The sequence below is a fragment of the Akebia trifoliata genome, chromosome 14, assembly GCF_017979445.1.
Source record: "Akebia trifoliata isolate Shusen 1 chromosome 14, ASM1797944v1, whole genome shotgun sequence".
In the NCBI taxonomy this organism is placed as follows: domain Eukaryota; kingdom Viridiplantae; phylum Streptophyta; class Magnoliopsida; order Ranunculales; family Lardizabalaceae; genus Akebia; species Akebia trifoliata.
The window spans coordinates 10,612,438-10,678,641 of NC_141388.1; the positions used below are offsets into that span (position 1 = coordinate 10,612,438).

A 66,204-nucleotide genomic window follows, 5' to 3' on the forward strand; every position below is an offset into this window, starting at 1 on the left:
ATAAACTTACTCCAACCTAAACAAAACTTCATTTGAAAGAAAATCCTTAATTTCTTTTTGGCTTGCGAAAATAAAAGCCAAAATGTTGATGACTTCTGCACCGAATGCTCATTTTATTCATAAAATTGTCAATTTATCATTTTATATATTAAAAAATACATAGTAAATGACAAGAGATTCCCTTTATAGAAAAAATTTAAATTATTACAGGACACCAACTTCTGAATAACATCCTATACATGGTATGAATTTGATGGGTGTAATATGTTTAAGAAACAAATTTCATTTCTTGGTTAACTGAAAAATCCTCTTGAATGGTTACACACATTTATGACTAATATTAAAGGATAGCATTGGGAGGCCCTAAAGAGAGTCAAACATTTTTCAAAATATGGGTTAAAAGTTTTGAAATGGGCTGATTTTATATGAGGATGATCTCTATGATGAAAAGATCATTCTCATAAAAAATTAGCCCATTCTGAAACTTCTAATCTTAGTTTACAAGTCGAAGAATCGTGGACCGTCCAATTTTTGTAAATCACTTTTGATGGGATTAGAAGTTTCAGAACTGGCTGATTTTTGGTGAGGATGATCTCCTCATCATAGAAATCATCCTTAAAAAAAAAATCAGCCCATTCCAAAACTTTTGACCTATACATTGAAAAAATGTTTGGCACAATGTTTCGCTCTCTTTAGGGCCTCCAAACGCCACCCAATACTAAAAGCACTCATTGTAGATAAAAAGGAAACAAAACAGTAATTGATAGAGAAGGGACTTCATTTGCCTTTGCTATTTTGCATTTTGCCGGGCAACAACATAAGCACAAATGAATTCCATGGCCAATTTGTGTGGATTTTTGTTCTGAAATTTTGCAAACTCATCCATGGCTTTGAATGTTTCCTTATCGACAAAAAGTTTCAGGTTAAACCTTGTGATGCCTTAACCACACTTTTCCACTTCTCTACAATCTCTTGAAGTGTTTCAAAGCCCTGACCAATATGAATTATAATCTTAATTAATCATTTTGCTATTAGTAGATAAGGTACTAATCCAATGATGTGAAATCCATAGAAAGTTTCAAGGAAAGAAAAACATGCGTAGACTTTTTCTATAGTTTCTTTTAGGCACTATGTATCTAAGTTTCTTTTTTAATATTTGCAACACATGGATCCTATCATCCATGAAATATCTAAATTTTGTCTAAACTGCACTTAACAAGACTTTTATTAATAGAACTGGGCATCCAATTTTGCCTGAGGCAGATGTCTTGGTTCAATAGAGAGATTCTCTCTTGCTCCACTGCCCACATATCAATTTTTTTAAGATTTCAAATCTTAAAAAGAGTCGTTAGGCCGACATTGATTGTCACATTTACAATCCAACAACAGTCTTTTAGTTTTCATGAAAATATTCATATTCAAAGAAAAAAAGATTTGAGCTTGGTCGAAGGTGCTGAAAAGGGACGGCCACCGAGCACAACGGTGAAAAATAACTATTTTTTTTTTTTTTTGAAGTTCATATAATTTTGTCCTCTACAAATCCAATGCATGGGATCATCTTTTTGAATGTCACAAGTGATCAGATCAGAAAGTTTTATTTTTTTCACTATGCGGAGGATAGAGAAAATGGCATCAGGGGGGTTGGCCAAAAACTGCGTCATATTATCAAAATTCTACCCTAAAAGACTCACGTCCGCCCTCCCAAGGGAGAGGAAAATGATCTCCCAAATTTCAGACTATTGGACAATCCAACGATTAATGCATTGTGAATCGCAAGGACCTTCCAATGATCTTAAAGGAAACTGCCCCTCTCTCCTAACTTGTTCCACACTCAACAATAATCAAAACTTTCTTCCAAGTCCTTCTCCACAAATTTAGTCCAAACCAACACAAGCCTAAAATGTCCCAAAATTCATCTCTGCAAATCAAAGTCAATTCTGTCAACAAATTAAATCTAAGTTTTTACACATGTCAACCGTAAATATGGTTTTTTTTTGTTTGTTTAGAAAGTATCAAAAGGCAAAGAAAACAAATTTAGAGCAGAAATTTTTTGTAATGTTAATGAGCATGTAAAATTCTCTCAAACTTACAGCACCCATATATCAGCCATCTTTTTGAGGGATGATCACTTTTAATTTTAATACCAATCCCTACTTTGAATCGAACAATGAGTCAAGATTTATCACCTTTTTCTGGTGCTGCCTACTTAGTGATTCTTGTTGGGCAAGTGAGCGGAGCCGTCACTACTCATGGATAAATATATCAGAAACTCTCTGAATGGTCGATCTATAGGACGTTAATCCCATTCAACTTATCGACGAACATATTTACTGCTTTGGCTAGATCGACCGCGGCTCCAATATAAGAATGGGGAGTCAGCTTCAAAAGATTGGCCTTAGCTTCCTCAGGCAATTCCAATCCTTCAATGAACTCTCTTATACTCTCTTTGTTAACTGTCCTTCCTCTGGTTAGCTCCTTAAGCTTCTCATATGGCTCTGGAACGCCATATCTACGCATCACCTGGACCCAATAATACAAATCCTCATAAGAGTTTTAATCTTGGAAAAGAAAATCAAAGATGAATATGGTGATACACATCAGAATTTAACATATATCTGCTGAAGTTAAACTCAATGAAGAATGCCACAAACATGGAACATGATGGGAGGACCAACACAAATCATCCACAACTCTGTACAAATTTTTTTTTCATAAGTATAAAATAATCCACTACTCTGTACATTCTCTGGACATCATGAGAAAAGCTCCCAATAGAAAAATATGGAATGGAGAGGTGGGAAATTATGATCATTTAGTCCCATGATTCCAGTGGGACTTTGCTACTGAACTTTGAATTCTCATTAAACACGCTACGTCAAAATTGAAATTAATTGAGGATGTTGAACTTTATGTGGAGAAGTTATCTAAAAACTCACCAAAAAATGGAAAATTATTGTCGAAACATTGGGAAAACACATTAATGTTAAAGGAAATGATAGGAAAATAAAACACGATGACATAAGTACACACAAAAAGAACAAAGATAAAAGAAAATAATAATTATTATTATCATCATGATTCAATATATACAAGATGAATGGGTATCAAAATAGGACTGAAATTGTAGAGGCGAGATTTAAAGTTAATTTGACTAAAAATCTGAAATATGACACAGAACTCTTGTTAATGTATCATAGATCTATAGATCAACATCATCTACACGTCTGTATTACTAATGTTATCTTAAATGTACAAAAATGTGAAATTATATAGAAAATTGATGTTGATTTTAACCCTGCTAAGTTTCTTGATTCAAAACCTCTTAATTTAATCATCATTTTCACTTAACAACCACCCCAGAGCCCGTAAATGGGGAAAAATAAGGACACAATTTTTTTACACATTTCTCATCTGTTTTAAAATTAGGTTGTGAACTATATATTGCCAAAATATTATAAATTTACATGTAAATTTCCCTTCAGCAAGTTACAGACAAACAACCAACATTTGGTTAAGTTCACTAACAATTTGTCTAATTTTAATATTATCGGTAGGTCCCAAATAGTAGAGGTTTTATCCTCCTACAGTAAGTAACAAGGACACAAGTGTGTCAGTATCATAAACATATAGTGTCAGACACACAGATCCAACCCCCTCTTCCACTAAGTTTTGAATAAAGACAGACTTGCTCAAAAAGTTTGTTGGTATGTGCTCACAATTCCTACATCTATATACACACACCATATGACCACCACATTAAACTATATGAGGTGTGGCAGACCTCTTTCCATCCAAGCACGTATTAGTCTTCTCTTAATATATTGAACTGCATACACATAATATTCTAATTTACAGGTGTTCAGTTGAACAATCCTAACTATACGATAAATGCCATTTTCAAACCTTGTTGGATAAGAAAGGGCTTTCTTTGACCATTCAAAAGAAGAAACCAGTGTCCTGAATTATATGACTCGTATCATTTATGGGATATGATCAACCCAAGAGAGAGCTAAATGAACAGTTTGGACCAGTAAATGGCACAAAAAGTCAGTAATGATATATAAAAAAAAATTACATGTCCATAAGTGGGTAAGCATAAGTAGGATTATAGCAGCAAATCTATGATAAAGTGAAAAGCTGAACATAAATGGGTATGTGTAAACAGAGTAGAAAAAGGTCTCTGCCACTTCTGTAGAAATTTAGAAAAACCAATGCAGGAGTTCAAAGTTGTGCAGAAAACATGAGCATATTCCATCACATTTCAGTAGCAATTTGTTCTATTTTGCTTTATTTTTCCATGTTTATAAATGAACAAAGGCGCATCGCACACAAAAAGTTTTTTAAAATGAAAGAGGTCATGTTCAATAAAAAAAGCGTAGTGGTTCAGCAAAAAATAGTAGCAAATGCTTACTGTTTGTATTGGTTCAGCAAGCACTTCCCATGACTTATCCAAATCTTCGCTTAGGCGAGCTTCATTTACCTATAATCCAGAACAAATTCAGTTAGAACTAGGCCTACCCAATTCAGTGACATATAGACAATTTCCAAATAATGACAGCAGTTGCATCACCGGTGATGCAAGCTGTTTTGAATTATATAACCCGCAAAATATAATAGAATAAAAAATCTTTCAGGGTACAAAGAAGAAAGAAAGAACACAAATAGAGAAGAATAAAGTTATCAAGATAGCCAACCTTATAAATTCTCTTTTCAGCCTTTCTTACTTGGTTAGGTTGGCCACATAAATCCAGTCATAGCAAATGTTTTCAGAAACAAACAAGTAAAAAAGCTCGTAGAAATGACACACCTTCTAGTAGTAAACACCAAAAATTCAACAATTTAATGCTCACCTGAAGTTTCACCATGCCCTGTAGTGTACTTTTGTAAGCAAGAAGTGAATGCCCTAATCCCTCGCCCATATTCCTTAGAACTGTTGAATCAGTCAGGTCACGCTGCCATAAAATATGTAAAGAAGGCAAGACATTATTGCCAAAGCAAGATACACACCATCAAGCCAACACGACTTTCCCCATACATTAGATGCCACAGCATTTCAGCCAGGTTAGCTAAAACAAATGTGGAAGAAAATGCACATAAAAGCCAAATTAAGATACTTCACAAGATTAGTAAGCAATTTATAATGCTCACCAGCATTGTGCATGACATGCATATAGTTGAATGTCCTAAAGCTTCGGAAGCTCTGGTAAAGATCTCATAGAAGATATATTTGACATGTTTTTCAGGATTGAAACAAACAAGTGGGAAATAGAAAAAGAATGCATTAAGAAGTTCCCCATCCCTTCCCCCACAACACAACACAACCAACAACACCCCCCACCCACAAAAAAAAAAAAAACAGATTAGTTACTACCTGCCATCGTGATATAGGTAATTTCATGCTCAGGTGGGCTAGACCTCCATTGGCCTTACCCAGATTTCCCTCGCTGTTTTCAAAGTCAATAGGATTCACTTTGTGAGGCATAGTTGAAGATCCAATCTCACCAGCCTTGGTTATCTGTACGACATCTCCAAAAGGGAGGATTTTAACTCATTAAAGCAGAATTGAGAGACTGCAAGACTAAAATAATTTTATTTTTTATACTTTTTTGCATCAGAGACTCACTTGCTTAAAGTAACCTAAAGATATGTAGCCCCATATGTCTCTGTCAAAATCAATCAAGATATTGTTAAACTGGATGATGGCATGGAACAGTTTTGCCATATAGTCATGAGGTTCAATCTGCATAGAAAGAATACAACAATCAGAAGCACAGTTAAAGGTATGGAATCTGAATAACAAGAAAATGAATTAATATGCTTTCATGATTATTGATTCCACATCCTCCAAAGTCCAAATAATGGCCAGATTAAAGGGTCCCATAAACCTACTATGTCCTGAGTTAAATAGCACTTTGAGGGCCCATGTGGTTTCCAAATTCTATTGACAACCCATTTCTCTGTGTTATAATCCGCTATCTTGACACAAATTTTTTTTTTTTTTTTTTTGAACTCTATATCATGAGACCATATAATCAGTGAATTAGTAATGAGAAAAATCAGTGCAAAACAAACCTGAGTCACGTAGGGGTTGAAACATAATCCCAGAGAATTTACAAACTCTTCTGAAATTCTGGGCCAGTTAATATCAGGATATGCAACAAGATGAGCATTGTAATTTCCAACGGCACCGGCAAACTTTCCCAATAATGAAACTTGAGAAATTTGCTGCCTTTCTCTGCTTAATCTGGCAGCAAAAATTGCCATTTCCTTTCCCACAGTGGTAGGAGAAGCTGGCTGCAAGAGTATTTCAAATCAGAAAACTAAATAAATAAATAAATAGAAAACAATCACAGATGCATCTCAGGAAACACACACACTAGCTGCAAGAGTAGTTCAAATCAGAAAACTAAAAAACTAAAAAAATAGAAAATATCACAGATGCCTCTTGGGACACACACGCACACACGCAAAACACAGGAAGTCTCTCAAATATCTGCGTTTGGATGGATTTCACAAGATAGAATGTAAATCTGGTATTAATTACTAATAACAATGTCAGAGATCAAGTGATTCTCAATTTCAAATTCAATATCTTAAGTTTTAAACTGCCATTTCTAATCCTTACTACACTGAGTTTTACATATTTGCAAGAAGGGATATAACACTGAAGGATTCAAAAAGTCATGGTCAAAGTCAGTCCAGATTTTCTTCAAACAATATAAATTACACTTTCTAGGGTAATTTAAAATATTGATTAAAGGGTCTTGAAGATTACATAGTAAAAAAGGATATTTTTGTAATTCTCAAAACTGACCAACGTCATTATACGGTCGTTGGTTGTAATTTTCTTGGTTTTTGACCAAAATGACTCTGATTATCTGAGGTTTAAATGTAAAGGTGGGGGTATTTTTGGAATCCAAATTTTGGTGTCAAACCACTTCTACTTCTCCTTCTCTCATTATAAAAGCAAAAATATTCCCTAGCAAATGCTTACCTGCCCATGAGTTCGTGAAAGCATGGGAATATGAGCATTCTCCTTTGCCATGTCACATATCGCTTTAACCAACTCATCCATTACAGGAAACATGACTTTGTTGAGAGCTTCTTTAAGCATCAGTCCATGAGCCAAATTGTTGATATCCTCCGATGTGCAAGCAAAATGAAAAAATTCAAGTACCTACATTTAAATATATAAAAAAAAAAAAAACAAGGAACTCGTTCGATGATCCAATACAAAAATGCTGGATAGAATCACAGACAACATCGTTAAAGTGAGAAACTTCAATACCTACAGAAACTGAATAACTAAATGCTAACCTTCGCAATCTCTGGATGAGATTGGCATTTCTGTTTCAAGAAGTATTCCACAGCTTTCACATCATGGTTAGTGACTTTCTCAATCTTTTTTACCTCCAATGCATCACTGGTACTAAATCTATCGATTAATGATTCTAGATAAGATTGATCCTCCTCTTTGAAGCTAGGGACTTCTACCACTTCGGGAATTTGTGAAAGCTTTATCAACCATTTGATCTGTAAGAAATAAAATCCACGAAGTACATGGATTCTAACAATTTAAAACCTTTAATCATGAAAATAGATAAGATAAATAAAGAGTCTGAATTAAAATAGTACCTCAACTTGAACACGGAAGCGAATTAGACCAAATTCACTCATGAACGGCGCCAAGTCCCTAACTTTTCCCCAGTATCGACCATCTAAAGGTGATAAAGCCGTTAAACTAGAGAGCTCAAACACATTTGGATCTTCCACAGACATCCTATTTATCTGAAACATGAAATTTAACAAAAAAGCAATTCTTTTAGGACATAGATAGCACAGATTTTCAATTATCCAAGTCCATTTAAACCATAGGAATCGACAATAAACATGAAAACGAGCTCCACTTAAAGAATTTATTGGTGAAAGTTAAATTTTCGGTAAATTCTCTTTGAATTTGTAGAATTTCACTTGAATGAATCCCTTCAAGTAACCTCTGTTGCTATTGAGATATGGTGATCTTTCAGAGTGGCTCTACAACTGCAATCTTTGCGGGGAAAACTTCGGAGGATCGAAGATGAAGCATTTGAAGTGAAGTTAGAGCTTAGAAGCTTTCTCCGTCTTCTGCAATTGCTAGTTTTCGAGCTCAAACCCGAGGATTGAATGTTGCTCGAAACCCTAAGAGAAGCTCCAACCTCCATTGATAATAGAAGAAATATCAGAGAAGTTGCAGATACTGCGCAAGACGGAGATTCGCGGTCTTTTTTCTTCTCTCCATTCGAGGAAAACCCTAAGGTGTTGGCAACTTGTCATCCTCCGTAAGGGTCTGTTTGCAACGGGCAGAAAAATGAATTTCGTTTGAAAAATATTGATTTTTGATTTTTGATTATGTACTTTTCCAAAAAGTCGATTTCTTGTCCAAAGTGATTTTTTTTGGAGAGGGACTATGGATTTCCATCCTATCTGCAAAATGATTTTCTCATCTCCTAATGCTATTTTCTCACTATTACCCTCTCCTCAAAACTAAAAACTATAGTTTGAAACTCGACAACTAATGAGCAATCTTGAATTGGTTGAATAAATTTATAAATAACTTCTAATATATAATATTTATCATAAAGATATTACTGGCAAGCTAACTCCATCGAGATCACTTGATGATTCGCCAAATTAATTCTCGAATGTTGGGTGGAATCACCTTCAAAATATCTAACAGCCTATATTTCAACATGAACTTACTTGTATCTTTGAAGGGTGGAAGCATTGGGCTTTGTCTATCATGTGTTTGTTGGAGAGCCTACACTATGTAATGAGTTTATTTGTAATTTAAAATATTAATTAAAGGATGATTTTGGAGTGGTACCTAAAAATGCATATGCTTCTTAAGGGGTTATTTGTAATTTAAAATAATAATTAAAAATGATCTTGAAGATTACATATTTTTGTAAAGCATTTACGATTCTTATCCACTCTCACATTATGAAGTGTGATATGAGGTTCCAGTTTGAGGTCAGTTCAACATTATTATTATTTTGACTATGAAAACTAATCATCATAATTTAAAAAATGTGATTATCTTATTATATTAAATTTAAATGACTAATATAATGGTATTTTTAAAATAAAATTTTTGGTGTAGAACTTATTATTATTATTATTATTATTATTAGGGAAGGTGAAGTAAGAGTGCTTCAACGCAACAAATTTGACGTCACAAATGCCTCCCACTTTCATATTTTATTCATATAATAAAAAGTTATTTTGATCAAAAATCAAGAATATTGTACTCTTCTCTCTTATAAATATGTTAATTTTTAAAATTATAAAAATATTCATCTCTTATTAATTTTTTAATCAATATTTTAAATTATAAATAAACCCTTTTGATTATCACAATATATATTTGGGGTCAAAAAGATCAATGCTTCCACGTGGCAAGACACACCCCACCATCCTAGTTAAGAGTTTTGGATTGCAGCTCCAGAGAAACTTCCTACTACTACTAGTATACGTACGGAAGAGGCCTCCAAAAAATTCAAAAGAAGGAAAGGCGAACGTTAGGCTTTCATTCGTACGCAATTCCCGCCCCTTAACACTCTCACTCACTCTCTCTCTCTATCCTTGCGGTTAAACATTTCGCCCCTCTCTCTCTCTCTCTCTCTCTCTCTCTCTCTCTCTCTCTCTCTCTATCTGTTCTCTCTGCGTTAGGGTTTCATCATTCGAGAGATGAGGATACAGCGCAAATCCAAGAAATCAGACTCATCTTCAAAGGTACGAAACATTCCATCAATCACCTAGAAATTCAATCTTACAAACACTTGAAGTCTGAACTAGGATGATTCAATCTTTAATTTTTAATCTGGACCAGAGTATTGTGTTTCCTATTTAAAGAGCAGTGATTACTGATTAGAGATCAAATAAAAATTTCAAGATCCCTTTTTGTTCCACATTTTTGTTGTATTTTTCAGCTGGTTTTGGAAGAAATCATAGGGTTGACGACAAAAAATGCCAATGGATTGGCTTCCAAGGTGTCGACAGGAGATTGTGTTTATTTAGCGGGATGTGTTGTTGTGGTTTATAATGTTGAATCTGGAACTCAGTCACACTTCATGGTGTCTTCTCGAATGCCTAAGCCTCTGAGCTGTGTCGCAGTTTCACATCGGGAGGGAGGGTTCATTGCAGCTGGAGAGGTACAAAATATCCATTTATCCTCTTTTTATTCTTAATTCTTGAACCTAGAGAATTAACCAACTGTATAAGTGAAAGTTTAACTTGATTGAAACAATGGCAATCAATCCAATATGCATGGCAACCAACACAGTGGAAGATTTGAGTTTTATGTTGAATCTTTGTTTTTCATTTTTTATTTTTTATTTTTTTATTTTTATTTTTTTTTTATTTTAAATTTGGTGTTATTACAAAGTGAAAAATGTGAAATTTAGAAATATAGGATCATCGTTCTGTCAAGTGGTCAACAAGACATGGAGTGAGTTCAAAGCCATCGACATTACTGTGCCTGCAATTGGAAAGAATAGGCAGGGATTTTTATTATTATTATTGTTATTTATTTATTTATTTATTATTATTATTATTATTATTATTTTGTATTTTTATGGGTAGGCCTGTTTTTAATGAGATCAATAACTCGGTGATGGCAAGAATTGAACCAGGTGTATGGTAGCATCACCCATAGACTTTACCAACTAAGCTATTTGGCACCTTCGACGGGCTAAGGATTAGGATCCACTATGTAATAGAATGATCCTAACCATGTGATCTATAATATTCCTTTGGGTGGTCGGAAAGGTTGTGTCCAGATTTTCCGAAAAAATAAAATAAAATCCATGTATAGATAGATGGCTAGAGTAACATGATATGTTAATTTTTGGAGTACTATATACCTAAATAGGTGTGATACATTGAATTGAACCCCTTATCATATACTGTAGTTGATTACTAATTTGTGTGTGTGTGTTTCATGATGTGGGTTGTTTCCATGGGAATTTTCCCTTGTTCCAATCTTTTTTTTTTTTTTTTTTGCTTTTCAACAGTAGTTATTGTTTATCCAGCCCTATACTAGCATACTCTTAGTCCTGTTTCATAGATAGAGCAAAAAATGAGAAGTTAATATCCCTATGTTGGATTTAGAAGTTTTAATTGGTCATGATAACATCGCATAATTGAGTATTAAGTATATAGTTGGTAATTGAATTGGGAGCAGTTTTAATCTAAATCTTTCTATACCCTTACATAGCTAATATGGTGTTGCAGTCAGGGCATCAACCTGCAGTGTTAGTTTGGGACTACTCAACTCGGGCTTTCCTTTCTGAACTAAAGGTCCATCAATATGGGGTGGCATGCATTGCTTTCTCACCCGATGGTTAGTCCAAACTATTCAATCAAAACCCCCTTATCTTCAATTTGTAACATTATTTATTTTTAATGGAGCTTGTTTAGAAAACTAAAATCCAATTATCCATTATTTACCCTCTTTTCCAGGAAAGCATCTGGTTTCTGTTGGATTTCCTCATGATGGAAACCTCTGTCTTTGGGACTGGAGGAATGGAAGGCTGGTGACAAAGGTTAAATCAAGTTCATTCTGTTCTGCCATTTCATCTGTTAGCTTCTCGTTGGATGCAAACTGTTTTGTGACGGCCGGGAAAAAGCACTTGAAGTTCTGGACGATTGGGTCATCTACAACAAGGTTTCACTCAAATGTTGGGTCAGTCTTTCCAACAATGGATGGAAAGTCTGCTAATCTTGGCTGTCAGAAAGGCAGTTCATTTATATCTGTAGTATCTGCCACCATGATTGATCCTAGCCTTGTTGGTGTTAATCGAGCTTCCAAATTCCAACCTGTTTATGCATTTACAGATACAGGCAAGATTTCCTCTACGGTTTAAATATACTTGAATGTCAAATATAATTTGATAGTGTTTTTTTTTCCTGCTTTAATTCACAGGTATTTTATGCGTTCTAAATTCTGAGCTTTCAATTACGACATGGGTGGATTTGAAGGTATGTGTTGTGTACCCTAAATTACAATTGGAACATTCAGTGAGTCAACTTGTGATTTGGCTAGGGACCCAAAACCATGTTTCTGTTGAGATTTTTCTTTTCAATAGAAGGGAACTCCAAAACGTTTTAACATTTTTATAAATATAAACTTCAAAGATGGTAATTAATCTTTTTCATTTATTAAGGATTTTATGTGAAATTCATGATAATTAAAGTCACAAAGGGGATTTGCCTGAGCCAATTTTCTATTATAGCCAGGCGAGTTGTTACTATACCAGGAGTTACACAAAAAAAGTTGTATCATTTATATGCAGCAAATTCCCCATGTTATTCATAATTCTAAGAACTTAATTTTCAGGTTGAGAAAGGTTTTGCACTGGCTATATCCAACAAGCTTATTGCTTGTGCATGCAGTAATGGAGTTGTACAACTCTTCACCATAAAAACTCTCAAATATGCTGGAAGGCTGCGATATTCTGACACCAAAGAACACCACAAGGCATCAAATATGCCGTGTGATACAGAAGCCTCTGAGAAGGGTTCTGAATCTGATCCCATTCTACCTAATGCAATAGCTTGTCAATTCGCCACCCCTGAAAAGCTTGGTGAGCATTTATGGATTATAAATATCCTAAAATGTGTTCCTTTTGTAGTACCTTGGATTTTGTGGCTTTTCCATTTCACAATGGTTATTACCAATTTTCTTTTCTTGCAGTGGTTGTTTATGGAAATCACAGTCTCAATGTATGGGATGTACGTGATGTAAATAAGGTGATTTCTTTATATAAGCTTCACCTAATCGACATTTGTATTTTTCATTGAGGATTTGTAGGCATACCCCCTCCCAGAAAATAAAAATAAAATAATAATAAGATTTTTAGCTTGATTACGTGGATTACAATTTGATTAAGGTAAAATTGTTAATATTTGCAGGTTATTAGGTGTTGTGTGCTTGATTCACACAGTGCATGCATTTGGGATGTTAAGAATCTGTCGTGTGAAAACAATCACGATCCTTCTCTTGCATGTGTAGCTAGAGGTTGTTTTGGTGGGGTTTCTTTTGCTACATGCTCTGCAGATGGTACAATTAGGTTATGGGATCTTTCCTTGCAACCTGTCTTTGAAAGGAAGAATAGTAAACCTAAAGTTACCATAGATGAACACATAGACGGTAATCCTTTGGATATTGAACAAGTGGGCGCTATACATTTAGGTAAGTTCCATGTCAAGGAGTCCTTAAGCAAGATACACTTTGTTTTAGGCTTAAAGTGTTTAGTTTGTTTTCAGCCCTTCCAAGTAGTATGTTTCATTTCTACTTTCAAACTAAACAATAAAAAAAAATTCTAGCTGACTAGCTGATACTCTTTGTTTTCTCCAGTCAGTGCTGGGATTTTTGAACGTGATATTGTGGAGTCAGGAGTAAGTTCTCTAGGGTTTCGATCGATGGCAGTTAGTTCAGATGGAAAATACCTGGCTGCGGGTGATTGCCAGGGAAATCTACATGTATATAACCTATATACTTCTGATTATACATGCATTCAGGTAAATTTAAAATATTTACTTCACAATGGCTAGTTCTACATAGAATTTTTCAAGTTTTTTTAAGTATACTTATTGGACATTCTGGCAGGATGCTCATGACGCGGAGATCCTCTCACTGGCCTTTAGCTTGCCGAGCAAGACTAATGTTGATAATGAAAAAGATGTTCTAGAAAACCATTACTTGCTTGCTTCAGGAGGAAGGGATCGAATGATCCATTTGTATGACGTCAAAAGGTTTGAGTTACTTCTTAATTTTCAGGGTTCGCATATTGTTGAGTGTATAGTTTCCTCCACTCTTGGGTGTGTTATACCCCAGTTAAGCCCCGTGACCCTCTTATATTCATAGTTCTCCCCCTTTCCAACAGATTGGTCTTTTGGAATTGTTGATTTGTTAAAATGGTATCAAAGTGCTAGGTTTGTATAGGTCACGGGTTCAATTCTTTCCACCCTTATGAGTGGGGGAGTGTTGAGCATATATTGTCCTTCACTCTCGGTGTGTCATACCCCATAGTTCTCCCCCTCTATAAAAGTCCGGTCTTTTGGAGTGGTTGGTTGGTTAACACATATCTGATCTACTCTTTACATTAGGGGTTTTGAAGTCATTGAAAGTCTTGACGATCATTCAGCCGCTGTGACTTCTGTAAAACTTACCTACAATGGTTGTAAGATTCTCAGTTGCAGTGCTGATAGGTAAGATTTGTAAGGAAGTTCCTTTCACTTTGCTTTTGAATCATAAACCAAGACAAGGGGAGGCTCTTATTGACTTCTTTTCCAACAGATCTCTTGTGTTCCGTGATGTGGCCATAACTGATAATGGCTGTAGAATTTCACGTAGTCATCATCTAATCGCATCTCATGGCACGGTCTATGACATGGCTATAGATCCTGCAACGGAGGTTGCTGTCACCGTTGGGCAGGTCAGTCCATATTCCCTATAAATGTTTGTGCTAGAGGAAATCTAAGGACTTGTAGTAGATTATAAAGCTGTTAAGCAAAGCAACCGGCAGGCAAGAACTCATGTGGAAGGGAAAAACCTATTGCCTAAACCTCATGTTAAATTCTTCTGTTTATAGGATAAGAAGATAAACACATTTAACATTTCTGCTGGGAGGCTTGTCAAAACATTTAAGCAAGATGGAGATTTTGGGGAGCCAATAAAGGTGAGCTACTATAATTGTTACCAAGGCACTGACACCTTCTCTGTACTCACGATTTCATTTCTAAATTACACCCCTTTTATAGGTATCTATGGACCCAAGCAACAGCTACCTCGTTTGCTCCTACTCTAACAAGTCTATGTGCATCTATGACTTCACCAGTGGAGAGTTGGTCACAAAAGCAGTGGGGCACGGTGAAGTTATAACTGGTGTTGTTTTCTTGCCTGATTTCAAGCACATAATTTCGGTAAGCCCTTTGTGCGCATGTTCCATTATGATGTATCAAGATTCAAGTGCTTCTATATTCAATCATAGAATGGCTACAATCACATAGCAAATTCCCAATTCATTTGTGCTGGCTAAGTCATACCAACTGCCGTCATTGTTGTTATTTTTTTTCCTTTTGAACTCTTGCCATAATCTGCAATTGGAGAATAACATGTATAATTTAATAAACCTTTTGAATATCTACCATTTTAAATTCCAAACTAATCAAAGATTCAAAGGCCCAATACTGCAGCTCCCTTGGGGCACAATGTCAATAGTGTTTTAAGAATTCTATTTTGCTTTCAAAATATTAGTAAGTCCTGATTCCAAGATCACCTGCAAAAGCATATATTAGTAGGGAGACAAGTGAGAGCAGGATGACACCAGTAATCCCGGTATGCTAACTTTTTATCCTGTTAGAGAGTATTTGGATGTTATTGTACTTTTAAATTGGTTTCAGACATTGAGAAACATAATGACATTATATGAAATGGTATGAGATTCAGACTTGAATGCACCAGCTCAGCTAGTTGGTAAAGTCTGTGAGTGGTAATATTACAGACCTGGGTTCAATACCCACCTTCATCACTTGTCTATCAAATATCAATAATGGATTCAAGCCTGTAATAATGGTTGTTGGTTTATGGGTCATGACTGACATGCACATCCGACGCATTCTTTTTAAATCATGTGCCAATTGTTTCTATCCATCTATGTTTTTTGTTGCTGATGTCTCTAGGCATCATGTTGTTTATTGATGCTTGGAGCTGATTCTGATTCCACTGATTCTGATTCCAGGTGGGTGGTGATGGTTGCATTTTTGTATGGAAAGTTCCTTCTCCGTTGTCATCAAAAATGTTGCAGAGAATGAAGGAACGTGTTGGTCCTCTGTCACCAACAAGCATGCCCAAGCCAGTAGTTTCAAGCAAATGCTTAGTAAATGAGGAGGTTGGCCATCTATACGACATTAATTCCAAAGATATCTCAATGCTGGGAGACTTAGATCAAAATGGAGAGAAAGTACCTTTTCATGATGTCTCGTCATTCAGATTTAGCATCTCAAGACTTCCAAATTGGGCACAGACCAAAGTGACAAGTAAGGAGACAGTACCAGCAGGTCCCAGAATCACGTCATTCCAGGTATTTTAAATGAGACGTATTGAAAATTGAAACTGCTCCTAATGTTCTAGAAGTCTAGAACTGTCATATTATGTTTTTGATATTCTGTCTCCCATGGGAGATTAATTAATATTTCTTTATTCCACATTCATTCACTTAATCAGATATACTGCTGGAAATTGTATACAGTTCTAATGAAATGTGGAATCCACTGAAAATATTTAATAGTTCTGGAGAATTTGTTGCTGTTCAAAGATTTGGGCTTATAATGGAAAATAAGTATTTGTCGGTTCAGAAAGTTCAGCCTGTCTACCCATACATATTTAGGAAGAGCAAAGTTGACAATTTTCAAAATTTCCCTTCATTCTCTCGAATGAATGGTATTTTTATTTTTTTTCCCTCTTCTGATCTTGTCAGGTTAAAAATTGTATTGTTTCACCTCCTTACAAAATTTCAAGCTCAAGTATCTGGGCAAAAGAAAAAAAAAACAAACGGTTTCCTTAGTAGCTGAAGTCCATGTTCTTGTTTGCTTATGCTTGAGTATCTGCTGTTTTGATGATTACCATTATTGGCAGCAACTAAAACTAGAAGTTCCCTCATCCTCAATGGCCAGTAATGGTGGGAATTCTGCCCCCAAGAGCTCCAGTGAAGTCCACACGCCTTGTAGACTAGACTTGAGAGACGGTGAACTCTGCCCCACTAACACATCAGAATCTTCAATTGATGGTGTTGCCAGCAGAAGTGCTTTAGTGTCTCAAGATATTCCAAGGTGAAAACATCATCATTCTTTTACAAAGTTATGCTACCTAATTAATGGAAGATACTCTCAAAATTTTCCTCATGGTTTCGCTTCTATGTGGTTCAACAGCTTTGCCATGGACAAACGCTGGCTCACTGTTCACACTGTTTGTCTTGATCTATTGGATTCTCCGGAGGGGAGGAATTTCAAGGATGTAAGGGTGCCAGTTTCTGATCTGAAAATTTGTAAGTCCAAAACTATCTGCATTATTATATAATAAGTTTCTTAATCTAGAATAATGGTGTAGTGATACTTAACCTGTATTTGTTGCTACATATGACTTAGAAGGATACATGTATTTGTGTCAAACTGGAGACTCTCACTTCCTTTTACATAAATATTAATAAAGAGATGGATCATTTTTAAGAACATACATTATGTCAACTACATCAATATATAAAGAAAATATTTTACTTCCAATTTGACATAATGAGGGATTTAATACAAAACTATAAGCCATATATTCTCTTCAAAGTCCCATATGTATTGAACAAAGTGGATTTTTCCTTCAAATGCAACTCCCATGTTTGAATTCTTGTCTTTTAGAGTTGGTCCTCTTTCTTACAAAGTGACTGCTCTTATATCCAGTAGAAGATTCAACCTTGGAGGGACCAAGTAAATGTGTTGGCATGGAGATCACATTAGGAGATCCTATTTCAACAAACCAAGGCTTTAAGGAATTCTTTTGTGGACCTAACAACCAGATTGCAGATGATGGGCACTGTCCAATGTTAAATGAAAAGGTTGGATATAGTGTTGCTGGAAATTTGTGCGAGAACGAAGACCAATCCGGTGTTCATAGTACAACCACATGTTGTGAAGCTTCAGCCAAAGAAATCAATTTAGAGAAAAGTGAAATTTTGGTGCAAACAACAAAAGATGATGAAGACAATAATGCATCGAATCAAGATGACGATCTCTTCAGCCAGCACTTCAGCAATTTATCTACAGCACTGAAGGTTAGTATTTCATTATCACATGTTTCTTGGTTTTGTCTCATAATTCATGCAATAGGGCTTTCCGTATTCAGAAATGATTCTAGTATTGTTAGGAGGATGCATATTTAAATCAACTGGGCACCCATGGTTCAAAACATTTTAAGTACATCTTATATCATAATCCACCAAAAAATAATAATATTTATTGAAAAAAAGAAAAAGAAATACATCAAATACCCATGGCCATTGGGCATAAGTGTAAGCTGTTCCAACGCTTCTTTGAATAAGGTGGTAACTTTTCAAGGAAAAGAGACTTAATATGAGAGCCTTGAGTTGGAAGCCTCCAACCTCTTTGGAAACAATATAAAAATAGTATCTTTGTTGATATTTTTGTAAAGTCGAACAGCCTATGCTATACTAAAAATGGTTTCATTATACGTTCTTTGGTTTTAGGTTGAGTGCAGGCGATCATCTGCAAGGAGAAGATATTCAGCACGCTTTTATGTGCGTCGTGGCCATCTTACAGGTTGTACAAGACTTTTTGGATCGCCCAATCGAATTTCTGGTGGTAAAGATTTGAACTCCGGGGATTTAGTCCCTCACAATTCATCTGGAGATCCATCAACCCAGGTGTTGGAAGAATTGCGGATATCAGACACTTGTAACCCGGTATGCCACTTAATGCAATGCATAGTTGGTAGGATTACTGCCTTGTAATATTTTTCACTTTAAGGTGTCTAGATTCCTTAAGGTATCTAGGTTCATGACCCATTTCACATTTTCTTATAAATTACTCTTGGTTCATTTTAATCAAAAGCATGATCATGACTCTAAGCTTTTTTTTTTTTTTTTTTAAATGCCTATTACAGGATGTAGAGAACTCGAGAGAATGCTCGCCTTGCACTTTGCGGCAAAGTGAATCAAGTACTAGCACTCTGATTGATCATCCAACAAATGTAGAAGGAATCATCAAGGAAAAAGACCAGATATGCATTCCAGAAGGAACTGAGATGCGTGAAATAATTACCGAATGTAAAGAAGCATTAATAAGTTTAGATGGTGCCGCGGAGAGTACATTACAGTTATTCTCCAAATTGGGAAGTTTGATGGTTAGAGAAGAAGACATATCAGATGGGCCTCGAGCTGAAGTATATGATCAGGCTGCGAAGCTCCTTTCATCAGTAATGGTGAAACTAAATGCGCTAGATGACTTGGTTAAATCTCGCAATGTGGGTTCTTGTACAAATGCTAGAGTGGAAGATTTATCCAATTTTGAATCTCTGTTAGGAAGGTTTGCTGAGAGTCTTTCATGTCAGGTTCTTGAATTGGTGAAGAAGAATCTCTAGTATTCACACTAGTATGTCTCCCTACTTAACAAGCTCTACACACTGTAAATCAATTTTTTTTTTTATACAATAAAAATGATGAATCTCCCATAGAATATCTAGCCTGTTCGTGATGTAAAGGGAAATATAAAAAAAAAAAAAATTCTTGAATCCAATGGTTAGAAATCATGAGTCAAGTTGCTTTTATTTATTTATTTAAATAATTTTGAGCCTTTCTAAGGGGTAGGCCAAGAGTGGTGTCGGTGGGCCCAGAAAAAATTCCAAATGGCTCTCAAAGGAAAGTAGCAGTCAGCAGGTAGCATCCTAGGTCTTGGAAGTGTAGAATCTGTAGTGTACTCTTCAATTCAAACACAATGTTCTCGTACTGGACTGCCACGTGGCACACTTAGTGGGTTCTTTGTGACATGAATGTTTGGTCCACTTTTTTGGTTGATCCACACAAGTATCTGTGGCTTGATTTTTGATTTATGGAGATTGTATTTGAATATTTTTATCATTGGGCTTTTCTAGAATGGGTTGATCCATGATTCCTACCGTCCCTCAAATCTCTATATGCAGAGATGCAGGTCTCCGAAGCAAACTCTAACCGTTTTTCAAAATAAAGAAAACTCCTCTATGTCACTGTTCACATCTTCAAATATTAGAGGGAAGGGAGAAGATGTGAAGACCCATCTCTATTATTATTAACATTTTTTTGTCTTTATAAATATCAATTTTAGCTTTCTTTTGTCACTTTTTAATGTGAGTGAATAGTGTTTTAGAAGGAATAGTGATTTGAAGATGAGACCAGTTGGAGTCCAAAAGTGGCTCGGAAGATCGTGCCACATTCAGTAAAATGAGAAGGAAACTTCGATAACAAGTCACAATCTAATCCTTATAAGGAGTAGTGTTGCAGTTCAATGCAGATTCTATGATCTACAAAGTTGGGGCTTCGCAATGAAATCAAAGTGGGTGATAGAGTAGCTGAAGACATGGGAATGAAGGTATCATTTTCCCAAATTTTGCCCACACTACCAACTCTTTGAGTTCCATTGACAGATCAATCCATCTGATTGATGATTTATGGTAATTAGAATTGAGAATTTTTTGTTGTGGGCTTGAAACACAATCTTAGCAATTCATATGGCCCATGTTAAGCCCACCTTTTGGTGGACATTGAAATACAGAATATTGATGGTTTCTAGTCATTAGGTTTGAGATTCTCATCATGGGCTTCAAACCAACTTACAGACCCAAATCCAATTGTAAAAATGTTTCTAAAAAAAACTACCCAAAACTGCATAGCAGCTGCCAAAGGGTAGGTTTCAAATCGGTAATAAATGATTAGGAGCAATTCAATGGATCGAATCGACCCAAAACCCGAATTGATATGATCTAATGATTTTCATTACGGATGATCAAGATCATCAAATCCAGTAAGGAGGTGTTGAGGTCCAATAAGAACGAAAATCAAATCTCATAAATCGCATAAATGTTAGGGTTCTTAGATCAAGAAGAAGAAAAACTAGAAGAGAATGAGAAATTAAGAAGTTTCTAACAAGAGGGAGATACTTTATTATTATTGCTTATTCAATAATGAAAGCTGTCCTCTTATGTATATGGAGGGTGCCAAATTTGGTTACAATAGCAATTCTTAAGTTAACTCTAAATCCTAATTAGACTAATATTAAACTCCTAATAAACTTAAAATATAAATTCTCTAAAATAATTCTAAATGAATTAAAAAATTAATATAACTAGGAAAATAAAATGAGGATCCTAACAATAAACGATTGTGATTATTTTGATTCAAATGAAAATCATGGAGATTAAGTTAGAAATGTCAAAGCACGTTTTGCAAGGATTAATTTTTATTTTTGTGTTATTGCTAAGTTAAGCATCAAAGCGAAATTGGTAGAAAATCTTACTCAACATGAGAAATGAGTTGACAACATCAGGTTTCGATGGTTTGAGTTACAAATCTCTACGCATATCTGATAAATTCAATGGGAATTTGATCTTTCATAGCCTATTGTTTCTTGCGAGAACAACTCATTAGTCTCTCCTCTTTATCATTAGGATAGGATTTTGTTAATGTGTGCCCTAAGGGGCCATGTTTTTTGTTTTTGGCCTAAATTCTTAAATTGCTCTAATTTTTTTTGTTTTTGACCATAAATACCCTCAGTTGCTAGTACCCTGGGTGTATTTAATGCATTTTGACGTGTGCCCTTAGAGCACACATTAATAAGACCCTTAAAAAAAGATTAGTGATTTTTTGACGCCCCTCTGACACATGCTCCCATCACAAAACCGTAGATCACTTGTCTCGGGATATGTATAATCATAAATCTTTTCTTGTATATCCCGAGGCAAATAATCTACGGTTCTGTGATGAAGGCTTCATAGTATCACGACTCTTGTAAAAAAGCTAAGAAAAAAAATATTAAAAAGCAAGAGCATTCTCTGCTTTCCACTCCCATAACTTTCAACCCACCTAGTGATGATTTTAGTGCAATCTAATCTAAACTTTATTACAATAATAATACACCTCCATGTACCATAGGTCCCCCCTCCTTTGTAAATCGAAGGCATGCCTCATGAATAATTTAGCTCTCCACTACTTCAAATAATTTTCCAAAGATTTCTTTGGAATAATTGCAAATCCCTAAAAAGGTTTGCCTAGGAATTGTCCTCTTGTGTCCTTCTGTGTCCTTGACTTTATTTACTAACATGCCAAACTCTACATTCCTTTGTTGGGCTTCCTTCATTATATAGTTTATGTATTTTTATTATTGTAAGATAGAGATATCATGAGTGCTTGTGCAAATGGAATTATGAAGATCATATTAGCTCCAAGTTGATTTTATTTATGATGGGTTATCATTCTATGTAGATTTTTTTTTTAAAGGGTGTGGTTGTGAAAGTCCTTTTTGACTCAATCATTTCGATCCAACTCAAAGGGGTCAAACCCTCCCAAACCAATTAAATCTAATCCAAAATACAGGATTTTATTTTTAATAGGTTTTATGGGTTCAAAGATTCTTCCGACTTCGATTTTCTTGTCTTCAATTCATTAGTGGAATTTGATTGTCAGGGTTCATCACTACTGTTGAAGTGATGGCAATATGAAAATAAAAGTAATAGCGATTTTGGCAAAATAATCGAATTGTTTCAAGTAAAATTGCGTACATCTACATTTGTTCATCATTTTATATAATTTTTTAAGACATCTGACTACATCATGTTTTGTCCTACTTGTTTTTATTCAGAAATTACAAGATATGGCCTCTCACTCAACAAGCTAAGGTCCATGAATTCTAGAAATTGAATTTCGATGGCTCAGGACTATTAAAAAATTTGATGTTCCCAGATTCAACAGCTTAGAGGCGTTGAATTTCTCCCATCCTTCATTAATTTGACAATTTTGTCCCATAAAAAAAAAAAAAAACAAAACAAAAAAAAAAAATCGATATCTTAGTTCGTCAAATTTTATGAAATTCAACGTTCTTGGGTTGTTGAATATGGGCGCTATTTTAACGTTGTGTCTTTGGAGTGGCAGCTCTTTTGCCTATGGGTGCAATGTGTTGGTATGTGCCTTTAGTGTTGTGATTTAACTATCAGACCACGTGTGCCTTGGTAATGTCAACTCTTGTTCATTACATAGAATGTGCATCATCGCCATTCTAAGATTTGAATCCCATCACACGATGTATCGTGGCTATCCCATGGAATTTGTGTCAGGAAGGTTATAATTTCCCTTTCTTGACTCTTGGGTAATGGATTTCCATTTTTCTGGATATTACCAACCTGCACATATATGATAAATGATTCCAATAAACCAATTTGGACAATGGTTTGGAAAAAAAAAATGTATAGATTTAGAAAATACATCTTTTTAACATAATCCGAATTATTGGATGCAAGTTACAATCCTAAATCATCGTTTTATAATAAGCACAAATGTTGAAAATCTTAATAATAATAAATATATTTATAAAAGAATTATAGAAACCCATTTAAATAAATCGACTGATCAGCTCGATGTTTAGATGAATCAATGAGGTGACTGATTTATTGTGTAAAATTAGCTCAATAGCACTTGAGGCCATTCTAGCTTGCCCGAGACGATTTCAAATTATTTTTTAAATATATTTTTATTCAAACAATTATAAGTTTTTATTATCACTAAATATTAAATTTATTAAAAAATTATTTATATTCTAAAAATGTTATGTTCATTTTTCATATATGTTATTTGTTAGGGGAGACCATAGATGGGCCCGATACCAACGTTAAAACTATTTGTACAGATTGAGGTCCCCATTTGAGCCATGTGAACTATCACCTTACTCCAAATGACATCTCATCTCTCTTGATTTGTGGTCTGGATGGGGTTTGAAAAATAAATAAATAAAATTTGGGACTACATTTTAAATTTAAAAATGACGGCCATTGAATTCCCAGATTTAAAATTTAAATTCAACAGTGAAAAAATTCTCTTTTTTCAAAAAAAATTTTAGAAGTTCGTAAAATTTCATTCTCTACATAGACGTGACACCTGATCGTGATATTGGGGGCTACGTTAGTATGTGGTCCATATTATATATATGGGTCCCGTTCAGCACCCTAAGCTTTACCACACATTTTAACAAACGTGTTTTGTCTTACATGGGTTAGAAGTTTTGGAATGGGCTGATTTTTGGTGAGGATGATCTCTATGGTGAGGAGATCATCCTCACCAAAAATCAGCTCATTCCAAAACTTCTAACCCCATAAAAAATGGTTTACAAAAAATGGACGGTCCACGACTTTTCAACGTGCAAACATGGGGCTAAACATTTCGGAATGGGCTGATTTTTGGGGAGGATGATCTTCTAATCATAGAGATCATCCTCACCAAAAATCAGCCCATTCCAAAACTTCTAACCCATGTAGGACAAAAAACGTTTGTTAAAGTGTGTGGTAAAACTTAGGGTGCTGAACATTTCCCTATATATATATATATAAAAGCTTCTCGGACATGATTTAGGCTCGATCTCAAAGACAACAGTGGAGGCATAGTCAATGTGAATCACCCATCATACTAGTTAGTTCAAGTTTCGAGTCATCAAATATGTTTTAAGATATCAGCCAAGTCAACTGGACCTTACGTTTTATAATAGAAAATAATTATTTTTTTAATGATTTAAATATTTTTATCTATGAACATAAGATTTTGTGACTGAGCATCTAATATCAACCAAGTTTTTGCAAACTCAGTAATTGAGTCACATTTTTATTAGAGACCCAATTATTACTTTTTTGGTTCCAAATGTGATAAAGAAAGGAAAACTATTTCTTATCTGATAAAGTTTTCAAAGACAAACAAACACTCTGACCATCAAATCTTCACAAACCAATAAAAATAAACTAAAAATACAAAAAACCCTAATGTTCTGGAACACTAACTTTAATTGCATGCTCTTATACAGTAAGATCTCCTTACTTTATATCCATTTGAGAGAAAAAAAAATAATAATATAAAACAGAGTCAGTGTCCAACAGATTTGGGATCCAAATTCACGTAATCAACAAGAGACACCTCCATAATTAATACCATACTTTATTTTCCTAAGTAGCCCATAGAGTTAAACAATGGGATTTGTCTTACATTGGTATTATAATATTTTTTACTATTATAAGAAAGAAGGCCCTTCTCTCTATGGGCTGCAAAAATCTTGATGGGCCCGATTACTAAACGAGCCTATGATTAATATTTTTTATACCTTTACTATGGGCCCGAGTTTTATTGATTCTGACAAGATTTTCTAAATCGCACTAGATTCTGTACAATTGACATGCCTTGTCTATCTGTCTCGTTCATGGACGATATCAAAATGACTCGATCAAGTTATCTCAGTCTTGGATGAGATTTAAAACCATGTTTGCATCACAATACTCACTCTTCTCTTATTACAATAGTGAAGGTATAAATAAATGAAAAATACTATCTTTTTCAAGGTTAAAGCTCTTTATCAAATAAACAGCTGAGATGAGAGACTATTGCCAAGGGAATACCCCATATGTTTGATGTTGTAATTTGAGCTTAGAAAATTAAAACGGAGGTATTACTCCCTTGATCAAGATCATCGAACAAAGACTTGCGAAAATGGTTTCATAATTTTCGTATCTTTTCTTGTCTCGCCCTTATATTGATATCATGTTGGCTTTGTCTGTTATCTCGTCTCAAATGATTTAAACAAATTAAATTAATTTTAAATTATTTTTTAAAATATATTTTTATTTAAATAATTATAATTTTTTATTGTCAGTAAATAATAAATTTATATACTTAATATTTATTTAAATTATTAAAAAATTATTTATATTCTAAAAATGTTATGTTCATTGTGCATATGGTGGAGACCATAGATGGTGTCATGAAGAGAATCTATGTCGATAGATTTTTTTCCCTACCCATTTTTGTTATCCAGTTTGGATTTATAGAGTATTTGTTCTTGTTTAGAAATAAAAAATAAAAAAATGTGGAACCCTAAGCATAGGAAGACAAACCCTAGAGAGAGAACTAAAACACAAAGGGTAGGTAAGGTGTAGGTTAGGTGAGGCAGAGGACAGAACTTCACTTTAGGTCTCATTCCATGCAGCAAACAGAGCTCCAATCCCCACTCCCTCCCCCTCTAAAGGGCACTCTCCCCCACATGTTCTTAATGAGTCCCAATCTCCATTCCCTCTAAAGGGCACCTCTCTCTCTCTCTCCTATCTGTCTCTGTCACACATGCACGCAAGCACCGCACGCACACACACTTCCACTGATCTTCAAGAAACCACATGTCTCTCTCAATATGCTTGTTGGTCATCGTGACTGTTGAGGCCGGTGGTTCTTCTCGTGATTATAATTTAATTTAACCACGGTTCACTCACATGGGTTTCCTTCTTTTTTCTTTTTAAAAAGAAATATATTTCTCTCTTAAAAAAAAAAAAATTTGGTATAATTCCTATTTTGATATTTTGGGTTTCATCAGATTTTTTAAAAACAATTCTTCTTTTTTTTTTTATTTATTATCAGGTCATTTGGACTATAGGTCCGACTAGCAAGAGTGAGGCAGTTGTCCTCTTAAAGTATTATATCTTGCCCAAATCTCCCGGGTACTTGCAATACCCCCACAAGCCACCCATATTAAATAAGACTGGATAAATATCTATGAGTAGCCAATGAATGGTTGTGATTCGTAATGTTGTTTTGAAAACCATTCAAGTTTCAATTAATCTTCTTATTTAATGTGTGATAATTGGTTTTAGCATTCAAAATTGTTAATGTTATTATTGTATTTTAATAGCGACCAAGTTGATAACAACTAGAATGACAAGGTCCAAGGGTTAAGTCGGGATTTCGTTGTAATGGGAGCAAATTATAGTTAATGATACAGTTGAAGAACTTAAAGATGAATGGTTTGGAGAAGAAATTTAAAGGTTTTTGTTTCAAAGTTGAAAAAAATGATATTTAGGTCTTTTCCAATTAATTTATGAGAGAATTCCCAGTCAAGAGGTAATGTCATCTTCAAAAAATTGAAATGGGGGAGACGGCAAAAATTGAGGGAGGTGAGAGAGTGGGGGGGCAAAAAGGGAAGGTTGAAACTACAGGGTTATATCAAATATCTGTAGGGGCAATTGTCCCCGCAAGCTCTTTACTAGTCCCGTCCCTGACAAGATCTAAAATAATAAAAAAATAACCTTCATTTTTCTTTACACATTCTTTGGTTACATCACATTTTTCCTTGCCTGTATCATATTGAATTTTTTTTTTCGAGAATTTATAGAAGTTCTTCTATGCCTGATGGTTGACTCCTAGGTAATTAAATTGTCTTCAACTCCTCCAACTGTGAAATCATGTGTTGCTCGTTTGTGTCATCTTTTATTTATTAAGTGAAGTGGGCATCATCACCATTCCAAACTTAGGATCTCGACATATGACTTATTCAGAGAATCAGGGATTAATCATCTAGAAGATTTTCTTTTCACTTCCCCGACTTTAGAATGATGGATGTTCTCAGGAAATAAACAACTATTAAAGTTACCGAACACAGAAATCCCTTCTGAAAAAAAATATGACCCCAAATTTAGATCTATCTAATATATAATAGTATTAACATATGCTTTTAGGGCAACCATCCACCTATTCTAATTTTGAAATTAAAAAAAAAATCATATATTATTACCATAAAAATGACTAAATTAAATTAGCTCAAACTAGTAAACAAAATCCCAATAGCCGCAGAGAATGTTGAAAATGTACCACACTTAAATAAAGTGCAAAAAGAATAACTTATCAGTTGATTATGCTGGTTGGATGAGACATATTTTGACATTTTGTCTTAAAGTAGATTCGTCTCATGCACTCCATAATTGATTCTATTAAAATTAAAAAGCATTTAATGATCAAAATAATGTTTGATTCCCACTTTGCATATTGTCGTGTAGCATTTTTTTTATGGGCAAAATGCACTCCAAGCCACAAGTGTAGTGTTGCATTTTTTCCATAAAAGATTTGATGGAAAATAATTTTTATTAGAAAATGTAAGAGAACATTCGTCTTTCCCTACAATTCCTCGAGGATTTGTTGGTCTAATTCTTTAATCTTGAGTTGATAGATCCAATCACTCCTTTGAGTTTCGATAGTTATACATGTTTAACACATTTTGACGATCAAGTTATTACATTCTTATGATCAAGTTATTGAACAATTACAGAGAGTATAATAGGATCCATGTGTCCTAATAGATGCTCTATTGTACTCCTGCCTAGAAGCAATGGGGGCATTTGCCCCCACGAGAAATTTTAAAAATTAAGGTCTTGTTTGGTACAATGCAAATTATTTGCAAATGCAAAAGCTTTGCACCTCAAATAATTTAAAGCACTTTTTGGACTGTAATCCATTTATTGAAATTTGTAAGGATTTAAGAGATTCATGCAAATAATTTGCAATGTAAAAAGTTTGAGACTATAACAAAGCATCAGTAAATTAGATTCCAACAAATCATTTGTTTCATACCAAACAAGACCTAAGAGATTTATATGCTACTGTTATTGATAATTGCGATGGAAAAAAAAAATCTGTTACTATTGCCCCCACAACAAAATTTCTTGGTTGCCCCCACGTAGATAAAATCCTGGTTCCGATTCTTGTTTGAGTTCGGCTTTGGTTCGTACTTTTGAAAATTTTATTTTCTACTACTTGGGTGAGGTACTTAATCATGTTCAAAACCTTTTCATATATAGGAGAGATTTTTATGGAAAAAAAAAATTCCCTCATGGAGAAATTATTTCTTCGCTTGAGATGGTGCCAAAGAGCAAAAAGTCCACCACACATGTCCCCAACTGAAAAGCTAATCTAGTGACTTTGACCATGAATCTTGTCCTTTAAAATGTGGGTCCTGGATATGATGTCATCATCTTGATTGGTGGCCCACACAGCTATATTCAAACAGTATATGTTTTCAAACTGTTTCCTATACTGCTACTTCGATGTTCATCACAGATACATTGGGCCCACCAAATCACTGGTAAATCAGACTTTTGCCATCTTAAACTTAGAATCTAAAAGCCAAAATTAACGGGTTAATGTAGGAAAGTGATTCATTGAGGATGATGAAGCTTTGAGCTCCCTATTGTTGACTTGTGGTATTTTAATATGGAATGATTTCAATTTTCAACCCAAATTTTTATATGATTAATGATTTTTATTTTATTTTTGTTTGAAATAAAGTTATTTTTGTAAAAGTTAATCATGATAATAAGAAAAATTCATTGTACGACCGTATCATTGAACATGGTTTCTATTTGGGGCCACAAGCGAGATTAACTCTGTGATGATATTTAGTGTGGATGTAGTATCTTTTTCGGCTTTAATATTCTACTTTGTTTAAGGTTTGATCATGAATTTCGATCAATAATCTTCAATTTTGTTAAATTTTCAAGTACATCCCGACTTAAAATAAAAATTAATACTCTTTGCATTTTTTCAATATTTTGTATATAATTTTAGAAAGTCTTACAATATCATGTTCCATCCCATGTTGAGAATCGTCTGATATGATGAAAAATTCTTTAGTCTTCTTTTCTTATGTGAAACTGAGAGACACTATCATTATGACCTTTAACGATTCGATTAATCACAATAATCCTAAGAATTACACCTTTGAAAATGTTTAAGAATTTTTAATTCCTACTTTGAGAATAATTTTAAATAATTACTATTGGCACCCCAACTTTTACTTATTACACCTTAATTTCTTAAATTATTTATCATACCTTAATTAAAGATTAAAACACACCATTCGAACATTACTAAAGTTTGGTTCAAATTATTACTTTAACATTCAAAAAATTTCAATAGTTGTTTACAAATAGGATTAGGTTCATATAAAATCCTAAAGCTAGTAAATCTAGAGAGAGAGAGAGAGAGAGATTCTATTGGCACTTCAATTTTTACTTATTTTCAACTATTACTTTAATTTTTGGGTAAATTATTTTTTCTAGTGTTGAATATGGCAAAATTTTGATTTGGTACATTGTTCATTTTAATTTTCAAAACAAGTTTTCTAGCTGGTTCATCACTTTTATAATCAACGGACTCGCCATTAAAAATATTAAGAGTATTTGACTTTAACTTTACCTGCAATCTTGTTGGTAAGTTATCAACGAGATCGTTGATTATAAAGTCACTTTAAAATTACTTGCAATCCTATTGATAATTTATCAGCGAGATCATTGATTATTAAAGTGACGAACTCGTTAAAAAATATTTCAAAAATAAAATAAAAAGTGTAAGGGAACCAGAATTTTGTTATAAGTTACATGCTATTTCAAAAATTTCTCATAATTTTTTTAAATTTTAATCGGGGTCTAATAAGCAAAATTAGGGGGTGCCAAGTACAACTAATTATTGAAATATCGAACTCAGAGAACTTTTTTTCTAATCCCACCCTCAAACATTACAATGATAGTATCATGGGACGTACAATTACATAGGGATCCACAAATCCCTCTGAAAAATGGACCGTCAGATTTAGTATGTCTCTAGTACAACTTGTACCACTACATTATTTTTGAAAAGTTCACTCTGAGATGAGGGACAAAGCACAAAGCATCTCTCCCAATCAACTTTTTAGGAAAGCTAACATCTAGAGGCATATTTTCAGCCTCGGGATCTGTGTAAAAAATTAGGATGATGGAGAGAGATGCTGCACCGCATCACGATACACTCCATTTTCAGTATATAAAAAATATATTAATAATTTAAAAGCTATCTCAAAAATCAGAATATAATAATAATAATAATAACAATAAAGGGGAGAGAAATAAAAATTGATTGAAAACACCAATCAGAATGATGCGCATGGATTATTATGCCACGTGGCGTATATTAGGCCAACACGAGCGCACTCATTTCGTAATTATAGTAAGAAAATACCTACCCTTCCTTAACCCTTCTGTAAGAGGAGTGTTAGCATCCTCTCTAGGGATGACTGACTCTAGATTTTAAATAGTTGATTTTTCCTAGAGATCTAAGCTGCTCTCATCTTGAGGACAACTTGGCATTAATGGGGACAAGGTCGCTGTACTATCATTTTCCTTACTGGAACGGCTCCCCAGGCGACACACCAGATGGGACTTTTTCGGCAAATCACCTGCCATCATTTTCCGTCTTTCTATATTTTTCTTGAATCTCAGCCGTACTGGCGCGGCTTGGCTAACGGCTAGCCGTCGTTTAACTAAACCGCGTTGTTTTTGGACTTTCACGTCTTTTACCGTTACCGGGCCCCACAACTACAAGTTGGTCATAAATGAAATTAGATTTGGAGGAAAAATAAATAAAAAGGTGATTTAGTTCAATCCCTCCACTTTTGGCTAAAATTAAAGAGACCCCCTTAAATTTTAAGATGATGACTTGCCCCCACCTTAGCCTAGGTTTTGTAATAGAGGCTGATGTAAAATGTCTTAAGTGCCCTTTACTTCACCTTATAGTAAAAATCCTTGTATTTTCTTTCCAAATTCAGTCATCTCCACCTTTGGTGGTAAAGGTTTTCAATCCTATTTTCAATTTTCTTAAAATTCTATCTTCTTAAATTTTCAAATCTAGAGAATAAGATATGATTTAAAAAAAAAAAAAAACTACAATGATAAATCTATTAGAAGAAAAATTTAGGGTTTCTGCAAAATCATGAATACGACAGCCTAAAAATGGTTTACTCTAAAAGTTAACATATTGAAGATGAAAATTTTCAATATCATCTTCAACCTTCGAACATTAAGAACCTGATAGGACTTCTAAAGAAATTTGGATTCTTTTTGTAAAAAAATTAATGATTTTCTATGATGCATTGAAGACAAGGTTGATCTGGTTAAAAATATTTTAACCTAGAAGTTAAGAGTTTGAAGATGACTGATTGTTGGGAGAAAAGTAAGGGTATTTACTAGAGATTGAAGATACTGGTATTTTAAGTCATTTCCTTTAGTTCCTATTATAAACCTAGGCTAAGGAAGGTATATCATCAATTTGAAAATCATTGGGGCATCTCTAATAATATAGACCAAAACGTGGAGAGATATGTCAAAATCGCCCAAAAAAATTAAATTAAAGAGACAAGGGAGCATGAAAGGAAATGTTGTGCTCAAGCATTGACAAATTATAATTGACTATGGATAAGGTTTAAAATTTTGTCTAACGACAATACTTCAATCAGGAGAAAAATCAAGATAGTTTCAACTGATATATTTAGGAATAACCCGAAACATTTAATATTTTAAGATAAATATTTTGTTCTAATCTCAATCAAAAACAAAATATCTCAGACAAAATATTTCAAAATAAATCAAACCTTTATACCATGAGTTGATTAATAATGTTATGAACCTACTAAATACTAATTAGACCCATTTACCTAATAAGTAAGTCATCATCCAATTCTATATCTAGGGAATATAGCAATAATTTACAATAAAATCGTGATAATCTGATGCCCCCCTCTGATATACACCCCCATCATAGAAATGTAGATCATTTACCTTGAAAAACATAAGAATCAAATTTATTATTTTATGTATCCCGAGACAAATAATCTACGATTCTGTGATAAGATTGTCGGGGGTTGTAAATCAGAGGGGGGCGTCAGAAAATCATTATTTTTTACAATATACACATTAGTAGGAAAAGTATCTCAATTATATAATTGATGGTGCATGGCATTGTGTCAAATTAAATTTGCTTTTCAAACAGTCGTACCAATAGACCCAAAATCAATTCGATTTTTTTATATATGAAATAGATGGAACAAAGATTGGACCAATGAATCCAAGGGGGGTGTGCCACGTGGGCAATTGAGGTGTGGAGTCAAAACTCAAGACTTCTTAGTACAACTTTACAAGCTAAGTCCTGTTGAGCCAGAAGCTTGTCTAATAACGGGATAATAAAAAGTAAATAAATGAATTTAAAGAGAAGTGAAAAAGAGGAGAAAAAAATAGTAAAAAAAAGAAACAAAATTAGAGGAAAAGATGTGTGTGGCGGTGTAGGGTTTGATTGCTTTTGCTTTTTCTACTTTTCCGTAATTTTTGAAATTTGTTCGTGAGATCGGGAGAGAAAGGAAAAACGGAGATTTGGACTTACCTATGGTAAATATTTTGAGACACCTTTCATGTTTCAAATTGATGACATACCCCTTGACCTTGGTCTTCTACGAGAGACTAGTAATATAAATACATTCTTGTCATTAACCTCTAGCCAAAAATGGGTATCTCCAAGTAGTTACAAAATTCTACAAATAAAAAATTAGTCAATTAATTTGGTGAATTTATCGATTGATTGTGAAATATGATATAAAATTCCCCTTCAACCTAAAAATTTTAACTTTTTCAACATTCAAATCTCAAGAATAAGATAAGGTTTTTAGGAGGTAAAAGCTAATGGATTTTGGTAAAAAATTTAAAAACATTATTATATATTTTTCAATTTTTATCGAAACTTTTACAAATTTATTTGAATTGAAACCCCATCAAATAATCCAAGCTCAATTTTTTTTTTTTTAACTCTCACTCTTCAACCTTGAGATTTTCCCTTCTAATTTTATTCACTATCCTTCACAAACCTTAATAACAAGATAGGAAAATCAAGCAATATTTGAATAGAAAATCAAGGTTTTTTTTTTTTTTTTTTAACAATAGATTAAAGTAGTTGCACAATATTTATCTTAAAAGTGAAAGAACTTGATAAAATTAGAGAGTGAAAACAATACTGTGAAGGTTCACGAAACATTATATTAATAAGTTGAACAAAATAGAGATGATAGGAAAAAAAAAATTGTAAGAATAATTCCAATATAAGATAAATTGAGTAAAAGTCAGATTGGAATTATTTGGTATATTATTTGAAAGTTGATTATAATTATAATTAAAAAAAAAATCAGACTCTTTAAAAGAATCAGAAGAAAACTAGAAAAAAGAAAAGAACTTGAATTTGGATAAAGTGGAATAATGAAACTTGATTTGTTTAGTTAACCTAAGATCTTTGGGTTAAGCCTTTGTTGTAAGGACTATTCTTTTTGCACACATAGTTTATGTTTAGTGTACCAACTCACCTCTATAGATTACACTAAAAAATGTGTTTAAGTGAGTGTAGTCAGCACAAGTCGTGGGTGCAAATAGTCTGGCCCTTTATTATAAGAGGCTAAGTAACCTTACTAAGTTAGTAAGGATTTCACCCTTACGAAGGGTCTTTGGATTCACTTTGTGGGATCCAAAAATATGATTTGATGAGTCAAGATTGTAGAGGATAAAATTTTATGAACTTTAAAAAGAAGAAAAATTCATGATTGAATTTTAATTGTAAGTTTAAGTTTAAGAGTTATGTGAAAGTTCGGTAGCTATCTATTTTCAAAATTTTGGATCAAGCTCAATGAAATTTAGAAGGTTATGGAGTTGGATTGCTGATGTGGAAATCCATTTGAGAAGAAAGATCATTAATTAGACTTAAATTTTTACTAAGTTAGGAAGGAAAATGTTTCTCTTGTTCTAATTGTTGTTGTTGAAAAAAAAAAAATGAAAAAAAAGGGGGGGGGGGTTTTAGCAAGATATTGAAGATGGGGTTATTTAGGTAATTTTATTTCTCTTATTGAGTTTGAAAACTTAGGGTGTTATCTCAAATATTTACCCAAAGTACAAAGAAGGAGTAGCATATTGAAATCATCCCAAAATAAAGGGAGAAAAGCATAAAGAGACGTTATAAGTATAAAACAAAAACATCGAAAGAGAAAATCAAAAATAAAAATAAAAAATAATTTTTTAATCAAAAATAATTTTTAACCTCAAAGGCGAAGCAAAAGAAGGGGTTTTTTGGGGTTTTAATTTTATTCTGTTTTAACCTTATCTCTCTCTCTCTCTCTGGTTTACTTCTTCTTTCTTGCAGTTGCAGAGCTCGGAACATGAGCAGACGCAGTTGTGGTTATAGTAGTTGTTGGAGGGTGCGCATTGTAGCACAAGTGGTGGTATGAATCTGGAACCTCCCCCCCAACCCTCTCTCCGTCTCTCAATCTGCAATCTTCACCCTCAAGAGACCTTCACAGGGTTCTGCCCCTCATGTTTACGCGAACGCCTCTCTTCTCTACATCCCACCATCACCACCAACACCACTACCACCACCACCACCACCACCACCACTTCTGCTCTCAAATCCATCTTCCGTGGCTCCTCCAACATCACAGATAACGACAACAACAACAACAACAACAGAAACAAACCCTCTTCTTCATTCTTCCCTGAACTTCGCCGGTGCAAGTCATTTTCCGGTGGAAAAGGAGAGAAATTTTCAGGCATCTTCGAACCCAAGAGGAAATCTTGCGACGTTAGGGTTCGAAACACTCTTTGGTCTCTCTTCAACCAAGATGATGAACGCAAGGTGGAAATTGAGGTCGAATCGAGTAATTTAGAGTTTTCTGGTGTTGGTGGTCCTGTAATCGAATCAAAGGAAGAAGAAGAAGAGGAGGAAATCGAGGAAGAAATTAGGGTTAAGGTTCCTAATGTGAATCCCATTGTGGAAGACAAAGTTGAAGAAATTGTAGAACAAGAAGAAGAGTTAGAAGAAGTGAAGACGATGAAGGATCATATAGATCTCGATTCGCAAATTAAGAAGCCTTCGAGTAGAGATTTGAAGGAGATTGCGGGGAGTTTTTGGTCGGCAGCTTCGGTGCTCAGTAAAAAATTGCAGAAATGGAGAAGAACACAGAAGACAAAGAAGCACAGAGGAGGTTGTGATGAGAGTTCAGTGACAATGCAGGTTGAGAAACCGTATTCCGAGATTGCGGACTACGGGTTTGGACGAAGATCTTGTGATACTGATCCAAGGTTCTCGCTTGATGCGGGTCGAATGTCATTTGATGATCCACGATACTCGTGGGATGAACCCAGGGCTTCTTGGGATGGACATTTGATTGGGAGGACATTTCCAAGGCTTCCACCGATGGGTTCTGTTGTTGAAGAAGTTGTTCCTCCCATTCGAAGGTCTGATAATTTGATCCCTGTTGAAGAGTGTGCGAATTCGATCAATGAGAATGATACAAGTCCGGGTGGATCGGCCCAGACTCGGGATTACTACTCGGACTCATTACAGCGGCAAAGGAGGAGTCTTGATCGGTCGAGCTCAATAAGGAAGAAGGCGGCAGTTTCTGTGGTGGTAGAATGTGATGAGACCAAATCGATTTCAAATGCCAAAGTGTCTCCAACAACTATTGATGGAGATTGGAAGGATTTGAAGGCGAATTCTCTCAGAGATGATTGCTCGGAGAGCGTAGAATCAGGTTTCAAAGATGCGGCTTCTGTCATTGGTGGTGTTGATGGGAAGGGTGTGAAGAAGTCTCGTCGATGGAGTAAGGGTTGGAACATTTGGAGTTTAATATATAGGCGAAATGGCAACAAATCTGAGGAAGAAGAGAGGTATTGTAGAACTAATGTGGTTGAGAGATCATTTTCAGAATCTTGGCAAGAGCTTCGGAGGGAACCCAATGGACAATCGAAAGGGGGTTTTAACAGGATGTTTCGTAGCAATAGCACTGTTAGTTCCAGGAATTCATTCAACACGGGTGCATCATTGGGGAGTATAAGGAGTAGCGCGGAGACTAATGGGCATGGTAACAAAAGAAAAGATGAGTTCATGTTGGAACGGAATCGGAGTGCAAGATATTCTCCGAAAGATATTGATAACGGCCTCTTACGATTCTATTTGACACCGATGAGGAGTAGGAGGAACGGGTCCATGAAGAGTAGGCCAAAGAACTCACATTCTATTGCCAGTAGCGTAGTGCGATTCTACTGATTATCGAAGATGCATCAGGTGTTCTTTGATTGATTGATTGATTGTTGTTTTACCATTTTATAGTTTAAACACATATATCTGTATTTTTTTGTTGCTTGATGCTTAGCTTGTTTTGTTAAATTGCAGAAATAATGAGATTGTCAACAATTTCTAATATATCATGCTTTTCTATCTACAATGGGATATTACAACAGAAATTTGTGACCCATAGATTGTTAGAAGGCATATTTGCTCAAGGAACAAATAAAAGTGTTTCTTTGAGATACTCTTTTTAAATGGATTATCATAAATAGTGAAGCTTTGCAATGAGTTGATTTTGATAGTTCATTTCTTGACATATTTGGCACTCTAGAAGTTCATGGTCTTCTGATATTAAAATGTTGTGTACGTGAACTATGAAGCAGTAATTTTTAATAAGATAGGTGTAGAAAAATGCCATTGTGAAGCAATCTTTGCTTAGGTCAAGCCCAAAAAAACTGAAATAGTTTACCAGATTTTTTAATTACAATTCAGAACCACCTTGATGAGGATTCCACTCTGTGAACTTAAATCTCAGTTTAAATGTTCATCCAAAAAAAGATGGTTGTAGTTTCTCTACCAGATGATTGGATTTTTCTGATTATCCGAAAAAGAGTTAACTAGTGAGCTGGCTTTGGGGGATGGAGGGTGGGTTTCTTGGCTACTCTGGCAAACTTTGAGCATTGTTTAAACTTTGAAGTGTTTGTGTTTGCTAGATACGAATGCCCCGAGTAATTGTCACCACTATGAATTATTGTGTTTGCTGATGATAAGTTCTTGCTTTTTAGGAAATAAAAGAGTTGCTCCACCATTTCAAATTCATCTCTGGAATTTTTATGGGCATTGTTCATATTTTTGTTTTAAAATGTAGTAGTCTTACTCCTTTTTTTTCTTGGTTCAGCTAAGAAATGTAATCTATAGTTTTAACCTGAGTGAGATGATCCTCCCTTTCAATGTCAAGTAGTGTCGCCTTCTACGCAGTTTCTTTATCCTTTTAACTCCATTAGGATTATATATATTATTACCCAAATGACATTTTTTTTTTCAAGTGTAACTAATACTTCTATGTATGCCTTACAGGCCGGGCAGTTCGCTTACAGCATTTGGTATCAGAACTGGTGGGGTTTTCTCTGCTTAACAGGGATAAAACAAGTTCCTGTTCCCAACCCATTGCAGTATTATTTCCAGTCTTTTGGACCACCATCAACATTGAATTCACTTGGGTGCAGTTTCGTTGTTCAATTTTTCTGCAAATGAACGTGGGGCTGCTGTTTGTTCCTTTGATGGTCTTTAAATGCTATTAGTGGGTTTAACATACTTGTGACATGGATGTCTGTATGATTGGTTGATGGCTCAACCTGGATGGAAGAGTTTGAAGGCATACTGCTTGGAAGTTTGATTCTTAACAGGAGTTAATTCCAGTAAGAAATGATCTTCTGCTATCAAGAGCCATTGCCGAGAGAACTTGAGCATCGAGCAATCGATGTGTTATATGGCAATACCTATACCCAAACAAAACTAATAGAAGAATCTGATCCTATGGTCATAATAGACTCATTGTGATTCCAGAGTTGAGCCAACAACTTAAGTCCTTGGTTCTTCCCAAATATAGCTGAAGAAGACATGGTCCCGGTTCTGGTTGGAAAGTGAGACAAGAAGATTAACATGTCATGCGGACAAAGTGAATACAACTTGGAAGCTTGGAATGATGATCGTGATGATAATGACAGATCAGATGTGGGTGCATTATTGAAAGATCCATGTTAGATCTATGGATGCTGGTCCCCCAGATTTTGAAATTGTCTGTTTTTTTCCCGAGGCGAAAAAATTTCTATGCTTGTAGATTTCACTCTCTTTATTATAAATATGTTCTTTGGATTCTGTTTTGAAGGATCAATTACAAATTCTATATACCATCCAACAAATAGGTAGAGACTCATTTATTTTTGGCCCACTTCTTTCAAATTTAAAGAGAGCTTTTTTTTTCTTTCTTGGTGGTCATCACCGGCATGTGAATTATCATCGTAGCATCTCATTCATATTGGAATCTGTTAAGACTTACTAGTGATCCTAGATCGAGCCCATCGTACATTTTTCTCTGGAGCATTCAATTGAATTGTGCAACTTCATCTTCTTCTGCAGAGATTATGAATTATGCAAAGCGGAGATCATTGGATTGAAAGTATTTATGGTATTGAGGAAGATGGATGAATTAGGGGATACGGATTTTATCGATGAAGGGGGTAATTAAAAAAGAAAATGGTGACGGAGCCGACCATGGTTTTTTGATACCATAAAGATTAACAAGAGGGGATAATTTCTTTATTGACTAAATCACATGTGCGTATCACTATTTTTGATGTTATTTATCACCATTATCTTTAGGAACATTCTTGTTCTCTTTATGATTTTAGATTTTTTTCTCACAACTTAATTATATCCTGCTAGTGGATGATTATTTTCTAGTGGTAAAATCAAATATTAAATTAGAAAAAGAGGGGTAAAGTTCAAAATATGGCCAATGGTTTACAACTATGTACTTGATTTGGTTTGAATTTGGGTTTATGGATCATCACTCTAGAACCTTGTTGTTAAGGGTAGCAAGAGAGAATTTATATCTTGGTTCATAATGTTCAAAATAATTATAAGTTATACATTAAGAAAGTACCTACAATGATCAAAATTTTAATATATAAAATGTATAAATAATCATTAGAAAACACAAGGATTTTGAATCTTCACTCATCAAAATTTCTTTTTCGATTCATCCTTGATATTTATCACGTATTGAAACTTCACTCGTGTAGTGTTCCCTATACACAACATTGCTAGGCCCAAGCTCACATAAAGAAAGAGAGTTGTGTCAAGTTGGCGGCTGGTGTAAAATTTGGTGCCTCCTAACAAGAACTATAGTCAAAACATTTCATTTATGCTAGGGCATTCCTCGGAAGCGATGCACTACAATGGGGCTTAGAAGCAATGGAAAGTAAGCAAGGGCGTCCAATGGAAACGACGAGCCGCAATGATGGCCAATGCGGTGAGAAGTAGGCAAGGTTTCTCACATCAAACTAGTCAAATGCAAGTAAATAAGTTAGTTTCTTTGTACAAAACAAAGAGAAAATTAGCAAAAGCTAATACTTCTTCTCAAACAAAAGCTTTAAATGTAAGTAAATAGTGGATCATTTTTTTTATTATCAAGGCTCCCATTTAGATATTATATATGTTTTTGTGGTAGCTCGCGAAAATCTATCCATCTGCATAATCACAGCGATCGTAACACTATTGATGTCGGGCTAAACCTGTATATAAACAAGTGTAACTTTTGATCTAGACATCCATTTGACGAATATCTATCAATTTACGCTATCCGAGCGATCCATACACCATCAAAGATATCACTACAATATTATAATGTTTGTTACATTATTGTATTGATCACTACACTATCGTAGTGATCATTATTATATCAATAGTATAGGATTGGTATGATATTGTATAGATTTATAAGATAATTTAGATGGATAGATCTTTGCAAGTTAGACCAAAAGCATATATAATCATAGTCAACAAAAAGTTGTATTAAAAATTACGCCCAATTTAAGTTCATCTAGGTATAACATAAAATCTGAACCTATCATTTAGATTTAAAATTCTCATTAGAAAAAAACAAAACTTATCATTGGAGAAGATGATAAAAAATCTAAGGAGAAAATAGTGTAAAAAACAACTGATTTTTTTTGGGGTTCCAAAGACAAAAACAACTAATTTCTAGGCATAGCTTAAACCTAAACTTAAACAGTGCGTAACTTTTGATCTGGATGTCCGTTTTGTTAAGGCATAACAAAGTGGTATCAGAGCATACGTCTATAAAATAATGATAAGCTCAAAGCTAAGTAAATAAACAGGCCTTGTGTGTGTGTAGGGTTGGGATAAGGTACAATCCTTCGTCTAATAGGGGTTTTTTTTAAAGGTCAACATGGTTAAGGCAGACCCAGACCAACTACACACGCAGGAAGAGCACACCTCTTTTATCTTGGGAAAGTAGAGAAACAATGGAAGGAGAGGAGTCGCAAGCAACCTCCAAACAGCCCAAACCCAAAAGGGAAGAAGCGAGAAAATCAACCACCTTGTTGGCTTCCCTAAATACGTGGAAGAACTTCACTTCGATGAAGTTGCTGGCCACGAGATTTTGAATGTCCAAAACCAAGTGAAGAACACACGATGGGGCAATCCACTTGTTATTCAACACCTTGACAACCAAAGAGGAATCGGATTGAACATGCATCTTGGATAAACATTTGGAACGAGCAAGACTCAGACCCTGAAAAATACCCTGGAATTCATGGAATATCACAGACTTCGGTTCCTCACATCTCGCTAGAGCAGGCAAGACTTCTCCCTCATAGTCCCTAATAACAACACCAAACCGTCCTCTAATAGAAGAAAATGACCTATCAATATTTAAGCGCACAAACACCAAAAGCAGGTTTCAACCAAGAGCAGAAGAGTCTCGACTTATAGAAAAAGGAGGCCATAGCCCCCCAAGCATGCATGAAGACTCTATTGTAGTTTGAGTCCTCCACCCCCTCAATATCATCTTCAAATTTGACCTACACATCTTCAAATTCGCCTAATAGGGTTAAAAGTTTTGAAATGGGCTGATCTTTTACGAATATGATCTCTATGATGAGGAGATCATCCTCATAAAAAAATCAGTCCATTCTGAAATTTCTAACTCCATTAGAAGTGATTTATAAATTGAAGAATTATTGACTATCAATTTTTACTATTAACTTATAAAAACAACTTTTGATGGAGCTAGAAGTTTGGGAATGGGTTAATTTTGTGTGAAGACGATCTCCTTTCCATAGAAATCATCCTCTCTAGAAATTAGCTCATTCCAAAACTTCCAACCCATATGAGATAAAGTGTTGCACCTGGATTGTCAAATAAGGATTGTCACTGGTTTCGTTGGTAAAAGAGAAAGAGGAAAAGAGAGATTGTTTTGCTTCAAAATATGACTTCTGTTTTATTGGTAAAATATAGAATTTGGATTTGGATTTGTGTATGTTAAGTATGATTTCTTCGTGAGTATATATTATCATAGTTTTTTTATATTTAAAAGTTCTTTGAGTGGATTTTACACGAGTAAGGTTTTGGTACTTTTGACACTATAGTAGGTTTCATAAACTATTCTAATTAAGGTATCTTTTATTGACTAGAACCTTATTATACACGATTTGTTAGCCCATCTTATTTTCATTCCATATTTCATACTGAGCTGATAGCTTGCTCCAATAAGAGGGAGACTTTTTGGATAGTGTTGTTTGTGTGGAGGTGAGATTTTGCAAATTTTGAGGGAGAGTGGGGGACTGGGGACTGGGGGGGTATGTATAATTATGCTACCACTTTATTATACTTCGAGATTTGAGAATCCGGATCTCAATGCATAACATGTTTGATTATTATTATATAGGTTTTTGGCACGAAGATCTATGTAACTAAGCTATTAGTTGTTTCAATATCATAGTGATCGAAGTGGTCTTTACGATATCAAAGTGATGGCTACACCATTTATGTCGTTTCTAACTAAATCTTAAACATGACATAACTTTTGATTTGAGAACGAACTTGACTATTATTATATATGCTTTTGGGGTATCTCATAAAAATCTATGTAACGATATCATTGATCACTCAATATCCTAGCAATCACTCCAATATTAAAACAATGAGTTGTGATAATCTGACTACCACAAACTCAATCAACTACCTGACGTGACAAGCTCAGAAACCATTGACCTGTGCTCCTCAATATACACGGTTCCCTTGGGATACATTTTTTTTTATGGGGAAGTGCAATTGTGAACGCTGAGGAGCACAGATCTACGGTTCCGAGCTTGTCACACCAGGGTAGTTGATTAAGTTTGCCACGTGGGGTAGTCAAATTATCACGATTCTAAAACAATCTCTACACCATTGACGTCATCTCAATCCTTAAAATTATGTAGAAGGTAACTTTTGATTTAGACATCCACTTGGCTATTATTATATGTATTTTTAAGTTAGTTCGCAAAAATCCATCTATCTGCATTATTGTCACATATATATTCGATATCTTAGCAAATCGTTGCTATATCAAGAAATCAACTATACAATTATTGTCGTGCCAACCCTGAACTGAAACATGGCAATAATTTTTTATCTAAAAGTCTCTTTAACTATTCCTATATATGTTTATGGATTAACTTATTAGGTAATTATTATTATTACTATTATAAAAATAATTATATTAATAATGTAACTAATAATAATATTAGTAATATTAGTAGTAATGATAACAAAAATAACAATCATAATAACAATAATAACTAATATAAATAATGGGTGGCGTTCGGAGGCCTTAAAGAGAGCCAAAACATTGTACCAAACATTTTTTCAATGTATGGGTTAGAGGTTTCAGAATGGGCTGATGTTTTGTGAGGATGATCTCTATGATGAGTAGATCATCTTCACCAAAAATCAGCCCATTCTGAAACTTCTAACCACATCAAAAGTAATTTATAAAAATTAGATGGTCCACGATTCTTCAACTTGTAAACTAGGGTTAGAGGTTTCCGAATGAGCTGATTTTTGGTGAGGATGACTTCTTCAACATAGAGATCATCCTCGCAAAAAATCAGCCTATTCTAAAACTTCTAATCCCTATTTTCAAAAATGTTTGGCGCTCTTTAGGGCCTCTGAACGATTCCCATAAATAATAATACTAATATATAATTATTTATAATTATAGTTAACACCAACAATAATAGTACTTGAAATACAAATACAAAATCATCAAAAAAATTTGTGTAATCTTATTATGCTTCTTAACGTATAATTAACTTGAAACCTAATAGAAAATGACCTAACTGTCAATTTGTTCAACTCTTTCAAAAAATGTTTGATTTTTCTCTCAAAAATCCATCATCTTCAATCTCTAGAATATGTATTTTTATTTTTATTTTCAATCTCAAGAAGTATAATTGGGTAATTTTTTTCCACAAGATCAATTTTCAAAAACAGTGTTAGCCAAACGAGATTTTGGATTCTGAAAATCAGTTTCTATAATCTGATTTTAAAAATCCATAATCAGAAACGAGAATCAAGTTCTACAATCTGAATCAAACGCTCCCTTGTTCACCATACTGATTAGCTGCCCTCGAAAGCTTCATCAATCCACTAGTAATAAGGAAAAACATCAGATCATTTCACAACAACAATTGGTTGAATCCGTTGAACCATCAATCAATTCATATACTCAATTCGCTTGATCAAATCTAGCATGAGCAATTGGCTTACATTGCCAGAAAAGGGAGATTGCATCAAATTGACAATTAGCGTACGATAGTGTCAAACCCTTACTGTGGATCTTGACTTGAGGATGTGAAATGGTAATCACAACCCCAATATTTGGTAAACAGATGATTTTGATGATTAACTCATTTGGCTCACCCAAATACTTGGGATAAGGTTTTGGAGATTATGATAAAGAACTCATTTGAATCACCTTGCGCTGTTTTTTGCATGTTCCACAAGTGACGATGAGATATAGGACATCCTTTCAGAGAACGTAAAAAAAACAGCACAAGACTAGAGCTTAAAACGGGTCAGGTTCAAGTCGGATATGAGTATATCCATATTCGGATTCATACCAGGATCCAGATCCGACTGGATTCTACTAGCTAAAACCATATCCAAACCATTTTATTTTTATCAAACCCATATTCAGATCCGACGATCGAATTAATTGATTTGATTCAGTCAGGTTAGATAATTTCAAACTATTCAAGATTATTTCAATTAAAATCACTAAATGTGTGACTTGAACTCAAGATCTCTTCCTATATGAAGGGAGACTTTAGCCTCTATGCCCAACACTTATTAGTTGTCAAAAATACCCTTAAAAATATAAAATATAAATTACAAAGTAATATATTATTCAAATCTAGGCTAATATAGGGATGGATCCATATCTGACTTGGATCAAGGGACATCAACCCATATCTGACTCATTTTTTAATTCGGATATACTTGAAGAAGGCAAACCTACTAAATTCGGATCACTCAAATTTCAGATAAAATCCGACATATATATATATATGTACTATTAGATGGCATAGAAATCTAGTCATTTAATTCTATTAACTAAACCACAACATTTACGATGATGGTACTACAACTTTTGATATAAATGGATAAAACATAAACAAGGTCAACAAGGATGAGCTGCCACAACTTTATTTTATTTTAAAAACTACAAATCAAGATATGTAAGTAACTAGGAGAGAAACATGAGAGAGGTCATAGATTGTCAATGCCTAAAAGCTAACTCAATGGAACTTAGTACACCCCATGTTATCCTTCGGATTGACAACCCACAACTTCAATGGAGAATAATTAAAAAAAGAGAACTCTTCAACACAATTAGGAAAATGCTCTAACAATTCTCTTATGTCAAGAATGGAAACTATAAGAGGAATTTATAAAGTTTTGACAGTAGAGGTATAAAGCAAAGGTCGTTGAGATCATTAAGAGGCAAGACCAAAAGTCATATCAAGGATAACTTATCATGGACTAGAGTTCGCGTGTGCCTACGACATGGGCATCCTTTGTAGGGCTTAGGAGGTGAAAGAAGAAAAAAACAATAAATTTAGAAGGGTTTTATTGGAAAAGGGAACAAAGGAATAAGGCCCACTTTGAAGTTAAAGGGGTAAAAGAGAAAAAATAATAAAATTAAATAGGGCTATTATTGAAAAAGGAGGTAAAAGAGGAAAGATAGTAAAATTGAAAAGATGATGAGAGAAAAGACAATAAAATTGAAAGGGGTGAAGAGAAAGGCATCACTATAACTGAGGGGACATTTATCTTTCACAAGTGGGCCCCACCATTGTGTTTTTTTTATATAGATATATGAAAAGAGTTATCATGTGTATTAGGAAAGACTTATTAAAATGATAACTTCCTTATGGTTGAAGCCTCACATTTATTCTCCATAATAATTTAAGGGTCCATGAGGTGACAGAAGTGAGAATTAATCTCTTAACCCTTAGATTTAGAAGCACCATCATCTCTAAATCTAAGTCATACATCTATATCGCTTCTTTACCCTAACTTCAATGCTTACAAAATAAATTAATAAGAAAATAGATTAAGTGAAAAATATTTACCAAGATAAAAAAAATAAAACAAGTAGATCCTTGTGAGCATCAAGGACTTACAATATGTACAAAAATTAAACTTCGAAAACTTTAGGAGAAATGCAAGCATGTTGGCGCTTAGATTCTGACTAATAACATAAGTCAGCATCCCAAGTGAGCCTTTTGCAATTGATTACAATCTAATCCCCACTAAGTCCAATTGGTCTATGATTAATCGGTCTCTTTCCAGTAGTCCATGTTTGACAAATCAAAACTGAGAAAAGATCAAATGAACCAATCACTCATCCAATGGATTCCAAGTGTCCCCTAAGGACAAGTTTAGACATTCATCCATTGCATGAACATTACATATGAGTGCAAAGGGATTTCTCTCATGGCATGCACATGGAAAAATCTATCTTTTCGATTTTAAATCACCTTCGTTGAGGTTTTAGGCTCTTGTCTACTCAAGCCTTTGAACCTTCACATAAGAGGCCACATGCCTCATGCCTAAATCGTTGGGTCACTATAAACCTCAATAAGGACTAACCCCTTAGCCCAAAATTGCAGTGCGTTAGGCCTCATGCCTTCAGACCCGATCTACTAAAGTTTTAGGACTTGTGGTCTTGGCCTCGCTTGCAAGCCATACCAAGTGTCTGTGGGGAACTAAGATATATGTCCCCTCATATAAATGCTCATCACTATGATATAAAACAATATGAGTCAATGGGGAGCACTAAAACCTTAATGGCCACAAAATTCCAACAACATGTTTACTGAGAACAAAGTAAATCTCCACAATCAGATTATATTTAATTCTTGCCATAACACACCAATTTGCTCGGATAGGTGCAAAATTTAGGTGTTCGAATCAATTCCAGTAGAACCAAGAAATTTGACCATTGGGATACCCTAATAACTCCTACCAGATTGATCAAACTCTGTATAAATGTTTAGATGAGTTTGAAATTGAGTTGGGGAATCAACGAAGACCATTTAAATATCGATTTTTTTGACCTTTAGAACTGCCTACATTTTCATCGACTTCATCATCACTGTCAACTACCGCATAACCCAATCTGGTCAGCTTGCTCATCCGTCTAAGGACAAATACATTGAAATAGTAACTCACTATGCTTTCTCTGGATTTGGATGGGAAGTACTCTGACATGGGCTTCCAGAAACTCTTATTCTTAGATGTAGGATTCATTTTCACGAGAATGTCGAAAGTATTTTGCTCCTCTACTGTCCATTTCCAAGAAACTTCTTCTCCCATCTCATCGAATCTCCAACTAAAGAAAGCAGGACCTAGTTCAGATCGTAGTCGTATCCTCTCCTCAATTATGTGGCGTTTGATGCAATTTGTGGACCCGGAAGTGCTACATGTGCATGAATAGGGTCTCCCTTTTCCTATCACTTCCTTATTGGTTTTTGTGATTCTACCTTTGATCGGCCAAATCAGGGTACCTAGCCACTTTGAATCATCTAAAATACAGTCAATATTGGATGAATTCTCAACGGTGAGTGGACTAGTCCACTCAGGAACATTAGCCTGAAAGCGTGGGCCAACAGGAATTGCCATTCTCGAAAGATAATCACTGATAAAGTTCAGTGACTTGACTGACTTTTGAGATGCCTAATGTTGTCTCAACTTCTTAGGACTTGATAGATTTGACCTACTAATCTAGTTATTAGAATCGAGTGAGATTGAAACCTCCCACTATCTCAGTAACTTTATTAATCCATGTAGGGTCTGGTGTACCTGTTTTTTGGACTCAATGTGTTTGAACCAATATCTGAGTCAATCAAGAATGGGCAAAACTTCCTTGCTAGATGGATGTTCCAATCCAATGACTTGGTTTAAAAGGAGGGGCCTTTAGGAATCCTTTTTTTTTTTTTTGAGAGATTGTCGGCGAATGTCAATGACCTGACTGAACTATGTGAGGTCTGAAGGACCTACTTGGATCTTTTGTCTGAGACAGTACAACCGATCAAGCATGGAATTGAAGAGCAAAAGAACATTGCCCTCTTCTTAATTCAGTAAAACTTCGATCATTTGATTTTTCCTGAGGCAAGTCAGAATGAGCTGATGTTTCATGTAGCAATTGATCTATTTTCCGCTTTCTCTGGTAGAAAATAATGAAAAAGATGAAAATAAGTTGTTCTGTTTGAGATGACGAGAACAAAGCATTGGATGGTCCAAAGAATCCAAAATGGAGAGAAATGAAAGATAACAAAAGAAGCCATTTGACTGACAAAGCAATTCGTGCAACTAAGGAAGATCCAATGAGTCTCAAAGAAACAATGATTTAAATTGAATATCTTTAAAATAAAAATAAAAATAAAAAACTTTTGCATGAATTATAAGATCCACCCTGAAGAGAAACAAGATCATGTTTATTGAAGTTTAGCCTAACTCATAGATAGAAGTTGGATGGACACCAAATGAAGGTATATAATGTGATTACCATTTCAATGTCTATCATCAAAGCCTTCTCCCAACTATCTGGGGTCGACTGAACAATTCATATCTATTTATTCAAATCCCTCTAAAACCATATTTTTCATAAATAAAAAGTGTCTTCCTATATATTCTCAATCAATGTTTTCAAAGAAGTGTGAGGCAAACGCCTTGAGGTATGTTTACAGAAGAGGCTCACTAATAAAACCATAAAGCACAAGGAAGAAACGTAAAAGTTGTAGTGGCATATGCCTCATTGAGAAGCATGACTGAGACGTATGCCTTTTTGGCTGAGGCATAGAACTCACGTGTTACTACTTTTTTCCCTATGTGTTTTCTACTCTATTGATAATAATACATTAAGAGTTTTTTCTATTATTTGTTGTTGTTGGCATGCAAAATGATTGGAGCATTTGAAAAAAAAATGAATATAAAACAATAACACGAAGAAAGTGGTTGAATTGCTTTAATTTATAAATAAATTTGACAATTGTTGAGGACATCTGAGATCATGGATTATTTAATTTTATGCTTATGTTATTTTTATGTTTTATTAGTCCATAGTCATAATATAGATGTTTGGGGGAAATTTTGTAACTTTATCATGTCTTTTTAATGAGTTTTCGTAGGCTGAAAAATCATGGAGATAAAGTTATGGGATTGGGACATAAATGGTATTTTTTATTTGTTATATTTAAGTTCTTTTAAGTTTTTTTTACAACCATTAGATCACATTATGATAGTTGGATGGTTGAAATTAGATTTAGGGTTTAGAGAACTTTATAAATAGATGTTTAGTGATGTAATTTTCCCCTAATGAATGAATGAATAAAGGAAATTACAGATTCTGAAGCTCTTGTGAATGGAGTCCATGGTGCGAAGCCGTGTTGCCTTGGTGTGAGGCTAAGAACATAATCAAGGACCTTCAGTGTGATTCCAAGGTCCGAGATCACATGTCCCTTCTCCCTCTTATCTTTACTTTATTTTTCTGTTTATCGTAACATCATATCCCGAATCCATTAAAAATAGAACACTCTTTGTGCTGGCTGAATCATCAATTCCCACCCAAAAACCCATCATACCTTTCATAAATCTCAAACTATAATGCCCATAAAATACATCTATAGTGCTCACCAAACCCTCTTTTTAGACCTCAAAACCTACCTAAAAATCCCTTTAAATCCAGCCCAAACTTTCCCATAAACTAAGTTTCCCATGTACTCTAGTCCTAGCCATTTTAAAACCTAAAATAAAAAGTCCTATTGAACATTGGATTGAAGCCCTTAGCTAGCGGAAGTTCAATCTTTGTTGACATCGCTTCGTCCTAAAACTCAAGGGATTTTCTTTGTGGGATTATGATTGATTTTAGGATTTGGATTTTAATTTCTTATTACACTTCCTTATCACAAGCGGTTGCATGAGATAAGATTTATATTTGAATTATTTATTTGATTTAATCGTGGTCTCAGATCCATCATTTTAGGTTAGGCATCATCGTCCGGCATCAATAGTATTTAGTATTACACAGAGAATGTTATTATTTTTTTAATACCTTGAGGAGCCTCTTAGATCACCCAACTAATCCCACAGGGCAAATATGTCACCCCTTCCAAACGTACCAGGTGTACTGGGATAAATCTTGGTGTGGATGGGTGGGTGTGTGTAGGTGGATGGGTGGGGGGTGGCCACTAAGGCAATAACTTATTCAATCTCTCCATCCTTATTGCATAAAGAAAACAAAAATGGCTACTCCAAGGTATGTCCTTGCAATTGATTTTTTACTGGAGCATCCTCTTTATGTGTCTTCTTACTAAAGTTGCATTCGATATTTGTGTTGGTCTAACACATTCTAAAATCCTTGCACATAAAAGTAGCCCTTCAAAGTTTTAATTTTGCATTTACCCCTTTTCAATGTTTCCAGCACTACGACGATATGCAAATACATATACCACAGGAGATTTCTTGAATATGGTACTTAAGATTTGCACTCATACTAGTTATCACTCCCTTGTATATTGATTTTCTTTTCCAATACCCACCAATGTAACTCTTCAAGTAATATTTAGTATGCTTCCAACAAATAGGTAAAAATCTAAGTACAATTCTCCCTATTTTCTCTAAATGACTCCATCAATTGTCCAAGTAAGAAGATTGCATCAAAGGTTGATATTTCTCATAGCATACTCTCTCATATAATTTTAAAGCGTTGCTCATAAGTTTGGTCCTCAATGGTTGGTGCAACTCTGCATGTATTGTTTGTTTCTATGTATAGGTACCACAGTTTTTCTTCTGTATTCATCTGACATTGTCTTAGTTTTCAAACATTATTCAACAACTTAACTAACCAGGAAAATTCAGTACTTTCCATGTATTTTCGAACCTCGATTAGAATACCATATAGTCCTAAGGCCCCACATATGTTCATCTTCACTAAATATGTTTTCATCCATTGTACATAATTTTAAGAAAACATGTGTGCTCCTTGATCCCCCACCCCCTTCATCTCGTCCTAGTCTTAAACCTCAATCCACCTTGATATCTTCGTGGTTCGCCAAGACATTTTAGTCATTGTCTTTAATGCATATAATACAATCCAAGTGTTTACTTTTCTCTTGAGCTTATCCATTCACGTTTGTCAACATCTATTTCACCGTCTTTAGTGTCTAACTTATGTATAAGGTCATTACATACCTTCTATTCAACTTTTCTTAGTAGACTTTTTACTCACTTCAATATTTTTCTAAGTGTCCATTTCTGTTCTTTTGCAAACTCTTGTTGTGAGTGACAAAATCCTCCCAACACCTCGATTTTTGTGGGGCATTTTATCAAATAACTGACAAGCAGTATCAATATCACCATTCCTAAAACAACTTGTGATAGTTGAATTCCACCGATTTATGTTATGATGGACTATAGACAGAGTTCATTTGAGAATAGTGTATCGATCACAACAAGATCGTTTGGGTAAAAATTGATGGGATCACAACAAGTGTGAGCCCATGTTTTATTGCTTCCTCCTCCGCTCTGAATTTCAGTTTTGAATGAGAAATCGTCTATGTTCATCCAACCTAGATGATGAATTTATAAAATAACATAACAAGAGAAAGTTCCCAAAATGTGAAGAGCGAGATCACAGGTTCTTCAAAGTAATGATCTCGTTGATATAAAGTAGTGAGATCGCTGATATTTATTTGAAAAGTGACAATCTCATTTGTTATAAAAGTGGCGATGTTATAGGTTTGCTACTTTTTTGCGAGATCGTAAATATATAAACTAGCGAGATTGCTAATTTGACAAAAAAAAATATCAGCGATCTTGCTACTTTATATCAACGATACCATCACTTTGAAAAACCTGCCATCTCGCTCTTATTGTTTTGGGAATTAAAATGCAGTGAGCCCAAATCAGAATTTGGTGCTCACGAAATGGTAATTAACCCTTATAACAATCTCTATAAATCAAAGGCTTGTACAGGAAAAAAAATTGAAGAAGAAAGTCACATTGAAATTTGAGGAATCAAAAATCTAAAAAAAGGAATTGAAATGAAAACATAAAAGAGAGTAAAGCTTCTTGAAATATTAATTTACATGAATTCTAGTGTGATTTTGATGATCCGCTGTTAGGGTTTCGGCTATGAGGTGAGAGAGAGAGACTAACCTGACTTGTTTCAGTTAGTGCGCCTCGTTCAGGTCGTGCAAACGAGGGAGATGGAGACCGGAGAAAAGTAAAATAAGTCAGTTTTATGGAGGAGTTTTCTCTTACAAAACTTTAGGGTGTTTTTCAAGTAGTTATGGAGTGGTCTACGCCTATTTATAGGTGGATCCACAATTCGTTCTACCATTCTCGAATTTTGGAGTGCAAACAAGCATGGCTATTATATAGGGGACAGTGTTAAAAGCACCCTAATTATTACTAAGGGCACCCCACACCAGCCAAATTGTATTGAACTTATATAAGTTAAAAGTTTCAAAATGAACTGATTTTTTATAAAGATGATTTAAAAAATTAGCCTATTTCGAAACTTCTAACCCCATCAAAATAAGTTGAAGAATCATAAATCGTTTGTAGACATGAGAATGTTCATCTTTGAACTTCAATACTACGTTATTTGGAGTCGTTACCATTCTTTTTTGGAAATAAATATAAATGGGTACCCGAATTAATTTTTTAGAAAAATTATTTTTCATGACATTTTAGTGACTCTCATTTATGAAAAATATATAGTCTACCTAAGATCTAGTTAAGGAGATTCGGTTTGAGCATAAGAAAGGTGTTAGGCACTCCATTCTCTCCACCTAGGGTGATTACTTTTTAAACTTGACTATTTTAAAATTTTAATAAAACAACAAAATGCATGAGTTGCATGAAGTGGGTGTGTGCACATGGTAAGAATGTATATATTTGAAAGAGAGTTTAATGTTAGTGTTAACATGGGGAATATCCTATAGAAGAGGATATCCCATGTAATAATTATATTTTACATGAATCGAGATGTTGGTTTAGGATTTTAGAAAAATTTTATGGATGGAGTTCTCGTAGATTCATGACCTTGATGCATGCATGCTTCGCTAGAAACTTAGTATTTTAACCCCATCAAAAGTGTTACGCATTTCTTTATCATGGTCAAGCATATGTGGTATGTGTGCATAGTATATATATAAATCATGAGAGGAAAATAAGTTAAAAAAGGTCTTCAACCTCCATTCTTTCGACCAAATTACCTCAAGCATTTCATGCCTAAGGTTGATGTTCAATCTACTTGAGATGAAGGAGGGTTTTCCATTACATTCTAAAAGCTTCGAAAAAATAAAATAAGAGAGAAAAATAAAAGAAGATGGAAGCTTTAAAGTAAACTAGATCCTAACCCACCTTACCCCTTAATAGTCTTGAATAAGTATGAGCCTTGAGAAATGAACTTGAGGGTTGAGTGATTTAGTTGAGAGTTGTTGGTTAAATGTTGAGAGATATGTGAGTGTTTTTGAGTTAGAGGTTGGTTTGAGAAAAAGTTAGAGAGGTGAGTAGGGATTTTGATAGAGTTTTAGGTTGAGAGGAGGAGGCTTGAGAGTATGTCTTGTTCATAGAAAATAAGAGTATTTATAGAATTTTTGGAGAACTTTTGGGGATAAAGTAGTACAACCCTAAAAATAAAGAGAATAACATGAGGTTTAGGTTATTTCTTTTTGAATTTTCTATTTTTATGAGGGTAAAAGTGGAATTTGTAAGAAAAAAATCTTAAAAGTATTTTTGGTCTTTGATGTTTTAGTAAATAGAGGTGAGAGAACAAAAATACTTTTTAGAGAGTGAATAGGAGAGTGACATGTGTAAAGGTGAAATAATAGATAAAAAGTAGATCTTGGTTCATTTGTAAATAACTCAGGTTCATTTGTAAATAACTCATTTGTATATTTTTGAATTGAACTAATAGGAAAGCTTCATGTATGTACTTGAAGATTCTTACCTTTTGGGGGGTAAGATTAGAAGTTTTCCTAACTTTAGGTATTTTTACTAAATATCAAAATACATTTTTGGTTTGACCACCTTTTTTAATAAGAGTATTCTTGGGTTTTCACAAAGGAGAGCTGACTCTTTAATTAGGTTAGAGCATTGAGCATTGAGGATTTATGAGAAATCAATATATGTCATCTTTTAGGAGGAGGTGTAGATCATGGACTTAAAATAAGCTTGGTATTAGATTTAGAATAGACTTGGTTGTGGGTTAGGATATGGATTTAGGTTAAGGGCTTAGGATAGTTTAGATTTGAGTATTTGGACTAGACTTGAATATAGACTTAGTATTAGGTTAGGATATGGATAATGAATTGTTAATGAAGAGTAGATATGGACTAGGGATAAAATTTGGGCATGCAAAATAATATAAGATAATGCATGCATACATGAAAATGGTGTCAAGTGGAAATGGAAGCCCGTTGTTTTAAGCTCTTAATTGAAATCAACTTGACAAAATTAATGGGTTCGTGTAAATTGGGGTGTCTTACTTTTTTTTTTTGTAAACCACTTTTGATAAAATTAGAAATTTTCGAATGGACTGATTTTTTGTGAGGATGATTTCTTCATCATATATCTTCACAAAAAATCAGCCAATTGAAAAAAATTTAACCCATATAAGACAAAAAAAAAAAAAAATTGGCTATGGTGTGGGGTGCCCATGATAATAATTGGGGTGCATTTAACCCTACCCTTATTTAAGTGATTTTTCTCTTTGGGCGCCTCAAAAATCTCTTCTTTCACCCTTTTAATGCATTCCTTCCTTCAAAGCTTTGTTATTAGTTCACAAAGAAAATTACTCACTCAAAAAATTATTTACTACTTTTACTATATTTATTTAATTATCAACCAATAATTTTTAGGATTAAATGACGTGACATTCATGAGGACTCTTAATCGTTACGATTTTGCATTTAAATTCCATTAAGATTCCTTATGAGACAATCTTAATCCTATTAAAGGCCAAAATCTTTTCAAATCCATCTATTGTTTTAGGTTTCAGATTATATCTCGAGTTGTACTTAAGTATTCAAGCTAGACATTTTCTATTATTTCATATACACACTAAATAATTTGCAAAAAATGAAGGATTGGTCCTTATCCCTATCTTTTTTTAAATCGTGGGTACTCCTATACTTTAGGTGGGACTAATCGCCCTGTCACACGCAACGCCCCTCGAAAAGTTCCTTTTCATCAGAAATCAACATTCTTTTGGGATTTCCTAGCTTTTTAATAGAAGCCCGAAAGGATCTTGATTCCATTGATGAATCTTGGTGGCGAGAATCTCCCCATAGTTTGACCCAAGAAAAGATCGATAACTCATTCTACCATGACACTATTTTCCAATTTTGTGATAAATTTTTCCTCCAAAAGATCGATAACTCATTCTACTATGCACAAAACCATAGATGCTTTTCCTCAAGATACGCAAGTTGTACACTCGAAGGAACACTCGTTCCCCGAGGAAAATCGAAACAAAGTGTTGGAGGCAGAATTATAGTGAGTGTAGGTCGGGTCCGAAACTAATGATATTAGGTCTTCTTCCCTTGACGTTTTCAACGTAGTTGACTAAAATACATGTCTTCATCGTCTCCTCTTTTAAATCAAATAAACTACAACTATAACAGCAAGGAAACCTAGTAGTCTCTCTACCCCTTCGATGCCATAAATATGATTAAAAAGTTCAAAAATTCCACTTTTGTCCTATGGCCGACTTCCCCAAGTTTCTCTCTGCAAAACAACTCTTGAAACTCCTCCAAGCAGAGAAAAACATACTTTCCGCCCTCTCTCTCTTCGACTCAGCGACTCGCCACCCGAGCTATATTCACTCACCCATCGTCCTCCATCACATTCTCCGTCGACTCACCAATTCGAAACTCGTCTCCCATGTGACCCGGATTGTGGAACTCATACAAACTCAACAATGCAAGTGTTCAGAAGATATAGCTTTATCTGCGATCAAAGCTTACTCCAACAATTCGATGACCGAACAAGCGTTAGAAGTTTTTCGAAGGATGGATGAGATTTTCGGGTGTCGCCCAGGTATTCGATCTTATAATTCTCTTCTTAATGCTTTTGTTCGGTCGAACCAGTGGGATCGAGCCGAGTCGTTTTTCGCTTATTTTGAAACAGTTGGGCTTTCGCCCAATGTGCAGACTTACAATGTTCTGATCAATATGTTTTGTAAGAGAAAACGGTTTGATAAGGCAATGGGTTTTCTGGATTGGATGCGGAGCTGTGGAATGGAACCGGACTTATTTAGTTACTCTACTTTAATTAGTGGTTTAGCGAAGAACGGGGATTTATCCAATGCTTTGGAACTGTTTGATGAAATGCCTGAGAGAGGGGTTTCTCCTGATGTGGTTTGTTATAATATTTTGATTGATGGGTTTTTTAGATTAGGTGATTATACAAAGGCAATGGAGATTTGGGAGAGGTTGTTGAGAGAGTTTTTGTTTTGTCCAAGTGTAGTTACTTATAATGTTATGCTTAATGGGTTGTGCAAATGTAGGAAGTTTGATGAGAGTGTTAAGATATGGCATCGGATGATGAAGAACGGGCATCGGCCCGATTCTTTTACTTATTGTACTATGATACATGGGTTGTTTGAGTCAGGAGATATCGATGGAGCATCAAGAATTTATTCGGGAATGATTGAGAGTGGGTTTGTCCCGGATGTGGTAACGTGTAATGCATTGCTTAATGGGTTTTGTCGAGCGGGTAAGATTGATGATTGTTTTGAGTTGTGGGATTCAATGGGAAAGGGGGGTTGTCGTAATATTGTTAGTTACAATACATTAATTAAGGGCTTGTTTGAGAATCATAAGGTGGATGAAGCGATTTCAATATGGGAATTCTTGTTGAAGACTGATTGTAGTCCAGATTCCACGACCTATGGAGTTTTGATTCATGGATTGTGTGAGAACGGGTATTTGAATAAAGCTTTATGGGTTCTTAACGAGGCAGAAGATGGAGGAGGTTGTCTGGATGTTTTTGCTTACTCATCATTGGTTAATGGTTTATGTGGAGAAGGAAGATTAGATGATGCAATTTGTGTCTTTGATCGGATGGGCAAGCGTGGTTGTAAACCTAATTCGGAGATGTACAACTCACTGATCAATGGCTTCACCAAGGCTTCTAAAGTTACAGAAGCAGTCAGTGTTTTAGGGGAAATGATGGGCAATGGTTGCTTTCCTACCATAGCCACCTACAACACTCTCATACATGGTCTTTGTAAAGTAGAAAAATTTGTTGAGGCCTCTGCTCTTGCGAAAGAGATGCTAGAAAAAGGTTGGAAGCCAGACTTAATCACATATAGCTCTTTGGTTCATGGTCTCTGTAGAGATAAAAAGATTGACAAAGCCCTTGATCTATGGGGTGAAATGCTTAAGGACTTCAAGCCAGATATCATAATGTACAATGTTCTAATTCACGGGCTTTGCTCTGTGGAAAGAATAAAAGAAGCTTTAGAGGTCCATTCGGAGATGAAGCATAGGAACTGTGCCCCTAATCTTGTGACCCACAACACCCTCATGGATGGTTTTTACAGAGTTAGAGACCGTGAAAAGGCATCAGAGATTTGGGCCCAAATTTCGGAAAATGGGTTAAAGCCTGATATCATCTCTTATAACATATCTCTCAACGGGCTTTGTTCTTGTAATCAGTTGTCTGATGCTGTGCAGTTATTGGATGAAGCGTTGGTCCAGGGAATTCTTCCAACTGTCGTTACCTGGAGCATTCTTGTCAAAGCAGTGCTCAATAATGGGAGTCCTTTGACCTGATCTTTTTTTTATAAGTATAAATTTATTGATCAAAGAAGCAGGAGGATGAGATGGCCCCCTAAAAGGAAAAGAAAACAAAGAATAGCGGAAAGAAAAACCAACAACACATGCCGTTACCCACACCATTACAAGGAGCAAAGCTCCTCCCATTTGAAGACAAGTCCTCAAAGAGAACTCCATCGAAGTCATTGCTCAACTTACACTAGAAAAAGAGCAAACCCAAGATGTCCAAGATATCCTCATGAAGTAATTTCTCAATTAACTGAAACGCTCTTATGTTCCTCTCCTTTCTAAGTCCCTAACAAATTGCAAAAGAGAGGATGGACCAAAGGTACTTTTTCCTGCTTGAGAATAAACTAAATTGCATGTGAGTTTTCAATACTTACCTAACGTGAGTCTGGAGTAGCTGTTCCTATTTTATGTGGAGAAATTCTTGTCAGTGATCTTAATTGTGGCCCTTATATTTATGTGTAGTTCCTCTTAAGGTGCTCTATAATGCAGAAACCAAATCCCTTCCACTTAAAGATTGCTGAATGCACATGGAGATGTTGGGCTGTGAAGATCATCCCTTTTTGTTCAAAGGGATTAAATGTATGGTCAATGTCTTTGGGCCATTCACATGCTATTACTCTGCTTATTTTGTTTCTGAAGGTGTGTCTCTCTCTAGTGACATGTGGTTTCTTGATATATGTATGAAGATGGTAGAAAAAACTACCCTTATATTATAAATTTTTTCCTTCCCTGAATAGAAATAATGGTTCATTAGATTTGTTAAAAATTACGCCAGTTGTTCAGCTTAGCCAGACCAAATTTGTTCGGCTGCACATTCAAGGACTGCCTCCTACACAAAGATGTGATAGCTTTTAATGCCAGAAAACATGAGATATTGTAAAAATGGGGGATTTGTGTCGAAAGGGTTTGCAAGGAAATGTCCTAGCACTGATCCTTGCCCGGCTAAGCTATACCAAATATCACTTATAAATATTATAATTTACAGACCCAATTAATGATTTTTTCAAGTCATCGAGTTTTTTTAAGCCAATTCCTAGTTTTGAATTTTCCAGCTTTGCTATTTCTTTGTTAAGTACCATTGGGTTGGGGTACCTTCTCTAAGCTCTTATCATGAACTACAGGTATGGGCAAGACTTGAGGTTTATTCCTCTGTAGGATCAGGAAACTAGAAGCATGTTAGAAAAAATATAATATGGAGACAGATTTACAGAAAGCTGTATATTAATGCGGTATAGAGTTTGTGGACTACTAATCTCAACAAGATTCTGCCTTTTTTTTTTTAAATTTTTATTTCAACTCGATATACTCCTGAGTTTGTTGACCAAATTTTGGTACTAACTTGTTGCCTTTGACAGGCCTGAATATTTTTGTTTATGAGAGCTTGAGGATGGCAGGGGGAGACCATTACGTTTGTTTCCTTACAACTATGTTGTGCCAATAGTGCAGTAATACACATACTCGTATGTTTTTCACCTTTTATTTAGGTTACATGAAAGAAAAAGAAATCTAAACCATTCTCTGTTTCTTCAAAACTCGAGAAAATCAATGACTGTGGAGGTTCTTTTCTTTCTTTCCTTTCTTTTCAATATAAAGATTCAAAATCACATATTATAGCATCAGAAGCGTAACTTAGTTACATGATTTATGATAATGGCAGACATATTGCCAAGATCAGTTCTTGATGATGCAAAAGCAAAGATAGCTTGATGTATCAGACCCAAGAAGCAAAGGATTCACATGGGTTTATTTTATCACGCTAAATTCATCCCCAATAGTTCCACGTTTTCATATAATACATGAACATGTTAATATAGAAGAAAGATGTCTTTCATTCTCATTCTCACTTTTTTTCTTCCTCTTTTTCTCTTTTTGATGACACACTTTGCTCGTAGATCAATTGAGAAAGCAAAGCCACTAAACTCGCGCCCAACACTGCTACCTTTTGCCAATCGGATGAAGAAATCAAGGCTCCAGCGATCCCGACAACCGTCAAAGCTATTAACCCAAGGTATATATTCTTCCTGATGTTTGATGCTGCACTCTTCCTAGTAATTTCTCTGAGCTTCTCTGTTTCCCCTTCGGTTGATACTCCTTTTTTTGGTGTGCTTTGTCCAAGGCTCTTAAAGAACAAACCTTCATTCCGGCCTTCTTCCATATGATCTTCAAACTCCTCCAACTCCTTCTCATTCTTCTCGTTCTCCAATCTGGTTGAATCCACAGTTTCTTCAAAGGCTTGTATCTGGCTCTCCAGATTCCCCATTATCTGTTAATCACAAATGAAGAATTGGTTTATTAGTGGAACATAGAACTTGCATGCAAGAACCCATGTTTCTTCTTTATGCAGTGAATGGACAGACAAGAAGAATTTGAAACAGACCCGGGCTTCAGCTTCGTCAAGTCCTTTGAGAGCATTTTCTCCTATCGCATCGAACTCAGCGTTGGCTTCTTCGGCAAATTGGGTTAGATAAGCAGATTTCTCGTCTAAGTAGTCGGTGAGGCGGACCTTCTGAGTTTGAAGCATTGCTATTCTGGCAAGCAGATTCTGCTTTTGAATGTCTCCTTCAGACGGAGAAGACGACTCAGACCCTGTGTCATTGGATTTGCAAAGAGAGAGGATGAAGTTCTTTTTGGGCAGTTTTCTTGTTTGCAGTAATGCATGTTTAGTGGTGGGGATGGAGGTTTGAATGGCTTTGAGGGTGTTCATCTCTCTTTGGGAGGAAAGAGAGAGAGAGGGTTTGCATACACTTTGAAAGGTTCTAGTTTATTTTGAACCTCTCATCCCCAGACAAACTATGTACCTTATCCACTTTATGTTTAAAGTGATTTTGAAAACGGGAAGGAAAATACCCTTCCTTTGAGGCAGTTATTACCAAATTTCTCTTATTTGAAGTCTAGAGAAGGGGTAGTATATTATAGGGGTGCAACTTGGTTCGGTTCGGTTCAGTTTGAGGTCAAATTGGAACTGAACCGACATAGGTCGGTTCTACTAAATAAGAACCAGAACCGAATCAAATTCCATTGGAACCAAACCAACCCAAACCGAATTAAAGTCAGTTTGGTTCGGTTCGGTTCCACGGATTGTAAATATTTTATAAATTATAAGTAATATTTTTTAATGAAAAAATAAACATAAAATTTCATATAATAAATCACAAATCTATCTATAAAAAGTCATTAATTTATCCATAAAAGATCAGTAATCTATGTACTAACTCTTAAAATAATTCTTAATAATTATTATATACATATATATTTATTTATTGCATAGGGATTCGGTTCTCAGTTTGGTTCGGTTCTATACAAGCTTGATTCGAGAATCAAACTAAATTGATCGATTCTCCATTTTTGTAACCCGGAACCGAATTGCAACTTGTTCCAAACCGAACCAAATCACCCCAAAATTATCGGTTTGGTTTGGTTCTCAGTTTGAACCGGACAAAGTTGCACCCCTAGTATATTATGCTGCCTAGTGCGCCCTATGCCACACCAAAGAGGATTTCATATCTGCAAAAGACTTATGGGCTAATGTACAAACTTAATGGCTGGAGTTGATGCTTGGCCATCAACCTGACTATACATCTTAACCATCCCATTTATTTGCCAATTCTTAGATTGGGCACGGCCAGAAAATAACGCCAAATATCATCCACCATCAATCCATCATCAAAGTATTATTTGAAGAACTTTGGGTCAGGTTAACCTTGTTTCTCCTACTTTGTCTAGGCTTGGGACTAGGGCTGCAACTTGGCCGGGCTGGCCCGTGCTCGACCCAATTGATGGGGGCAAGCCTAGGCCAAGTTATATAGAACTTGAATTGAGCTTGGGTTATAATAACTCAACCTGACCTTAATTCGGGTTGAGAGTTCGGACAACCTGAGACTATAGAATAATATATAAATATTTTTATATTTATTATAAAAAAAATTATTTATTTTTAAAGTATTTCTTGTTTAGGATATAAAATTTTATTTATATCAATTGTATTGTATTTCTTGCTTAGGATAAGATATTAACAAAAATTGCTAATTATAACAAAATTAAGCTTGTTCAATGAGCCGAACCCACCCAAAACTACCTAACTCGGACCGAGCTCAATCAGGGTTGAACTTGGGTTAATGCTCGGGTTGAGTTCTCGGATCTGCCACATGAATTGAGCCTGGGTTTATATAAGAGAACGCTATATACTACAGATTTAGACACACGAAATGAGTAGACTAGAGGGAATGGTTTCAACTTTCAACAGATGAAAACACACACATTGAATGAATGCCAACACAGGATTCGTGTTCAATAATTTGAGGATTGAAAGCGACAATGACGATCCTTCAATTGGCAGCGAGTGGAAGAAGAAAGAGTGAGATCATCATTGAAGCTGACCTCTTCGATGAAACAAATTCACATGGCTTTGTCATCATCAAAGAGGGGCAGCATGTTAAGAGGACTGAGACAAACAATTATATAGAGATGTTCTCTTCATCTTGAATTAGGGGTCAATTGGTTGTTGGTTCAGTTCCTATGAATCATATTTTTAGGATTGGAATCGGAATTGCAGGAACCCATCTGTTTCGGTACTCAAAACACCTTCCATGGAATATGAGAAAATACCTTCTAAACCGTTTTTTCTACTTCAAGAACACAACACTATACAAAAGCATAGACAAGATAATTATAATTTATGGGTTTTGTTAACTAAGGGCACACGTTAAAATGCATTACATGCACTTTGGGACTTGGTTTTACTACCAAAACTGCCCTTAAAAAATTCTTTTATTACCAAAAATGCCCTCAAATGCTTGTTTCAAAGGCGTATTTAAGAGCACACGTTAACAAGACCCTTCTTCATAAAAACTTATGGTCTAGATAGAAACTTGAAGAACTTTATATAATGTATGTCAGCCTACGTTAACAAGACCCTTCTTCATAAAAACTTATAGTCTAGATAGAAACTTGAAGAACTTTATATAATGTATGTCAACCTTTAAAAGATAGGGAAAGCCTTCATGCTTCAACCATTAACAGCCATTAACAATATGAAAAGAAGTTGGCTCCGGGCACCCATTTGATTGAACCTAATTGGTTCGATTCCTTTTAGACCCAACTCTAATTAGGTTAAGAAAAAAGGGATCTGGAACTGGGGTTTTCGATCGATTATGGTTAATGGGTACCAGCTGAAAAATTAAAAGTTTCCCTGTTGCATCATCCCACACCCCAAGCCAAACAAACTCAGTACTGTGCATCATAAATTAATAATAATTCCCTATCAAATTCACAAGCAAATAATATCAAATAAATCTCAAACTTTGAACATAATTACTACTACTAGAACTCCAATAACACCTGCCCCTTAACCACACACATACACACACCTTCCATCACTCTAAACCATCCAAGCATGGAGACTGAAAACGATCATTAAAGGGTTCCAGTTGCCTTCTTATAAGTATACCACCTCGAGATAATGAGATACACTGCAAAGTTCACGACACTTAGTACAGCCAAGACCCAATAGAAGTAATCAAGGTGGCCTCTGTTCAAATTATCCGGTATCCACCCAATCTTACCATGCTTAGTGCTAATATCCGTAATGATGGTAACAAGAAGAGCGCTCACGTAGTTCCCTAATGCAATGGTCGTGAGTGATAGAGCGGAGCACAAGCTTCGCATGGCATCGGGTGCTTGATCATAGAAGAACTCCATCTGACCAATGAAAGTAAACACCTCTGCACACCCAATGAGAAAATATTGGGGAACTTGCCATAAGATTGACATGGGCAAGTACTCGACATCATAGTAGTTATGCTTCCTCACCATTCGTAGCCGTATGACCTCCAATATTCCGGCAGCCAACATAGCAAAGATAGATATAAAAAGGCCAATACCCATCCTTTGGAGTTGAGTGAAGCCAGTTTTACGTCCGGTGAACCTTCTAGCAATGGGAATGATGAAATAGTCATATATGGGTACCCATATTAGGACACTGATGGTGTCGAAAATGGATAGCGATGCCGATGGGATCTTGAAGCCTTTTCCCAAGTGTGGGTCCATGGTGTTTCCCTGTAGTACATACATGGTGCTCATTTGGCCATATACGGCAGAGAAGACGATACCCGTGGCCCAAATAGGGAGCAACCGCACGATGGACTTGAGCTCCTCAACTTGAGTGACTGTGCAGAGCTTCCACCGGTTCACTGATCCTTTGAGGCCTTCTGAGTTAGTGTCGACACAAGCCTTGTCTAAGAAACTGGATAGTACTAGTGTTTGTTAGAAGCTCAACCATAAGAGTAGTTAAAAATCTATAAAAAAACACCATAAAATAGCTAAATCCCAAGGCCTTCGCTCGACGGCCGTTTGGTACACAATCGACCCAATTAATAATGGGAGATTGTAGCTGAGTCCATGACACAATGCACTAAAGCTCAAGACCCTGCTTGGGACTAGAATTTAGTTATTGGTCATGAAAAAAATCCCAATTTTTTCATGCGAAATTGGGTGATTTCTAATTCAATATAAGTCTTAAAAAAGAACTTGATTAATAGTCAACCAACCATGGCCTTGACTTGCTTGTTAACCAACCAACTACTCCAAAAGACCGATCTATTGGAGAGGGGGAGAACTATGAATATAAGAGGGTCACGGGGCCTAACTGGGGTATGACACACCTGAGAGTGAAGGAAAATATACACTCAACACTCCCCCTCACCCATAAAAGTGGAAATAATCGAGCCCGTGACCTATACAAACCTAGTGCTTTGATACCATGTTAACCAACCAACTATTCCAAAAGACTGATCTATTGGAGAGGGGGAGAACTATGAATATAAGAGGGTCACGGGAGGTATGACAATCCCAAGAGTGGAGGAAAATATACATTCAACATCGCTTACCTCAACCCTTTTGTATGATCAAGCTTGCGGCTTCCTTGGATAACAGACTCTCCATCTGGAGTCTCATAAAGAAGACGTTCATCGACAGGAACTTTGACTCCAAATTTCCTGCAAGACGCAACTAATACCTGGCATATCCTAGTCAGAGGACTACCTCCTGGCTTTTGATGTCGGTACAATCGAGAACCCAAGAAGAAGCTCATAACCGCAATGGCCATTGCAACAGCCGGAATACCAAATCCCAACCCCCAACCCACATTCATTTGTATCCAAACCAATAGTGACGAAGCAATGAGCGCTCCAACGTTTATCGAAAAATAGAACCAATTGAAGTAGGAGTCCTTTTTGTGTTTCTCAACCTCATCAGTGTCATCAAACTGATCTGCACCGAATGATGAGACGCAAGGCTTAATTCCTCCGGTCCCTAGAGCGATGAAGTAAAGTGCAACAAAGAAGACGGCGCTTTGTGAGGCTAATGGATGGCAAACACCCTTCTCATCACATGATGGCTTTAGTCCAGGGATAGATGCTGACAGTGTTAGCAGTGTCATCCCCTATATAACAAGTTCAAGCTTTGTCAGAATATTTAGAAATAATTTCGAAACTCTATGAAGTAACCAAAAACTTGCTACGTTGGTTGTTCAACTTAATGGTTAATTAGATTCACATAGATAGAACTACTCAAAGCTTGATTGAGTTTTGGGTTGTTTGGAACTAAGACCCTTAGTGAGTCCTGGTTGAGTTTTCAATAGATCCAAACTTACAATAAAATAGATGATTGAGAAAATGGCGATCGTCCAATATCTTCCCCAGTAGGCATCAGCAACAAAGGCTCCTAGCAATGGCATGACATAACAAGTTCCTGACCAATTCGAAACATTTTTTGCAGCAGTTGCATTTCCTTGGTTAAGACGAATCTGAAGGTAGTTCACAAGATTGGTGCCCATCCCATAGTACGCCAATCTTTCGCAAAATTCATTTCCTGTGAGAAAGTTATAAAGTTATATAAGGAATGACAAAGTGGTAGCTTTTAAGTTTTAATAAATCAAGAATGTTTAAACCATACCAAGGATGAAGGGGCAAGCTTTCCAAGTACCCGTTTTCTTCTTGATGGCTCGTTTGTTACGAGAATCCATTGTCCCGTCATTTGTATAGATATCAATGTCTGACATGGCTTTCTAAAAGTTGATGTATTATTGACTTATTGTTCTTTGGGTACTTCACCAAGAAGTTCAGGATTTAAGATGTCCTACAAGCAGTATACGATTACATAAGTGCCAACAATGGCAAAGTGTGTATCAACAGATGAATCAAATATCGTGATGGTTATTTAACCGAAATCTCTTCTGCTCATGTAAGTAGTACGAAAAAAAAATTGCAGATTCAAGAAAAAACTAGTATCATTTGCTTACTATCACAGACAAAGTACAAAATAATAAGATAAGAAAAAATATCAAATGAGTCATCTCTCTCACAATATTGATTAATAAATCGACACAGATGAAAACGATTCGACCCATATCACGGTGGACTACAGAGACGTAGAGCTAGGATTTTTACCAAAATGCTTCTACAAATCACTTCTATAAGAATTGTGAGTGTTGAGGAATTGCTTATTGGTGTCTAGAGTTTCAAATTCTGTAGGGAATTTGGGTTTTTTTTAAAGTAGTTTTTGCATTCTTGATTGTTCTGTCATCAACTAAAAAACAGGGACATTTCATCCTCAAATCCCATAATTTTCATCAAATCAAGCTTCCCGTAAATGTGAGAAGCCAAAACACAAAACCAAGTCCTCACCAATCATGCCTTCGACGAATGGGAAGAAAAATTGAATGCACG

General features: G+C 35.2%; 6 protein-coding genes and 1 long non-coding RNA gene across 22 annotated transcripts in view; 3 read left to right on the forward strand and 4 right to left on the reverse strand.

Annotated features, from left to right (window-relative positions):
- Window positions 1-1,893: 1,893 nt before the first annotated feature.
- Window positions 1,894-8,333, reverse strand: LOC147386198 (uncharacterized). Of its 2 annotated transcripts, XM_086423701.1 has the most exons (10): window positions 7,995-8,330; window positions 7,636-7,788; window positions 7,318-7,533; window positions 6,995-7,177; window positions 6,073-6,294; window positions 5,624-5,740; window positions 5,372-5,515; window positions 4,851-4,952; window positions 4,412-4,480; window positions 1,894-2,520 (listed from the first exon to the last, which is right to left on the reverse strand). In XM_086423701.1, the coding sequence occupies exons 1-10, from the start codon at window positions 8,199-8,201 to the stop codon at window positions 2,287-2,289; spliced, it is 1,647 nt and encodes a 548-aa protein (XP_086279827.1). In that variant the 5' UTR covers window positions 8,202-8,330; the 3' UTR covers window positions 1,894-2,286. The 2 variants fall into 2 exon arrangements, with proteins under 2 accessions (XP_086279827.1, XP_086279828.1); XM_086423702.1 differs by lacking the exon at window positions 5,372-5,515 and having other exon boundaries at window positions 7,995-8,333.
- Window positions 8,334-9,521: 1,188 nt separating this feature from the next.
- LOC147386199 (Transducin/WD40 repeat-like superfamily protein) lies at window positions 9,522-19,245 on the forward strand. 2 transcript variants are annotated; one of them, XM_086424251.1, is made up of 20 exons: window positions 9,526-9,771; window positions 9,969-10,190; window positions 11,272-11,380; window positions 11,500-11,880; window positions 11,963-12,018; window positions 12,377-12,623; window positions 12,734-12,789; window positions 12,952-13,231; window positions 13,397-13,560; window positions 13,649-13,794; window positions 14,149-14,250; window positions 14,339-14,477; window positions 14,634-14,720; window positions 14,803-14,964; window positions 15,783-16,124; window positions 16,679-16,872; window positions 16,972-17,087; window positions 17,491-17,861; window positions 18,294-18,509; window positions 18,710-19,245. In XM_086424251.1, exons 1-20 carry the CDS (start codon window positions 9,727-9,729, stop codon window positions 19,184-19,186), a joined length of 3,912 nt encoding a protein of 1,303 aa, XP_086280377.1. In that variant the 5' UTR covers window positions 9,526-9,726; the 3' UTR covers window positions 19,187-19,245. The 2 variants fall into 2 exon arrangements, with proteins under 2 accessions (XP_086280378.1, XP_086280377.1); XM_086424252.1 differs by lacking the exons at window positions 18,294-18,509; window positions 18,710-19,245 and having other exon boundaries at window positions 9,522-9,771; window positions 17,494-17,585.
- Window positions 19,246-34,557: 15,312 nt separating this feature from the next.
- On the forward strand, window positions 34,558-38,513 carry OPS (LOW protein: UPF0503-like protein, putative (DUF740)). Its single transcript, XM_086422661.1, has 2 exons — window positions 34,558-36,542; window positions 37,623-38,513. Exon 1 carries the CDS (start codon window positions 34,704-34,706, stop codon window positions 36,522-36,524), a length of 1,821 nt encoding a protein of 606 aa, XP_086278787.1. The 5' UTR covers window positions 34,558-34,703; the 3' UTR covers window positions 36,525-36,542; window positions 37,623-38,513.
- A 7,996-nt stretch (window positions 38,514-46,509) lies between these two features.
- Window positions 46,510-52,019, reverse strand: LOC147386201 (uncharacterized). The gene is made up of 2 exons (XR_015171766.1): window positions 51,840-52,019; window positions 46,510-47,847 (listed from the first exon to the last, which is right to left on the reverse strand). It is a non-coding gene; the product is annotated as an uncharacterized LOC147386201 (long non-coding RNA).
- Window positions 52,020-55,001: 2,982 nt separating this feature from the next.
- On the forward strand, window positions 55,002-60,343 carry LOC147386202 (Pentatricopeptide repeat (PPR) superfamily protein). Of its 14 annotated transcripts, none has more exons than XM_086422644.1 (5): window positions 55,002-58,120; window positions 58,603-58,710; window positions 58,837-58,941; window positions 59,374-59,489; window positions 59,826-60,343. In XM_086422644.1, the coding sequence occupies exon 1, from the start codon at window positions 55,394-55,396 to the stop codon at window positions 57,467-57,469; it is 2,076 nt and encodes a 691-aa protein (XP_086278770.1). In that variant the 5' UTR covers window positions 55,002-55,393; the 3' UTR covers window positions 57,470-58,120; window positions 58,603-58,710; window positions 58,837-58,941; window positions 59,374-59,489; window positions 59,826-60,343. The 14 variants fall into 14 exon arrangements, with proteins under 14 accessions (XP_086278770.1, XP_086278774.1, XP_086278776.1 ...); XM_086422648.1 differs by having other exon boundaries at window positions 55,002-58,060; XM_086422650.1 differs by having other exon boundaries at window positions 55,002-57,800; window positions 57,944-58,060; window positions 58,603-58,941.
- On the reverse strand, window positions 59,074-60,185 carry LOC147386203 (8-amino-7-oxononanoate synthase). Its single transcript, XM_086422653.1, has 2 exons — window positions 59,859-60,185; window positions 59,074-59,744 (listed from the first exon to the last, which is right to left on the reverse strand). The coding sequence occupies exons 1-2, from the start codon at window positions 60,183-60,185 to the stop codon at window positions 59,322-59,324; spliced, it is 750 nt and encodes a 249-aa protein (XP_086278779.1). The 3' UTR covers window positions 59,074-59,321.
- A 2,348-nt stretch (window positions 60,344-62,691) lies between the features above and the next one.
- Window positions 62,692-66,204, reverse strand: part of LOC147386204 (protein NRT1/ PTR FAMILY 8.1-like) — a 4,366-nt gene continuing 853 nt past the window's right edge. Inside the window, exons 2-5 of the mRNA XM_086423915.1 lie at window positions 65,432-65,614; window positions 65,130-65,347; window positions 64,366-64,919; window positions 62,692-63,722 (exon numbers count right to left, since the gene is read on the reverse strand). Of these exons, the coding sequence (XP_086280041.1) occupies window positions 62,894-63,722; window positions 64,366-64,919; window positions 65,130-65,347; window positions 65,432-65,537 (1,707 nt within the window). The 5' untranslated portion in view covers window positions 65,538-65,614 and the 3' untranslated portion in view covers window positions 62,692-62,893. The remainder of the gene's footprint in view (window positions 63,723-64,365; window positions 64,920-65,129; window positions 65,348-65,431; window positions 65,615-66,204) is intronic.

Coding starts and splice junctions, on each gene's coding strand:
- LOC147386198 (XM_086423701.1), bottom strand. CDS start 8,201: ATGGAGGTTGGAGCTTCTCTTAGGGTTTCGAGCAACATTCAATCCTCG. Junction 4,481..4,850: donor AGGGCATGGTGAAACTTCAG/GTGAGCATTAAA, acceptor TCTGGATTATAG/GTAAATGAAGCTCGCCTAAG. Junction 2,521..4,411: donor TTGCTGAACCAATACAAACA/GTAAGCATTTGC, acceptor TATTGGGTCCAG/GTGATGCGTAGATATGGCGT.
- LOC147386202 (XM_086422639.1), top strand. CDS start 55,394: ATGGCCGACTTCCCCAAGTTTCTCTCTGCAAAACAACTCTTGAAACTC.
- OPS (XM_086422661.1), top strand. CDS start 34,704: ATGAATCTGGAACCTCCCCCCCAACCCTCTCTCCGTCTCTCAATCTGC.
- LOC147386203 (XM_086422653.1), bottom strand. CDS start 60,185: ATGAACACCCTCAAAGCCATTCAAACCTCCATCCCCACCACTAAACAT. Junction 59,745..59,858: donor TTGACGAAGCTGAAGCCCGG/GTCTGTTTCAAA, acceptor TGTGATTAACAG/ATAATGGGGAATCTGGAGAG.
- LOC147386199 (XM_086424251.1), top strand. CDS start 9,727: ATGAGGATACAGCGCAAATCCAAGAAATCAGACTCATCTTCAAAG. Junction 11,881..11,962: donor TTATGCATTTACAGATACAG/GCAAGATTTCCT, acceptor TTTAATTCACAG/GTATTTTATGCGTTCTAAAT. Junction 14,721..14,802: donor ATTTTGGGGAGCCAATAAAG/GTGAGCTACTAT, acceptor CCCCTTTTATAG/GTATCTATGGACCCAAGCAA.